General features: G+C 37.9%; 3 protein-coding genes across 3 annotated transcripts; 2 read left to right on the top strand and 1 right to left on the bottom strand.

The window, feature by feature from the left end:
• The first annotated feature begins 16,815 nt into the window (after window positions 1–16,815).
• Window positions 16,816–28,201, top strand: CCN6 (cellular communication network factor 6). Its single transcript, XM_063098349.1, has 6 exons — window positions 16,816–16,863; window positions 20,534–20,831; window positions 22,605–22,844; window positions 25,495–25,688; window positions 27,212–27,514; window positions 28,118–28,201. The coding sequence occupies exons 1-6, from the start codon at window positions 16,816–16,818 to the stop codon at window positions 28,199–28,201; spliced, it is 1,167 nt and encodes a 388-aa protein (XP_062954419.1).
• A 324-nt stretch (window positions 28,202–28,525) lies between these two features.
• Window positions 28,526–46,173, bottom strand: TUBE1 (tubulin epsilon 1). The gene is made up of 12 exons (XM_063098350.1): window positions 46,104–46,173; window positions 45,922–45,995; window positions 45,254–45,306; window positions 42,408–42,465; window positions 39,353–39,468; window positions 37,692–37,813; window positions 34,775–34,962; window positions 34,375–34,550; window positions 33,335–33,475; window positions 30,213–30,353; window positions 29,368–29,542; window positions 28,526–28,998 (listed from the first exon to the last, which is right to left on the bottom strand). The coding sequence occupies exons 1-12, from the start codon at window positions 46,171–46,173 to the stop codon at window positions 28,840–28,842; spliced, it is 1,473 nt and encodes a 490-aa protein (XP_062954420.1). The 3' UTR covers window positions 28,526–28,839.
• An 11,819-nt stretch (window positions 46,174–57,992) lies between these two features.
• On the top strand, window positions 57,993–59,474 carry FAM229B (family with sequence similarity 229 member B). Its single transcript, XM_063096154.1, has 2 exons — window positions 57,993–58,117; window positions 59,316–59,474. The coding sequence occupies exons 1-2, from the start codon at window positions 57,993–57,995 to the stop codon at window positions 59,431–59,433; spliced, it is 243 nt and encodes an 80-aa protein (XP_062952224.1). The 3' UTR covers window positions 59,434–59,474.
• The last annotated feature ends 4,199 nt before the right edge of the window (window positions 59,475–63,673 follow it).

Consider the following 63,673-nt stretch of genomic DNA (forward strand, 5'->3'; position numbering starts at 1 on the left):
ATTTGTCATCTCATTGCTCCATAGACTCCATTTTCTCCAGCGACTCTTCTGACCTAGTAGATCCATCTGTGTTGCCTGCTCATATTTCCAAAGGGAGGGACCATAGCTGAAAGACCTCTTTGGGAAGCATCCAGGTACAGGTATACTCACAATGGGGTCTTACTGGATCACGTGTAAATGCACAAAAGACAGTGCATGTAATAACCAATAATCACCGATGGAGCACCTACTATGTTAAGGACCCTGTGTTAGGCTTCTTGGGCTCAGGCATTTTTGGTTTAACAAGAACATACCTGATGTAAATTTTTTAAATGGCAAAGTGAAAAAATTGTTTTGAAAGGAAAGAAGGAAAACAAAGGCTTTTCCTGCATATCTGCAGCTTGACAAGGTTCAGTTGAAGGGTTGGCCTTAACTGTTTTCATTTCCAGTGGGTATGCTTTGAGTTGGCACATAATTTAATGTGTGAATGGCGTGGGAGTGGAGAAAGTCACGTTGCTAGTTCTCTTTTTAAAATTAACAGAGGAATCCTTATGAGAGCAGTGTAGGCTCCAGAATGTGCCACACACGGTTCTCTAACTGCATAATTAGGGAGTACTCCATAATAAAATAGTCCTCATTCTTGCCAGAATTGGTCCCCCTCCTCCATGCCCTCGTCTGAGAGGCAGCTGACTGACAGTTGCTTTGTAGGCTTCCCCAACTCCTATAATTTTGCTGTCAATGTACACTCTACACCCTGGTGATAGGGTTTCTCAGGTGAGACTTTCAGATTGTGTCTACCTGCTCTGAAGTCCCTGTCACCTTTAGTTTCTGGGCTTTTCTGTATTCACCATGAATGCCTCACTGATCTGCAATATGTGCATACCTACTTCTCAGCAAAGTCAGATCCAGGGGTCACTACTGACCTTTATCAAGAAGGAAGCCCTTTCTACACAAATGTGATCCTTCAAACACAATGTCACATCATGGGAATTTATAAGAAAAGCAGGCTCTAAGGCCCCACCCCAGCCCTACTGAACCAGAATCTGCATTTTAACAGCTCTCCCGGGTGATCGTGGGAACATTACAGTGTGAGAAGCAATGGCGTAGACACATGAGAGCAGCCTAGATTTCTGCATTCATTCTCAACCACCCATCCAGCTAATCATTCAATCAAGACCTACCTTCCTATGGAACATCTACCATGTGCTGAGTGTGGAAATCAGAGCAATAAAAGGTACAATTCTTGGGGTTCCCAAGTAAGACATTTTCTCATCATGGTGTCAAGATGGACAATAACAAGGCCCAGGAAGGTATGAAAGTGGGGAGCATCTGATAATTCTGTGGCACGTGCAAACGCAGAGATTGCAATGTGGTTTAGGCTCCTGCATGACTTACTGTGTTCATATAACTTTGGGTGGTCAATGCTAACAGTAGGGAAAGAAAATCTGAGTTTAATTTTTGACAAAAAGCCATGGTTGGGGCAGGTGAGGTAGGCACTGTATTCTGTTGTGGCTTTTGACCTGGTGACTTGAAACCTCCAGAAGTTTGTCAACTAGAAGTTTATAAAGTAGTTATAAATCCATTCCTCAGGGATACACCAATTGCATGTTTAAAGTGTTCCTTTTGGCTTCTTAAAGCCATGTTTGACTTTCCTACTCTCCCATTATCCAACATGCATCCAAGGTTTGAATTCTTCTTTAGAGATACTTTTCCATGCACTTCTTCCTCTTCTTTTCCCACGCTATCCCTGCAGTCCAAGTTATTACAGCTTCTGATTGTAACAGCTTCTGCTCAGATGACTTCCTTCTTTCCAAAATATTTCCCCAAGAACATCTTTAAATATTCATTAACTGCCCAATTTCCTAAGATGATGTTTACCAAGCTACTTCCCTGCGCCATAACCACAGTGACATCCCAACTAAAGATCCTCCTTGATCTCAAAGCTTCGGCGACCTGGCCTCATGTCATCTGGACAAACTCGCTGTTTATACCCAAAATATTAGTCAAAATTTCTTCCCTAATATCATCACTCAGCAAAGAGAAAGTCACTTTATATTTAGGTCTTTACAAAGCTTGGTGCCTTTTGCAAAGAGCAGCGGTAATAAGCATATTTTCTCAACTACTTTATTTGGAACAAAAAGTCACTGGTTGGGGAACACATATTAGACTGAAATCAGTGCTGGTTTGGGATGCTTATTGAGATTACCTGTTAGAACGAAAAAAATGTAGGAAAAGAAATTTAACATGGTTTAGTAATAAGTTCAGGGAGCACAACCTCACTTCTAAGATTTTAAAGGTGATTCATTTTTAAAGATTACTAAAAAAGTACGTGAGAGGTTACTTTGTAGAGATCATGAGTATGCAACTAAGTAAAACAACAATAACAACAACTGATCTAATGGGCTGGGGCTGTGATGAGATGGAACGGGTAAATTGTGGCTTGTATAAAACATTTAATAACTTTGAACATGGATTGAGGTAATGCTGTATGTCCAACACCTTAGATGACTGTAAAGATGATGTACTTCGTAAAACTATGATGGATGACTCAAAATATGGCTGTCAGTGTTAATGATGATGAATAAGAAGAGTTTCAAAAACTGGTTTGTAAAATGTGAGAATGGAGGAAAGCAGTGTTTGTGTGTTGCATAAGATATGGCTGTAAACAGGCACATGCATTAGACACAGAGCTTTACCACCCAGGCCAGCTCTGCAGAACGACTTGCTGCCTATAGAGGCCTGGCCACTTTGGCTTCACTTAGGATAACTGGTAAGCAGCATTTGCTCCAGAGCTCCCTGCAGGGTTAGTGGAGTCTTTGTCTGTCCTGTATCACAGCTTAACATCTTCCTCTGCTCAATCCTGCTTCCACCCTCTTCTTTCTACACCTGTGGATTTCTAATAAACCTTTTGCTTCCCAAAACTTATCTCAGTATCTGCTTTCAGAGAACTCAGCCTGTGACAGCATGGGTGCTACATTAGTAAATATTACAAGATGTCGACTAGTTCACCTACATCTTTAAAAGTTTACACATTCAGATTGGCTACTAAATTTTTTCTTTAAAAAGCATCTCATTGGGAAAATTTGGTATCCCTTTATGAGCAAGGCTATTTTTTATGTGCATATACTCACTATTCCCATCACTACTGTATTCAGGCTGGTCCACTGACTGTCCCTCCCACCCCATGTCCTACCCGCTATGTCACATCCCACACCACTCATTTCTGCTCAGGTTCTAGCTCTTCCCATTCCCTTCACAGTAAAGCTTCTTTCTTCTGCTCTCTTGCATGTCTACATCCTATTCATTCTTCAAGATCTTCAAAAAAGGAACCACTTCCTCCACAAAGACCTCCTTGACTTATGTAGTCATCTCTTTTGTTCCTTTATTTTTAAATTAAATTAAATTTTATTGTATATTAACAATACAACTCAGTTAAGCACAGCTATTCTCTCATTGTTTCATATGAATCAGATAATAAATTCATATCTGCCAGTACCTAATAAAGCACACAGCATAAGATAGTTACCCAGAAACCACTAGCCAGTTGAGTAAAATACATGCATGATAATAATACTGAAAATATTAGGAAACATCCAGAAAAGTTTAAAGTTTAATTATACCCTGGAGCAGTATGTCCCAAAGCCTGTTTCCTGGATTTGTTCTTTAAAAAAATGTTTCCATGGTCAAATTCATTTGGAAAATGTTGCCAGCAATATTTTCCTATTGGGGATGAATCCACCAGCCTATTAAAAGATTTGAGAAGTCCAACAGTAAATAAATCTGGTTGACTGTGTTTAACCCAAACTACTTTTAAATGGCATCTGTTAGTGACCCTGTGGAATTTGTGTTTGGCATAACATGCTCTGGGAGCCATGCCCTGGCAGATAGTAGAGTCAGTATCAGCTCTGAGAGCACAGGTAGCCCTGGATTCCCTGACAGATGGACTCTTGGTGGCAAGTGGGCCGATGACTGATATCGCCAAATCTAAGGGAGGAGGGGGACATGGCTCCAGCAGGCAGGTGGAGGGTGTCCCCCCTGCAAGCACAGGAGGCCAGCAGAAGGAGCATGGAGAGGTAGAGCTGGCACTTAATGCCAGTGACTCATGAGCAAAGGGTCGCTTTAGGTCAGCCGATCCCAACCCTGGCTGCACATCGCAGTCACTCAGGGGAGCTTCAAAGCATACTGACGCCTCGGTCTCACCCCCAGAGATGCTGATGTCATTAGTCTGAGGTGGGGCCTGGGCACTGGGATATTTAAAAATTCTCCATGTGATTCTAATTGCAGCCAACGTTGAGAACCACTGCTCTAGGGTGATGGGAATTGTTCATGTTTGAAAAGACTTTTTCTTCTATGTGCTAGATTTCCATTACTGAATGTATCTGCTGTATGTACCAGAAAGTGCTCTGGGAAATTGTCAGCCACAGTAAGGAAAATAACTGCTGTGCTGCCCAACTTGGAGCCTGAGCCTCCTGCTCCAGGTGGGTCTGGGAACCACCATCACTGACACCACGAAGAACTAGATGGAAATGCAGGGTTTCAGGCCCCACCAGCTCCTACTCATGATGCCTGGGCTATTTGTGTGAGCATCACAGATTGAAAAGCACGAGCTAGATCAGAGCTGCCCTGGGGAAAGCAGCTGCACTCAACCTAAGACCTGCTACCCCAACCGGCTGCCTGTGTGGCTGCTTCTCGACTCTTCCTCATGTCGAAGTCATTTCTCTTCTGGCGGGCAGCCACCTGGGCCTCTTGTGCCTCACTCCTGCCGCCCTGGATGATGGCTGTCTACCTCCAAGAAACCCCCAGAGCACCCCACATTGAATTTTTCAAAGACTCCAGTTAGTCAATATTTTCACTCGGGCAATCCCAAATTGGTGAAAATCTGTCTAGGTGTGTTCTCCTGATGCGGTAAGAAGTAGAAACAAACAAACAAACAAACATCAAACAAAACCCAGAAATGTAACTTCATTGACATAGATGACAAACAGTGTCAGAAATGGCTCCTTGTGTTGGATTAAATAAAGAATGGGGTGGGGGGCAAATCAGAAATGTAGGCCCTGAGAGATTAGCCAAATCACCCAACTGAATAGAGCCAGGTATGGATGCACCTGCCCCTTCAGCCGTTCCTTGAGCTGAGCCGATGGATGGACAGAGGAGGCAGACAGAGTCCTGCCCGTGTGTGTGTGGGACTCTTCCCCATAAAGGGTTGTGTGGACACATCCAGCTCCACCGTCCCATAGGGTCACGACTTGCCCCGTCGTGACTGGTTCACAGTCAAGTCTGTCTCCCATTGGGTGTGCTTGTTACCGTATCAGGAGGATTCCATTGCAGCCTTCCTCACGATGGAGGCCAACAGACCCAACAGCCTCAAATTTTGCAGTGAGGAGACGTCTTGGATCATCAGCCTCCGTTTTCTCAGTCCGTCACCAAGCTCAGGAAGGGCTGTCATTCTGGGGCCAGCTCTCGCCTTCTCAGTGCCCACAAGTGGCGGGCTCCCCATACTACTTTGGTTCTTTGGTTTACTGCTTGTGCACTAACTCGTTAACTAGCGGCCTTGTTCATGTGTTCAACTGACCTTTACTACCTACTGTTGTCTGGGAACAGTACTAGGCACTGGGTGTACGTGCTTTAGTTTATCGAAAATGTGAAGAACCCACAGCGGGCAGACTGAGCAGCAAAAAGTTTCTAGGAAGACCTTTGTATGATAAGATGAAATTATGTTAATATATCAATAGAGAAAACTAATTTATTCATCTAAGTGAGATCCTTATTAGAGATGTTCTGGCACATCTGTTTTAAATTCTATTTTAAAAAGCGGATGAAAATTTGATTTGTGTATAAATTCAGTCATTCTGTAGACAGCTTGTTTTCCTTTCTACAGGACACGATGTCAGCCCTAGATCTGATACTGGAAATTTTGGAAGTGATGTGGCATGTCTGGTACCTGTGCAGTCCCTCTGACTCTTTCCATTGCAGGCCATGCCATTGTATGATAATCAGGCCAAATGTGACCGTGGTACAGTCTATGCACCATAGAATTGTGCAGGAATTGATAGAAATGTGTCCTGCTTGGGCATTGGAGCAGTAATATTAGTTGATGGTCATGCAGCAAAAGCCCAAGAAACAAACTGTGTTTATTTTTTGTGTCTTAATTACTCAAAGGGGAGAGAGAGAAAGGCAAGGTTCTTGGTTATGAACCAAAGACCCTCTCCTGGCTAGCTTATGCAGAGAAGGAATTTATTGGCAACACATTAGGGAGCTCACAGGATCCACAGGGAGGTTGCAGAACTAGGTATGGAAATGGGCAACCAAGGGAGGCTGGGCGGGGGGCTGGCCAGGGTTATGTCACAGGGGCAATCTGGTTAGCACACGACAATGGGTGCTGCCCCTCCAGGGTTGAATCTTGACACCAGCACCATCATCACCATCACAACCAGAGAGTCATATCTGTCTCACTCCTTCCAAAGTCCCAATTAGGAACATTCAATTGGCCTAGCCCAGATCATATATCCACACTGTAGTTTCCAACGAATGGAGAAAAGTATGGTCTGACAACTTCAGATCTTACAGAAGGAGGTAGGGTCCTCCTTCCTACCAAGACGCATATTCTGGGAGGCTTATTCCCAAATAAGAAGAGGCTGTGCATGCTAGGCAGCCCAAAACATGGCAGATGTCTGCTACAGATATCTTTAAGTTGTGGCCATCTGCATCCTCCTGTTCCATGCTCTTACCTGTGACAGGGGGCTGTGGAAGCTTAGGTGCTCCTGCAGCTCACCTGGCCTGTACGGGGAAGAAGACTTCCAAACAAAATGGCGTACAAGTTAGAACTCAGTTGGATGTGGTTACCAGAAACCCAACCCAAATTAGCTTAAGCAAAACAGAAATTTTATTTTAAGAATATGAGGGAGATTTGTCAATTATAGCTCAATAAACCTGGGTGAAAACAAAGAATATGGAGGAGGAATGCCTCATGGAATCCAATGGAATTCATGCTTAGACTCTGGGAATGACACAAATCCAGACACTTGGATGCTTTCAGGACTCTGCCTCTAATATTATTAGAATTAATAGCAATATTTGTGGAGCACTTATGTCCTAGGCACTGTGCTTTTTGCTTGGGTCCATTGCATTTACTTTTTTACAACTACTCTACATAATGTGAACTAAAACTATTCCATTTTACTCATGCAGAGGAGAAAGCCCAGAGAAGCGAAGGCACGCGGCCAATGTCAATGTCCCACAGCTAGTGGTAAGAGAGATGTGAATCCGGAGCCTGTACCCACGACCCTCGCCATGTTGGGTTCTCCTGCCTCAGTGTAGACCAGCATCCTCTGTCTCTCAGTTCCACAAGACCCCAAGTTTCAACCCATGCTGTCAGCTCAGGGAGAGACCACACCTTACTGTGTCCCAAGTCCAGACTCTCAAGGAAAGGACTGTGATTGGCCAGCTTGGTTAGGTGGCAGGGGGATCCCCCAGAGTACCTCTGCCACACCTAGTAGATGAGATGGGAGAGGGTGGGGGACAGGGGGGTCGGGGCAGGGCAACCGTTCTCAGAAACTGTGGGTTGCTGGGCAGCCAAACAATTGTTAACTACACATTTCAACTTTGTCTCCTGCATGACTTTTCATTTTTGCTTATTTTCCAGCAATTTAGAAATTAATTTTCAAAGGCAATTACTAACTCATTCCATGTGTCTGGGAGCATCTATTTCATACTCTTTTTTATAGAGCTTTCTTCTCCTTTTACTATTCTTTTTATCATTAAAAAAAAATTGCAATCCTGTTTCATGCTGTGCTTGATTTTTCTGTAAGCTGTTTTAGAAAATTTATGGAAGTAGGTGAGGTATAAATCATAGATAAAACAAGAAAAAAGACTGCAGAGTTATGCTATCCAACATGGTAGCCACTAGCCACATATGACTATTTAGTTTTTTTCTTTTGCTGCTGGTTGGTAAGGGGAACTGAACCCTTGACATCAGTGTTATAACATCATGCTCTAACCAGCTGAGCTAGCCAGCCCACTTAAATAGTCTAAAATTATTTAAATTAATTAAAATAAAATAAAATAAACAATTTAAGTTCCTCATTTATACTGGTCATATTTTAAGTGCTCAATAGCACAATATAGTTTGATGTTATAGAACATTTCCACAATTGCAGAAAGTTCTCCCAGATGGTGCAGCTACAGAGGGTTCCAATGATGCTGTGGACTGTCTCTGAAATAAGGAGCTCCCTATAGGAAGTGGCTCGTGACCTGGAAGGACCCGCCAGCTCCCAGGGGAAGGGAGTCCCAACTTTCTTTCCCACCACTTTCTGTGGTTACTTCCACACTTGCTTCCATATTCGTTTTCTCTAGACTAACACTTGTATCACATCAACTTGAGTTATTTCTTTCCTAGAGCAGACAAGGTGTACAACTGTAATAGAAATTTCTTGAGCTGGAGGGACATTTATTGCTGATACTGAAAACTTAATGCACTTGCATAATTAGAAGTGGGACTGAGGAATGTACAAACTGGAAATTCTGGTTAATAAAAAGAAATGTTTACATGTGGAAATGCTTTAAGACCCCCAAAACAGAGACCTCATATTCTCCACGGTGGGGAAATTTCTGTCACTCCTCTTTTTATAATGTCCAGAAAAGAAAGAATATTCTGGATTGAAGCAGAATCTTCAACATTACTTTGTCTCCATTAGAACAGAACTTATTCCCATACAGTGCCGATTCACAAATTTAGTTTCTGCCACCCTTTGGTTCTGTTAGGGAGGATGGGGGGGTCATGATTCTGTTTGAAAGGGTTTATAGCTGTTACTGTTTACGGTAAATTCTATCCTAGAGCAGCAGGGGAAAGAGGCATGTTTTTGGAGCAGCCAGATGGTAAGGGGGAGATTCCTTGCCCCCAAGTCTGGTCAGAGGTTTTGCAAGAATGAGAGTGGCTCATCCTCCCTGGCAGTGTGCTGGGGAGGTGGCAGGACATCCCTAGAGGTGACCCTAATCAGGGAGATTGGACCGTAGAGGCAGGACCTTCCAGTGCACCAATAATTCTCATACTCCACGACTGGTACAGAGTCAGCAGGGGCTTCAGGCTGGGACAATACAGCCTGTGGGCTGCAGGAACCTGGAACCCTGACCCAAACCAGGATGGACGAGGCGCCCAATAATGACTGATTCTACTGCCCAACAGTTTAATGGAAGGAGAACTTGGAGTCACATGTAATGTGATTTAAGGGATTCTAAACACACGAGGGTACTTCAAAAAGTTCATGGAAAGATTCATATGATCTTTTGTTTCTATTTTTCCACAAACTTTTTGAAGCACCCTTGTATATGCTATTTCTTGTGTGCCTGAGTTTGAGAACTAATGCTTGCTTGCTGCAATTGGATATACTGAGTTTGGACATAAAATCTGAGGGGCAGGTAAGGACAGTGTCCATGTGCTGGCACACAGCATAGATGGCATTCTGTCAGCCAGCATCCAGGACCGAAGAGTTGCTTTTCACGTTCTGAAATTTTGACATGAGGCTCATTTTGGGGAGTCTTTTTTGGATGACCTTATCAACTGACAGTCCCATTGGGTGTAAGAATGAGCTCAGTTTTGTCTGAAGATAGCATTTAATTTAGCAATTCATTCAATTTTGTTACATGTGGATTTGACTAAGTGGTAGATTAGTATTTTTTTTTCTATTGGACTTTTAAAAAATGATGATTACTTTTCTGAATTCAAGTACAGGCTTTCCTGATTGACTCCCATGTAACTGACTGGACAAATTAACTCTCTCTCCATTTCCTTTGTGAAATATACTAACTGATGCCCATAGCTCAGGAGAGCTCACCGTCAGGGCTTGTGGGACAGGAGGCCACGCTTTTGGAGACCCACAGTGTGCTGTTTGTGTCCTCCCTAACCTGTTCATTCCATTTGATTGTATTCCGATAATTACACAATTTGAACAAATATTAAAACCAGTGATACATAAATACACAAAGAAAGAGGGATGGGTTTCCAACGAAAATAAGCATAATGCTTTGGAAAGACTCAATGAAGAAAAGCCACTTAAAAAATATTGTTAAATTATATTTGAAGATTATGAGCACAAAATCTAGGATTCTTGGGTACAGATGCTCTCCACCGTCTTTTAATTCTTATTTCACGGAGGAAACCCAAATGAGGCATGCATTACAATGAGGAAGGATCATATATGTGGTTTGCAAAGAAAGGGGACAATACAGCCCTATAATCAGCAAATCCATATTCAGAGAAAGGCATTGACGAAATAAAAGAACTGGTGAGTAATTACACATTGCAGTTCCCTGCACATATTCCCTGCACAAAAAACGTTTGCTGCACATGAGTCGTTCGTGTGTTTGAGACGCCCCCTTTCGACTGACTGGATGAACGCCCTCTACTGGTCAGGAGGGAGCGTGCCAGGGCATGGATCACGTGGAGGCCCCACCCACGGCTTCGTTTCAGATCATCTATTTTCAGTTCGAACGTGCAGATTTCCGGTTACAATGCTGGCTGAAAATATAACCGTGGTTAAAACAATGTAATAAAACGTCCGAAGTATTCTCATCTATTTATATATGAATGTTTTCTAAAAGAGGTAATGAACACCCCACCCCACACTATTTTACTGCCTTTCAGTTACTGTCGGTAACATTTTTAACTAGATCTGATTTAAAGACAGTGGATTTCAAAATGTACATGCGGCTATTCGCTGGTGCCACTATCCGCATGACAATGTGAAAGAAAAACGACTCAATGGTAAGGTCCTTCTATGAATGAAAAAAATGTGTGCAATAGAGAGAGCTCTCTCCCCTCCCATCAAGGGACTTTTAGTACAGAGAGAAAAGCTTCTGATACTGCACGAGGCTTGGCGAGATGGCGGCGGGCTCCTCCCACCTCTGCGGCAGGTCACAGTCGCTAATACAGGGCGCTGCTGCAGGGACAGCGCCTTCTTTCTCACAGCGGCGCGTGATCGGAGAGCGGCGAGGCGGGAACGTTGACACCTTGCGCCATCTCGTGGTCGCCAGGGTTTATTGCAGGTGGGAGCTGGAGGGTCCGGAAACCGCAATCTAGATTGTGCATGGCTGACCCTTCGACATCAAAAGTAGATCGCATTTAAAAAGGCAAAGAAAAAAATGAGTGGCGCTTTTATTCACTTGCCTGTCGGATTAATGATTGTAAGGCTAGAAACTCCAAGTTCCAATCATGTAAAGTAAATAAAGATTTTTTCAAGCACCTCAGTCATTTTGTTGGTAGCAAGGCTATGAGGATAAGCCTGTCTTTACTTTCAAGTGACCCACTCCAGTAGGGAAAATCCATATACACGTATGCCCGGTGAAATTTGAATTTCAGGTTAACAATTTTTTAGTATGTGTCCCATATATACTAAAACATTTAACCGGGCATCCTACCATTATCGTTACCCTAACCCAGCATGTAAACATAATTGCAGTAAGATTTTACGAGGGCCAGTGATGGCGCACAAATTGCTTGAGGAACTTTGCTCTGGGTGCTGGTTTGGAAGGTTTCTCAGAGGAGAAGTCACTTATAGGAATGGCTCACCGGGCACAGTAGTGGGCAGGGTTCTCCTGGAAGAACGTCCTCAGAAAAGACAAGGGCCTGGGGCAGGCACAGTACAGCAGTTCTGTGCTGCCAGAGCAGGGGTGAGAGGGGAGAGGGACAAGGTGTGGTTGCTGCATCATGGAAGGTTTTCTACTGTGCTTCCCAGGAGCCAGATTTTATTCTGTAGGCAAGTGGAAGTGAAAAAACGTTTTGAGTAGGAGAGTGACATGCCCAAATTTGTGTTTAAGGAAGATAAATCAGATAACAATGCTGAGGATGTACTGGAAGAGTTAAAAAACCAGAGGCAGGGAGATCAGGAGGACATTGTCTGAAGTCAGCGAGCTCATAAGAGTAGCAGAACTTGGATGTGAATTGGGGTCTTCTGATGCCAAGTCAGTATGCCTGTCCCTCTCTCTGTCTGATTGGATTATGAGTCACATGTGCAACCATTTTAAAAAATCAGGAATGACACACCATATTATGCATCTTTTTCTTCCCTTGAAGATTAGCTCTACCCACATTTGGAAACACAGAATCCTTCACCCTCATTTTCTCTCTGCTCCTCTTCTTGTGTGGCTGTCCTCAGTGCCTACATTGGATTAACTTGCCCTCTCTCCCACTTGGAGCTCCCCGTGCAAACCAGGCAAACAGGGCCAAGTGGCAAAATGAATTAGATCCCTCTGAGCTATTTGGCCTTGTTTTCCTTGGGCCACAGCCTGACTTTTGTTATGCCCTTGGAATGAGGGCACTTGCTTATTTTCAAGGAGAGTCTGATCCAAGGACCACACAGATGGCAGGGCAGGGCATTTTGTGGTTGTCAGGGATTGCTCACTCTAAACTGATTCACCAAAAGCTGGGCTGGAGGCCACACAGAGCCTGATCACTCTCCACGTCTCCCTCTCTCCACGGCAGGGGCACTGGCAGTCCCTCAGAGAATGCCCAGGAGTTGGTTGCAAGGCTTGTGCACAAGTTAGTGGAGGAAGGAGAGAGAACAAACCTATCCTTTCATGCATGTGTCACTAAATTATATTGGGATCTCGAGGCCAGAACATTGGGGAAAAAAACCCAAAAAACTAGGATGCATTTAACAGGACATACAGGAAAAAGGTAAGTGAGAAGTATGATAATTAGTAATAGCAAACGGGCACAAAAGGATGCAGGGGTTAAATGTATGCAGAATTACAGACATGCTTAGCTTTGGTAGTTATAAAGTGATTTAAAAAGGAGCCCTGTTAAATAACCAACTAGTTTCTATCGAGCACCTACCATGTGACTGTCCTTCGGCACTGTTGGGCCTGCAGTAGCAACCTGGCTGGAAGAATTGCTGAATTACTAGAGATCTAACTGCAGGCCCTGTGGGGGAGTGTACAGAGAGCCAGAGGAGATAGTGCAGAGGCTCCAGTGTTGGTTTTCATTCTGACGCCTGTGATTTTGGGGAGAGTACACATTCAAGGAGAACGGTGATTTGGTGAGACTTAATGGTATTTGCAGCAGGTATGAATATGACTCCACAAATTCAGGTGTGTGGGAAGCACCAATTTCTTCATTTTCTTCAGTTCAAATTAAACCTGGCTCTGAATCCTCCTCCCCGACCTCCATCTGGAGATGAATTCCTTCTAAGGTGTGCTTTCCTCCCACCTCCAATGCCACCACCACCATCATTACCACCACACACAGCACAGTGTGCTGCCACCAGCAGAACTTGAATAAACCAGGTGGCCTAGGAGGTGCCTAGAAAAGGGGCTAAGCCTGTGATCCTCAGTGTCCAAGTTTCCTGCCAATCCCCTGATGGTCTATATTGGTATAGTCACTTGAGGCTTTGCATCCTCCCTAAGCTCTTTGGTGAACTTGCTGATGCAGGGACGTCTGGCACTGGGTCAGTCTCCTGAAGCACCACGGAGCCCCAGGTCCCTCTGGACTCTAGCCAACTCCCCGGCTACTGCACGGAGAGGTCCTGAGTGTCCAGTCCTCTCCCAGCTCTCGGGCTTCACTCCTTTTCCTCCCCTCCCCTCTCCCAGCATCACCTCTTCAATGGGATGAAGACAGGATCTCAAAAGACAGGATAAAGCATCCCAGAAGCTTCTATTTTCTGCTTGGAGGGTGGATCGGCAGGAAACACAATGGGCCTCACTAACTTTTTGAAATCCAGAAGGGAAGCAGGAGGAAGAAAAATGTTGAGGACTCAATGCAAGTTAATATCTCAATAAGTCATCCTGCTACAGATTATGATGTGATTTGTAGGCCATGCAGAGCTCGGTGGTTAAATGCTGGGAGTCTTGATTCTGCCTCTTGCTATCCACATGACCTTGCACTAGTTTCCTCATAAGTGAAACAAAGAGGACAGTGACAGCACGTATTCTACCCTTGGCTGTGAGGATCGAATGAGTACCTACGCATACAGCCCTCAGGACAACCTGAGGCACAGTGAGTGCTTAGTAAATGTGAGCTGCTGTTATTGTTATGTCTCTAGTCTCACTGATGCAAATGCTGACCCTCTCTCATGGCATACTTTCAGTGCGTTACTACACCAGCAGCATCTGTCTCTTTCCTCAAGGCTAATGATACTTCTCTCTCCACAGCCATAAGACAGGAAAAGAAGGAAAGAGGGCATGAGGAAAGGAAGATTCATCCTATCCTAAGCTTGCTGACCAAAGGTGGAGGTTCTGACCTTCACCTGTCTAGATGGCAAGTACTCCCAGGAGAGGGAATAATCCAGCTGTGACGATGTTCCTAACAGAATGAGTTTAGGAATCTTATGGGAAGGGAAATGGGATGTGCTCTTTGCAGATGGAGCTTGTCACCATTAGAGGTGTGCGTCTGCCAGTGGAGAGAGCATGGGGCCAGGAGCCTTCTCCGGTGCTTCACCAGGCTTCATCTCTTAAAGATCACTTCCTCAGAGACATCATCTCTGCCTCCATCCAAATAAGTTCTCACCTGTCATTTGCTCTTATTCTTTATGATTAGCCCTTATTCAATTTTTAACGATGGATATTTTATATGTTTATTTGTTCAGTGTTTCATCTCCCAGTAGATGATCTACTCTAGAGGGCAAGGATTAAGTATGTTTTATTGACCAACTACAGTCACTTAGCTTTAACTTTTTAATCTGTTAAGTGAGGATGGTAATACTGCTTTTTCCTATCTCACTGAGCTGTGAAATTAAGAAAGATAATACATGGGAAACTTCCTTGTAAATCATACAACATAATGCAAATGTTAGTGATGCTCAGTGCCGTGTCTATTTGAATGTGCATCATAAGCAGAACACTTGTGAAATGGGCTCCTGGACAGATTAGCATTTTGTTAAATGAGATAATAAAAGAAAGTACCTAGAACAGGACACATACCCAGATAGCTCTTATTATGTAAATTCAAAGGTAGCAGCCCCAACCACTAAAAATACCATATTCACTAAATCTACCCATAGTAGGCTTGAAACAGTTGAAGAGGAGCAGCCGTGGCTGGAGATGTCTGAACTCGTGTGACAGTGAGGAACCCAGAGCCGACGCTCTCTACACTGCGGGAGGTTTCGCGAGTTAGTTCTCAAGGAGGACGTTCCTTTCCTACGAAGAGGAAGACTGGTCAATAAGACGTCTTCCCCTACTCCGCAGCAGTGAGATAGCTGAGAGAGGGAAGACGTTTCTGGAAGAACGGCTGCCGCCGCCAGCATTTCACAGAGAACAAACGGGAGGAGCACGAATCTCCATAAGTGCAAAATTTGCACAGATATGCGCAGCATCATATTTGGAGCAGGGAGAGCTGGACTGGAGAGGCGTAGCTGGTGAATGCATCAGTGCTGGCTGTGACTCCTCTGCTTTTGATAGATGAGCCAGGAAGTAAGAAAGTATCCATTCTGATGGACATTGGGGGCATGAATCACTAAGGTGGGGAACCCAAAGACCAAATGGTGCTAAACCAGGAGGATTAAAAAAAAAAAAAAAAGATCAGATTGGACCAAAACCGGACACATTTTCCTTCACTAAGCCATTTTTGGGTTTTGTCCTATTTGTCACGGAGGTAGGATAAGACCACTGTTGATACCATAACTACACCAAGTATTTCTTACGGGATGTGCATATAGTTATGGTTTAACTGACTACTTGGTAAACTGCACATAGTTCGTTTACATGTTTTATGGTGTCTCTGGCTCTCCAAGGACACAGATTCCTTGTGTTCGGAGGTGGGCCTAGTTTTCCCCAGACCCTCAGCTCAGGCCTGCGTAAGGCTTTCCTTACTGTGTCTTTGTACAGCTGTGACTACCGTGAACAGAAATAAAGGTGAGCAGTGAGTCCAGCACAGGTAACAGGAAAAGGTAGGATAGGTAATAGGTCAAGGGGAATAGAAATAGGCCCTAGGATGGGGGCGGAAAGGTGGACTTGACAGCCTATCTGCAGGAAGACAAAGCCCCATTGCAGACGCAAGTTAAGATACATGAACAAAGACCAAGGCTGCAAAAGTGGGAGCACTGAAGGTGATGGCTGGTGGCCACACGCCAGGGAGCTGAGAAGGAGAAGGTACAAACCTGTAATAAGTGTTTTTTAAAAAAATCCTAATTCATTCAATGAATGATTGCTACTAGCATAATTGCTTCATCTTAGGCCCAGAAAGATTGGGGTTTACTTTACTGTCACCTGTCATGGAACTGTGGCCACAGAAAGGGGCTTCTCTAATGCCACGTACTGTTTTTCCAGTCACAATCCACCTGGTGTGAGAAATATGTTGGAAAAGAGGTAAATACAGGGCATGGTGGGGGCTTCAGGCAATCAGCAGCTGGCAGGGTCAGGGATGTCCTTTGGATGGGAAGGGGCAACCCCGGGCCAGGCTGTGACAGGGGCGGTGGGAGAGACCAGGCCAGCACTGGCTGCTGAGGGCCGAGGGGAAAGAGCAAGCGCCCAGAGAGGCCCTGAGCAGGGAAAAGAGACTGGAGAGGCTGAGGGCAAGGATGGAGAGGTATGGAACTCCCCCGCTTAGCCCCAGGGCAGGCTCTGACCTCCAGAAACAGGTACACAGCTACTCAAAGAGAAGGCACTACTCGATCTACCCTTCTGAGCCGCAGGAGGGACTCCTGATGCACGACAGACACGCTAACTGTGAAGGTAAACACTGGAAAGTCACAGAAAAGGGAGCACAGTCTTAGCAGGGATCCTTAAAAATGAAAGTGCAGCCTGCAAGTAGCAGCGTGGGAGGTGGAGGCGTGTGTGTTCTGCAGAGCTGTGCACACAGGGGAGCTTTGTGTGCTGGGCCGCGCGGGCCGGGTCTCTGTGCCCGGCAGCATGCAGGCGCTGCTCCCGCCCGCTCTGCTCCTCGCTGGCCTGGCCCAGGTGAGTCCTCTCCTTACTCCGTCCCTTCCCGAGACTAGATCTGTTCTCCCTTCTTCAGGCCCAAGTGAACAAGAAGATGGGGGAAGAGGAGGGATAAAATCCTTGTGGAGACACTGCATGAGAAACAGGGAGCCATTTTCCTCTCCAAATAAAGTTCTGCTTTAGTTCATCAGCTTCATGGAAGAAATGTAAAACATTTCTCCCTTTCAGGAGATGGCACTCAAGCCCACTCTCCGTAAGTTTGAACGGTCCCCAGACTTTCCTATATAGTTTTTTTTTATCGGAGGCCAACACACACTGCCTATTTGGGAAGCGGCAGAGCTACCTGGCACAGAAACTTCCAGGCCGGGGCTCAGCTTTTCAGAGCTGTTTGCAAAATGTACACAGAGCCCCTGGAAAGACAGATTTTTGACAACTTTTTTCAGTTAAGCCTGTCCTTGTTTGAAAGGAGCACTTTGGGACAAACATTTACATTTTTAAACATTCTATTACTTGGTGTTCTTGCAATCCGTGTGTTTCTCACTTTTCGTGAGAGGGAATCAGTCCATGGAGGCTCTGAAATATTTCAAGCAGTAGACTGAAGGGAATTTAATTTAATACAAGCAATTCATTGCCTTGGTATTTTTAAATAAGATTAAAACAGGGTGCCTTGTTTATTGATTTATTTACATAGTGGAGGTTATTGCTGGCACAGGAGACAGAGCTTTTGAAATCTGGTGATTTAGAAAACATGGGTATGGCTGTGAGCTAATAGTTGATTCAGGCAGTAAGTCATAGATATATCTTAGAAAACAAGGATTGGAAATTGTTATATTATTTATAGAGAAATTCTAGATTTCAAAAGGGTCATGACAAGAATGTCAGCCAGGTCATTCCTGCAGGTATGCCGAGGGGCACTTCCCTGGTAGAAGTAAGATTAGCCTGCCCGTTCCTATTCCACCATTCTGAGAAAAGGCCGGTCACTTGCAGATTGAGAGCTGCCACATGTTCTTAAACAGCAAGTATTCCAACATAAACAGATGTATCCAAAAAAAAAAAAAAAAAAAAGGTGTTATACATAGAACGGCAAGAAAGTATTATTTTGTGCTTTAACTTCCCTCTTATAAAGTTTTGAAGTGTCTGGTAAACCTACCGCTTATTGAACATCTGCTGTATACCAAGCACGGTGCTGGGCTCTTTAACCATTATCTTCATCGTCAGTACAAGCTCACAGGGTGGACATTATTAATTCTACTTTACAGAGGATGGTGCCTCCAAGATCCAATGACAGGAAGTTGTCTAAGACCACAGAGCTACTCCACAGCTCAGCTCTGCTGTCCACACGCTGATCCTTTCTGCTGCACCACCCTAGGGCCTCTTCCATTGTCTTGGGATTCTGCTTTCGAAGATGGTCAAAAATATGTCTGAAGAAAAGAGGAAAATTTAAAATTCCTTATATTTACCGACATATTTGCTATTTCCAGGACTCTTCATTTCTTCCTGCTTTTCTGAGTTACTTACTATCTGCTGTAATTTCTCTTCTGACTGAAGGTTTTCCTTTAGTATTTCTTATGAGATGGGCCTGCTAGTGACAATTTCTCTCAGTTTTTGTTTATCTGGAAATATTTTATTTCGTCTTTATTTTTGAAAGACAGCTTCACTGGATACAGAATTCTAGGTTAACAGGATTTTTTTTTCTTTTAGCTTTGTCTCTGGGTGTCTTCTACTGCTCCTCTCCCTCCTCCTCCTTCTTTTGATGAGAAGTCAGATGTTATTTTTGTCGTTATCCTCCTGTATATAATACTTGCCTTTTCTCAGACTAATCATGAATCTCAGTCATGATTTTCTCTGTGTCCTTGGATTTCAACTGTGTGTTGTTTTGATTTCAGAAATGATGTAGAAATGCCTCAAGACTTGAAAGATAAACAGACGTCCCCAGGTGGGCAGTTTGGGGCATACACGCTTTACCAGTGTTAAGAAGAAAGGCTGAAGGTTTAATAGTGGACTTTCACACCGATACTTCTAAATGTAGAGTTTTTGAGTTGGAAAGAGGTTTAGATCTCTGGATCAATCCAACTGCCCTCAGTTCCATTAAATAAACACTGAGAGTTAATTACATAAACTAATTGCCAGGCACTGTGTTAGATGCCAATAGTACACCCACAAATAAACCACAAGTGCCTGAGCCTGGGTGGCTTTATGGCTAGCAGAGGAGACAGCCATTTACATGAGTAATCTCAGTTCAAAGACTTGTACGAGGCGGGGAGGTTTTAAAAAGCTTTCTGGAAAAGGTAATACCTGCACAGAATCTTGAATGATAATTACATGAAAAGGGCATGGGGTCTGGTGAAGAACGTTCCGGGCAGAAGGAACACCATTATATAAGCAGGGAACTGCAGGCACTGACTTTGTGGAACCCAAGGAATGTACAAGTGATGAGGAGGGCCCTGAATGCTGTGCATCCGAGCTTCCACTTTTCCTGCAAGTCAGTGACTTTCAGGTGTGAAGGATGAAGGAGAGGCTTGGGGACCTGCATGGATGGTGACGGCATTCACTAAAATGGGAATTGCTAGCTGCAGAGAAGCTTGTTGTGGGGAGGGAATCAGAAAATAAACAAGTATACTAAAATACATAGGTAATAAGGCAGGTGGTAAGAGGGTCTGTGGGGAAAGGACTGGGGTAGGGCGCTCCTTTGTAAAGGGTGGCCAAAGAGGGCCTTGCTGAGAAATTTGTGCACAGACCTAAAGACAGTGAAAGTGAGCAGTGATGACATCCAGGGCAGAGCAGACCTGGAGTATTCTAAGAGCAAGGTGGCCAGCGTGGCTGGAGTGAAGCGAGCAAAGCGAGCACAGGTGGGGGAGTGGCAGTGGCAAAGTAAGGGAGGGAGCAGGGACAGATGCTGCAGGGCCTGGGAGGGTAGTTTGGATTTTACAATGAAATGAGAAGCCATGAAGAAGTCACTCCCTGTGAGCAGGGGGAGACATGAACAAACATGTTTTAAAAAAGCAGCCTGGGTTCTGAGTGGACAAAGGGAGAAGCAAGGAGAACCTTTAGGAGGCTATTATAATCATCCAAGTGAAAAACAGTGGTGGCTTGGATCACCATGGTAGCAGAGGGGGTATTAAGAAATGATCAGAGTGGGTATATCTTAAAGGTATAAACAACAGGATTTACTGATGGGATTTGGATGTAAAATGTGAAAGAGTCAAGAACTTTCTGACCTCAAGGTTTTTTGGAAAATAAATTGGCATTTGCTCAAATAGGGAAATGTATGGAAGAAAAGATTAAAGGAGAAAATTGGGAGTTTGTTTTTGGTCATATTACATTTGCTATGCCTATTAAACATCGAAGTGGAGGTGTTAAGTAGGCAGTTTGAGTCTGAGTTCAGAAGAGAGGTCAGGGTGGGAGATATGAGATATCATGAGGAAATATGCTTTAGAGGTCTTAACCACAGGAGATAGGGAAGACAAGAAGAAACTAGCAAAGGAGACTGAGAAGGAGCAGTCACTAAGAAAAGAGAAATAAGAAAGAGCAATGTCTTGGCAAACAAGTGAAGACTAGTTTGAGAGAGTGATTGTGTCCAATGCAGTTAGATACTATTATTATTTACCACACTATTCTACCTATTTGGGGGAGATCTGAAGTTAGTTTGAGGAACCATTTCTAACATCACCTTTATTATCAAATGAAGTTCTGCTGCAGGGCACAGGGCACTGGGCCATTAGACACAACACCTGAAGGCAGACCCGGAGAAGCGTCAGAAGCACATCGGCGTAAACAGTTTTGTCACTGGCCCTGCAAATGCGCTCATCAGAAGCCCAATTGCCCTCCTGGAGTGAGCTTGGTGAGGGATGGCTGCGGATGCTGTAAAGTCTGTGCTAAGCAACCAGGGGACATCTGCAATGAGGCCGACGTCTGCGACCCACACAAAGGGCTGTATTGTGACTACTCGGCAGACAGGCCTAGGTACGAGACTGGAGTGTGTGCATGTAAGTGTCTCTTCTGGTCCTGTTGGAAAAAGCTGCCTGGACAGATTTTTTTTTTTTTAATTTTCCCAATTGTTAATTTGGAGTGATCTGCTTAGTTTGGCTAAATATGAGGTGGGTTTAGTTTTCGTGTACCAGTGGGACTGGCTTCATCCTATCAGATGACATGTGAAATTAGCAGATGCTTACACATGTTCAGAAATCTATTAGTTTCATTGTATTGAAGCGATCTTGCATTTCTTCTCAGAAATGACAGAAAGTAGGAGACAATTACGTAAATAGTCTGACTTCTTAAAGTGCCAGAAAATGACAGCGTTTCTTAATACTGTCAGAAACAATCTCAATTCAGCCTTTTCTGTAACTAAAAAATAATCTTGCTTAAAACTATAAGAATGTCTATCTAGTATCCAGATGTATTATTTTAATCTCAGCCTTCCCAAATAAACACCAAGTTACTGTACTTTTTACTGCAGCAGATTTGTGAAAAGAAGATGGGGTCACCCCTAAACCACCTCTCAGCTTTATGGATCTAAACTCTGGAGACTGATTCAGACCATCTAAACTTACAACACATTGACACTAATTCAGGCTGCCAAATTATTTAGAATAAAAAAACTTCTAAGGGAACAGAAATATTCAGGTCAGCTGGGCATTTAGTCACTCTGTAGAAAAGTCTACATGGGAAGACAAATTACTACCAGCTTGAATTCTATGATTGGCAACAAATACTGTCAGTTGTTTTCCTTGATGTAACAGTATTTTACTGTTTGTTTTCAAGAAAATGTCTCCCAAATACCCAAGTCTGAATGACCATAGTTTTCATAGTCATTTCAAATAAAATTCCCACTAAAAAAGTGGTTAGTTTGGCTCACAACTTGAACAATAGTGTAGGTGCTTTTCCCCAAGATAGCTATTGCACTTTAGCACACAGAAATGCTGCATGTATGCTTCCTATAAGATTTAATAAAATCAATAACTTTTACTGTGCCATTAAGGATATTCTTAGGTAAAACTATTTTTTTTTTTTTTTTTTTAATACAAGTCCATGGCAAGGAAAAATACGACTACCTGTACCGTTTGATTCACGCTAAGGTGCCAGCAGTTTTAGCCACCATTGCTTTTGCACCACCTGTGTAAATATCAACACAGCAAAACAGGCCAATCACATCTTAGTATTTTGAAAAGAGTTTTGACCTTATAGATTCCCTGAAAGTGTCTCAGCCACTACCAAGGGGTTGGTGGACCACACTTGGAGAACTGCTGATCCAGGTCAAGAATGTCCCTCAGAGGAAATGCGTCTCCTTCAATCCTCTTTTCCTCTTTAAAATATCAGTTACCTTGCAGTATTGTAGTTAAATAAACTGCATTTCCTCAGTCATTCACTTATCCTGACTTCCTAAGAATATATCCTTGCCTATTGCTGAACATCTGGGGAAAACTCAGTCTCACCAGCATCAATTCATCTCTCAGATTTACAGTCATCCTCTCACTGCTGTACTTACAGTGATTTTTTATTAACTTTACTCCAGAACAAGGCCATTACTTGTTCTTAATTCTGGAAGTGACTATTTGGGGTTTTTAGCCTGCAATATAATGCCAAGGCCTCTTTTTAACCTTTCTACAGACATTCTCTGAAGGAAGTTCCGAATGGGGCCTAAGAAATTGAGAACTCTGTTTCATAAAGGAGATAGCAGTTTCTTCTAAGGTTTATAACTGGAGATCTAGACGATTACATGTTATGTCTTCTTCAGCAGTTTTGCTCTTTTCTCATTTCAGACCTTGTAGGTGTTGGATGTGAATTCAACAGGGTACATTATCATAATGGCCAAGTGTTCCAGCCCAGTCCCCTGTTCAGCTGCCTCTGTGTGAGTGGGGCCATTGGATGCACGCCTCTGTTCATACCAGAGCTGGCTGACACTGACTGCTCTCAAGCTGAAGGTGGAAAGAAGTCTAATCAATCAAACTGTGGCCTGGGACCATTACAACAGCAGCTCTCAAGCTACAAAACAGTGCCAGGTGCTCACAAGTAGAGCTATTTTACATGTGGGGCTTTTGGTGGAGTTCCTTCATATTTCTTTTATGTACAACAGGTACTCAGTAAGCATTAACTCATTTGTAGTCAGAGTGAAATTTAGTTTGAGTGTACCATCTTACTCAGTCTTTGCCTCAGGCAGGTATATTCTAAGGATCTGAAAAGGAAACTTTACAATGTTTTGGAATTTTCTGGTAAAATATCCCAGTTTTTAAAAGCTCTGCTAGGTCAGGAAACTATTCTACAATTTTATGTCTACTTATTTCCAACCTCTTGCCAGGAAAATTAGCCAGAACCGTTCACAAGCACCCTGGAAAAAACTTTTATTTCTGTTGTTCTATTATGAGCAAGAAGTTTGACCATTCAGTTTCCAAAATTTTCAAAGGCAACTTTTCTGTATGATACAAGCAGAAATGGAATTAAAAATATTTGAGTACTGACACATGCTTTGAGTTTGTAAATATTATTTCTAAAAACAGGAAACTAATAAAGTCCTTTCATTCACTCTAAAATTTAAGTATTGAAGTTCACAATTATCAATCTCTTTCTATGCGCGCGCACGCACACACACACACACACCCATGTATGTATGTAGTCAGAAAAATAAAATTTCTTATTACTCATCTTCAGCACCTGGCCATTTGCAGATAGCTTAAATATATTCATAAACCTTGTATTGTGGTCTGCTCTAAGTTAGCACCTTATTTAAGTGCCAGGGTATTTTGGGGACAGGAATTTTAAAAACAGCCTGGAGAGACTATCTTAGAGCAGCAATTTCCCACAAGTAAAGCCCTTTGTATCAAGTTCAAGTTGGTCTCATTTGTGGAGTTAGAGCAGTTTTACTGGATTCAACTGAGCTTGGTTGGGGAGGCATGAGATCGTCATTCTCTAAAGCAGTTAGTCCTTTGTTACAAAAAATAAGAAAAATCTCCCAAAGTGCTTTCTGGTATTTGAGATTTAGGCCTAGATATGTTTCAACGGAAGTATATGTTCAGTCTAATGTCTCTCCTCTGTTTAACTGTAAAACTGTACTTTTGGCCCACACAGGAATTTGGCTTTTAAAATGAACCACAAAGACAAAAACACACACTTTAAGAAATATTTGATAGTAATTTATATAGCCTATGGTTGGAATCTAGCTTTTGCTTGGTAAGAAGCATGCAATGACATAAAGCCCTCATGCTTTTCTCAATGCTCACCAAACACTAAGCTTTTACTTTAAAAATCTCTTCGAGTTTTCTTGCTTTTTAATGAACGTTAAACAAATTCTTGAACTGCAGCTCTTGGTTTAAGTGAGGTTACTTGATAATGCAATAATCTAATCTGCCTTCATTTATTGCAGATGGTAATGCGATAATCTAACCTGCTTTTATTTATTGCAGATGCGTGTCAGGCTTCTAATTGCTTCCTGCACTGGGGTCTTTTAAACTGTTGTCTACCTTCCAGGTATCTTCATGTTTCCGCTTCCTCTCCCTCAGTTCCATGTGCAATTGCAAGATCTTACCGTAGTAACACTGACAGCTGTATCACACTATCATTTTATTCAAAGATAGCACATACTTCAAAGTAACTATCAAAAACGCATTTTCTGGGTCTTTTTAGTTTTAAATTGATATTTTGTAGTAATATAGTCAGAACTTCGTTTAACTGCAGACTCAAATTACAACTTTACTCCCAAAGTATCCATTTTAAGATGCACATTAAAACTTAAGGAAATGCTTTAAGACAATAAACCAATATGCAGTTTGCTTAAAATGAATCAAGGGTCTGATTCATTGATGAGTATAACAAGAAGCTCCCAATGGACTTACACGGAGATGGAAAAATTATTTTGCCCTCTTATATTCTCATTATTTACTCTCTTCCCCTCCCGTTTCTCCTAGGCAGCATACAGTGGGAGGCGATCTATCTACTCATCCACTCACTGACCTATCCATAGAGCCATCCATCCATTCATTCCCTGTCTAGCCATAAGTGATTTGAAATGGCTAGCCAATGAAGAGTATCATGGGCCTGATAACATAGAGAATGCAACAATTAAGCTGAATGAAAGAGATTACATATTTGCAATGATAATTAGTTTAGTTCAGTGTAATATTACTTCAATCCATTGGAGAATTTTCTAAAAAACTAGATTAAAACAAGTGGAGAAAAACTGGTCTGATAGTCTAATAATTTTTCTATTTTAGATTTTAACTTTGTGAAATTTAACATTCAGAACACACTGTTCTGATTAATATCTCAAATTCCCTAATCCTACTGTTTATTTCACTGTCTATTGGATATAATATCAAGTATGAGGCAAGAACCAGGAAAAGACGTATCAATTGGGATATAAGCTTAGGTTTAGTACTCAGAGATGGGCTAAACAGAAAGATACAAATGGGTAAATCTAGTTTTTCAAGGATAAAGTATTTTTACTCCTAAGAAATTGGACTGTAACATTTGATTGAAAGGTAATTTGGGGAGTGGGAAAAGGGGAGACAGAAAGATGAATTAGACCATAAGCTTCTTTCATTGAGTCACATTATACAAAAACAAAGACTGAGACTGCTTAAATACTAGCTTAAAAATTATACATCTACACTAGTACATATATATGTATACATACGTACTTTCCCCCCTTTATTTTAGCTTATAGGAATCTCCCACTTATTTGGAAAAGAAAATGTCTTGTGCAAGCAACAAAGTGGACTCCCTGCTCCAGAACTTGTGGGATGGGAGTATCTACTAGGGTAACAAATGAAAACAGCAATTGTGCAATGAGAAAAGAGAAAAGACTGTGTTATATCCAGCCTTGTGACACTAATATATCAAAGACAGTAAAGGTAAAGTATAATTAAATTTAAATTAATTATAATTCAATATTAAAAGATTCCTGAAAATGTTAAGTGTATTAGTCCATTTTTGTTGCCTATAACAAAATACCTGCAACTGGGTGATTTATAAAGAAAAACATTTATTGCTTACACTTTCTGAGGCTGAGAAGTCCAAAGTCCATCTAGTGGTGGTGACAGTGACGCAGGGGTCTCACATTGCAAGATGGTGGAAGCAGAGAGAGCAAGAGAGACTCTCTTCTTTTAAAGCCCTTAGAACCATGCCCTGACCACCATTTTTAATCCATGCACTACTGCATGGTACTACAATCCAATCACCTCTTCAAAGCTCTGACCTTTTAATTACCATAATAGGATTTCCCATCCTCTTAACAGTCTCAGTGAGGGCTAAGTTTCCAATACATAAAACCTGGGGAACACAATTCAAGCTTCAGTGTGTTTTGGGGAGACATAATTCAATCCACTACAGTAAGTATGTGTATGTGGTGTGTTCTGTGAGGGAAGGATGGTGTTTGGTTCTTCTAAAAATAAACCATCTCATTATAACTCTTAAAGTCAAACTATTCAGAGGAAAACAGTTATTAATCTAGGTGCACTCTGTGGGAAAAATTTTACCAACCAGAGATTTAATGTTAACCTGTTGATTCAGCTTAATAATGAGGGTCTTGATCAGCCTGATTTGTTGTGGTACCCTTCCATGTATATTGTTCTTTAAAAGTAGATCCTTTTCAAATTCTAACTTTTCCCCCTCTATATTAATTGTATGTAGTGGAATCAAAGCAATGAATAAAAGATTTTGGTTGCTATACCATAATTATGAAAACAGATATTATGGACATCAGAGTAGAGAAATTCTGATCTGTTATATATATCACCAACTTGGAGGGGACCACACCATTTTCAAAATGCTCTGTGCTTAGATGGTAAACTTGCCAAAGGTCTATAGTAAAATATTTACCCTAAAATTACTTGATATACTAGAGCTGGTTCTGCTTGAACCAGGCAAGGTGACTGTCTCAAAAGAGTAATTTTTAGAAATGCTACAAAATTCTTCTCATTCCCAAGTTACTCTCTATCATATTAACAAGTTGACAATTCAATTTTATAGGGATTAAGATATTTATCCATTCACTCACCCACACAAAACTGTCTGAGCTGTGTCAGAGAATTTACTAAGTCTTAGGTAAATAAATATTTAATAAGACATGGCCCCTTATATCAAATGCAACAGATATTTCCATTTATTGTGGAATTGAGTAAAGGATAGATAGCAAAGAACATTGAGTGAGTCCCATAATACGTTGAAGCAAAAACAGGGAGAACGGACCTCTGGTGAGAGGGGATTTTAAAGGTAGAGAAGAGAGGGTGCTGGAAGTCACTAAACAGAAACTATTATTAATGCCCTAGAAATAACTGTATCTGTATGTTTGTGCTACAAAATGCTATACATAATTTTTCTAACCTGTTATAATCAAATTTAAAGAATGACTTCTTAATTGTATGTATTTTTTCAGATCCCCAAAGGAAAAACATGCCAACCTACCTTCCAACTCTCCAAAGCTGAAAAATTTGTCTTTTCTGGATGCTCAAGCACTCAAAGTTACAAACCCACATTTTGTGGAATATGCTTGGATAAGAGATGCTGCATCCCTAATAAGTCTAAAATGATTACCATTCAATTTGACTGCCCAAATGAAGGGTCATTTAAATGGAAGATGCTGTGGATTACATCTTGTGTATGTCAGAGAAACTGCAGAGAACCTGGAGATATATTTTCTGAGCTCAAGATTCTACAAGCACATGGAGGAAAATTTAAGGTTAGTCTATCATGTTATATAATCAAAAAATGAGAGTGGTTATAAAAGGGTGGTAAAACAAGAATGCCTAGCTATTCTCAGATCACTGTATTTTAAGGCATTAAAGGTTTTTTAAAAAGGTTCTCCTAAAAACACACATAAAATTCAAAAAACTTAAAATTGGACTCATTTCTAAAATATATCCTATAATTATGCAACACACACACATTTGGTAGCACCTAAGCATTCCATATATAATGGAAAAATTACACAATTTACAAGAAAACATTTTACAAAATAATCTGGAACACTTTGTTAAAGATATGTAAAAAGCACATTAAAATTTAATCTAAAAGTTTTTATATCAAATACCGTAAAAAACTAAATTTCCAAGATGAAGATCAAGAACAGTATCATTAATTTGCAAAGAAAAGAAACTTTAAAAACAAAACATTCTAAAAGCACACAACAGATTATTTTGGCTTAAAAAGAGATTGCTCTGAAAAATTATTTCCTTAAATGATAAATCACCTATACCTCTAAAATATAAATTATGATTAAAAATAATATTAAAGACTAAAACCAGAGATTACAGTAACTGGAATAATTTCACCACTTTTACAGCCATTTACTTCAAGTTTGGAAGACGATAGCAAGCTTAGTAATGTTCTGTTCATTTGTATAAATGGTGACATGAAAAACAAGTAGCACTGTTGAAAAATACGAACATTATTACAAAATCAACTGGTTTTCTAAAAAAGCAATTACATTTAAAAATAATTTAATACAGATTCTTTTGAGTGCAAACAAGTTGTTACGCAAAGAAGAAAAAAAAAAACAACCCACAATAGTTGTAATAAAACCTATCCCTGAAAAGTTAGTGAATATTACGTGGAAATATTTATATTGTGTTCTTCTACTCCCAATACCTATTTTTAAAGAATCAAGGGAACTTAAGCAGAATATGAAAATATAAATTATAAATAAATATAAAAATATATCTGTACAAGATTTTTATTGAAGACATGATTATCAGTGTATGAATGCCTAAATATAAGGTTATAAATAAAGCAAAATGTTGAAGAACTGCATTTTCTTAACTTTAGCAAAGGGGACTTTCCTGAAGACAACTCTGAAGTTAGGGTACTAAGACTTCACTAATTTTACACACTAGTATCACCAACAAATTGTGATTAAATGAAATCACTATTTTGACCAAAAATACTTCCTGATAATATAAAGAACAAATTTGGTTTTCTGAATCACAAAAATGCTGGAACAGAAAGGTGACAAAAACAATGTGAAATTAAGAAAAAGTAAACGTTGCACATTTTTTGGGTTTCTTTTTACACAACTACGCTTAGTCTAGGTAAATCTTGCACAGGCATACTTCCTGTGGCGTCCAGTTGGTTATACTCCTGTATGAGTGCTGATACAGAGGACACAGCTTCTGTGAAACAGCTTTCCTCCATCCCTTCAACTTGTACATAGTGATGAAGGTGAGCCTATGAATAAAAAAAACCCTAATATTTACCATTTTAGGAACTTTAATATATGCAATTGTCCTACACGGTAAATATTCTTTATTCAAATTATAGTTTATTCAGCTTTACACTTGAAATGAGAACTTGTATCAAATAGAATGTTTTGCCTAAATCCTATGAACTTGTGAAATTTCTCATTTAGAGGAAAAATAGTATGAGTAAGCCTCTCTTCTTCAATTATAATTAGTATAACAAATATACTATAGACAAGATCATATAAATATCTATATGTAAATATAGATAAGGTCACTACTGATTTGTAATACTGTATTAAGAACACATCTTAAGTAGACAAAATAAACTCATACAGTTACAAAGGTGTATAATTACCTTTTTCTTGTAGAGCCTCATGAACCTCTCCCTCAGTTCTAGGAAGACAGGCTTCACACATGTGTTATTTGCTAAAGCTAATAATGAATGAGAATGGCCCACAGGAGGTACTGAACATAGGCTGGTCTTCCAGCCTTCTTGATTCCACGAGACAAACCGTAGAGAAGGCTTTAATCTGAGACACAGAAAAACAAAGGCAAGAACTAAGGGACTAAAAATATCTGCCATATTATGGCAGCTCACATTAGTTAAACTAGGACATTGCTGATGGTACCATTCTAATAGCTTAGTTTATATTAAATTATCTATTTTTTTGCTGTTAGCAGTATCATGGTACAGTCTGATACTGTAAACTAGTCATGATAGTAAAGTAGGATGCATTTAGTAGGACATTAAATTGGTTGTGATGGTGATTCAAAAAGCTTAAGATTAGAAATCTGGAAATAAAAAAAAATGAATGTATCTTAATTTTCCTAACTTTGTAATACAGTAGAATAGTTTTCCTAAAAAGGCTGTCAATAAATAGTAAAAAAAACTTAGAAGCACTGTAGTACTAGTGGTGGTAATAATAAAAACAATAACATCATCAGCTACAATTTTCTGAACACTTTCAAAAAATAAAACATCTCGATTATATCATTTAGTACTCATAAATAAGAACTTTGTACTATTTTCATTCTCACTTTACACCTGAAGAAAACGAGGCTCAGAAAGGCTAAGTAGCTTGCTCAAGGCCACACTTCAGTAAGAGGCATTGCTAGAATTTGAAGAGAGGCAGACTTAGCTACTATGCTACACTGTTCCAGGCAGTACACATAAATTATCTTGAAAAATATAAACCAAACCTTTCAATATTTCTGCGAAGATCTGAAATCTGTACATTTCCTCTAACCATGAGGGCACAGGCGAGGTAGAGACTATGTTTGGGGTCTGCCCGAATTAGCTGGTGATCTTTACTAAAAGCATCTGAAAACATTTGATCCAGTCTAGAACAATGGAAGAGTCACTGTTTATACAAAATATTATATCTTTCTTCTATGTATAAATATAAAATGAAAAAATAGTCATCTATAGGTAAATAAGCTTCATATTAAATATTATACTAATATTAGAATATATTATATACATTCTAAATATCAGAATACATTAAATATTCTAAATATATTAATATTGAAAATTAATATTTTCTCAAAGGAATTTTGATGATGAATATGAGAAGAGAGGAAATCATGTAATATCTATTGTATCTATATATTTTTGGGGGGAAGCTTCTGCAGCACATTGGTGATTTCAGGTAGCAACAAAATGTTGACTATAGCATTAGAGAGTTCTATGTAGTACTGATTTCTGAAACTTGCATCATTATTACTTAGTTAAGTATATTTATCTGCTTATAGTATCAGAACTGTCAAAACTAATTAAAAGCCTACATTAAGAAGATTACTTTGGCTCTGTAAAACATATTATTTCATAAATTAGTAAATAATAATTTGGAGGAAACTATCAAAGGATGATGTGAGCCCTGCCTACAAAAGATGAAACTGTAGCAGTGTTCCTAAAAGGGGAGAATTTTAACAGAAGTCTTTTAACTAAAGGATAAAAGATAAATAAAAAAATTGCCTTTTATCCTTCACTTAAAGAAAGATAAAGGTGACCGACAAAGTTTATGTCTAACAATATTAAAGACCTGGGGATATGGCCCTACTTTGGTTCTTAGATTCCATTTAACTGAATGCAAATATGATTAGGTTCCTAAGATAACTCTAGCCAGAAGAACTTTATGTACTGAATCTGCAGAATGTCTGGGAAGAGCTGCAGAAATCACACTATGTTGTCTATTTATTTAACAGATATTTACTATATACTTGGCCTACTACGTGCCAGACACTATTCTAAGGGCAAGCATCCCAGCAGTGAACAAAATAAAAATTTCCTGCCTCAATGGAGCTTACATTCTATACTGATTATCCTACAGGAGGGATAGGTTAGCTTTGGGAGATTCATGAATCCTCTGTTATTATGTTCAAAATTTTGGTGTATATGTGCTTTTGGACATTTTTATGGAGTCAAGGTATAGATATTTCAGAGATGGAAATCCCCCCAAAATTAAGAACCACTATACACAAGCAGGCAAATCCATTCTTGATTGATTTTCTTGTCTCATAAAATAAGAAAACTACTAAGGAACTATTTACAATTATTGGGGTACTTATCTTTATTAATCTGTGCTTATTACTTATTTTCTTTTGACAAAAATGGACTTAGGTACAGAACTATTTATTAACATAATCCACAACCAAAACTATTCTCACTCATTTGGAAACTACTTATAAGAAATTAAAGAGGGTTTTCAAACTATGTCTTTTAATAGTGCTGTTTTAAAACAATTTATTATTTACTCAAGGATAAATGATTGTGTATATATGTTTATATGGCAGCCTTTGAAACATCTACAGTAGAGCAGAAGCAAAAAAAAAAAAAAAAAAATCAAAAAACAAATAAAACCCCCAACCCCTCACAGAGATAGTAAGAACACTGTGACAAATTCCTTAAGGGTCTGACATTTTTAAAGTTCCCTAGAGATACTCACTAACACATTTTAATTAAAAATAAACCATCACCACAAATTATGATTAAAATAAAAATACCGATGCAAGTATTATTTTTGTCAAAAATATACCAGGTAGGATTATAGACTATTCAATAGATTTTGAAATATTCAAGTTGAAAGACCAAGTCAAAACATTCTTTTTTCTTTATGCTGAACTTAATTAGAAATTCCATGTCCTTATTTTTTAAGAATTAACTTCATATTTAAAAATGTCTGAATTATCACTATTGTACAATAAACTGTTTAGCACCAATTTATATTCTATGTATCTACATTACAGGTGTACATTCTACTTAAATATACTAAAACTTAATGTGCTGGGCTGATATCACTGAACATGATATTGGAATATCAGATCACCACATTCCATACACTGTGTATGTTGCTTAGATTGTTAAGGTTGTAAGGATTCCATACAGAAAAGAAGTCATACCTATTATTTGGCATAACTGGTCATTTGCTACTAGCTCAAATGAAAGTTTATCAGTATAATTTGTGACAATCCTGAAGTATAGAACTGGTATCTTGCCAAAACCTTAACTATAGGAAAAAACCTTTAATTTAGTTTTTACTTTCTCATTTACATACTCTTCCTTTACAGAGTTTGGCAGAACCTTTATTCTTATTCAACTGAGAATGCTAGTGTGAACTTTTCAAGTTCAGCATCACTGTTTATGCTAAGAGTATCTTTCAAATCTACATTTTTAGTTAAGTAAATTGATATAACTTTATGCTTAAAGATGATGCAGTTACAAAACAAGGTATTCTGAAAATGATACATAATAACTACCCTATAGAGTAACATTTGAAAGCCTTCTAAAGTGCTGGGCTTTGATAGCTTTAAAACACACTCTTATGTGACCCACCCGACAAGCATATGAGGTAGGTAGTCTTTCATTTTCACAGATGAGAACTGAGGTGAAAAGTTTAAGTCACCTGCCCAAGGTCCGGCAGCTAGTAAGTGACAGAATTAGGATTCAGACTTAAGTCTGTCACACTTTTCAAGGCACATAATCTTTTTCAATAAAAATTACAGCATTATTGATTTTCATAATCCTAAAAATTTAATAGATTTCAAATATGAGGGTACTTCAATACTGACATTTTTAAAGAATCACCTCTAAATAAAGATGCATTCATCTAATGGAAAAATGGCTACCATCAACTGTATTTTATATACCTCTCACAAATAAAATTATATGAAGAAATAACTAGAGTTACTGTAGGCTTTTTCCTCTTAAAAATTCTGCGGCAGCCCAAGCCACTCACCCATATAAAATTTTCCTCCCTGGCAAAAAAAAACAAAACAAAAAGTAATTCAAGTTCTCAAGTAATTGGAATAAAGTTATATCTTACCTTCGAGGAGGAATGTTAACATCTGCCATTGTATATAGAGGTGTTAGGCTTGACACAAGATAATGAAGTTGAGGAAAAGGAACTAAATTCATGCTGATTTCATTAAGGTCCATATTAAGGGACCCTTCAAACCTCGCAGAGCTCAAAACAAAACAAACAAAAAAACCCATTAAAACAGTGAGAAAAATTTTGATGTTAAAATTATACACTTTGAATGTAGCTTGAATTATTCAGCCGGCATTTTTTCAAATCCTTTTGTACACTGTTTTTCAGTGCAGAATATATGCTTTTTTCCCCTGTATTAGTGAAATTTAGTATCATGAACAATCATGTTTAAAGATAATTAAAATATAACAAACAACATCTATAGCTATTCTTATTTCAGGATTATCTAAAGTGTAACCGACATAGGAGGGTACTTCAAAAAGTTCGTGGAAAAATACAATTGAAAGATAATACTAATCTTTCCATGTACTTTTTCAAGTACCCTCATATTGATACAGTTGCTCATTACACATAGAAAAATATCTTATTTAAAACAGACCTTATACTGAGTTGAATACATATAGGTCAATAATTATTTAATTATTCCAGAAACTTTACTAAATTCCTTGAGTTGGCAGACTCATTAATCTGGAATGTAATAATGCCAAAGGGTCATTAAGATCAAAGTCACAGAAAACTTTTAAGCTAATAAGGAGGTATAGATTAGTTGGTTAAAAAAAAATCAACACATTCTACAGCAAGAAAATAGGTTTAATTTTGTCTAACCAAGTGTTTCTAAAGAGCATCTACCATAAAACCTTTTATCATTTAATACCTATTAATATTCCATGAAATGTACTTGGGGAAATGCTGCTTTGAAGTCAGAGAAATTAAAATTCTGGTCTGTCACTCCAAGAGATGAAAATACAAGACAAAATAAAATAAAAACAAAATAAGCTCCTACAACTTAGAATAACTAAAAAATGCTACAACAAAAATTCAAAACATCTTAAAAAGCACAGTGAATTTTTTCAACTGTCCTTAGATAAGAGTACCTTGTTAGGTTGAGGAGCAAATTTGCCACAATGTTGTTCATGACATCAAAGGGCTTCTTGTGCTGCTTTTTTAAAGCCCCAGCACTTGAAGTAACCAGACTCCTTGGCTTCACAGTTGTACCCAACTTTCCAGAATTCACCATGAGGTCAATTTTGCTAATGATGTCAAATAAAGACTTTCAAGGGAAAAATATCGGGAGAGAAGCTATTAAGAAGAGTAGACATAGACGACATTCTACTAGGAAAGAGAGAAGAGAAAGAAAAACAATTTACTCTTATTTTTTCTCTCAGATGAGAAGGCTAAAAAGTGAAGAGAATGTTTCATACAAACACATAAGCATAATACAGGACTGAATGTATATAAAATTTGTCTATAAGTTCCACCACTGTCATTTCTTACTTGATTGTCAATGGGCAACACACAGTCTGCATGCTCATTAAGTTCCTTCATTGCCAACATGCTATTGTAAGGTGAAGTTATGACATCATCCTCACTGGAAGGATAAATTGAAGCCACAAATCTGTATACTTCTGGGAATTCATCTTCAAGCACTTTTAAAAGAAATGTGCCAAGTCCAGATCCTGTTCCTAGGATTAAAATTTCAAAAGAAAAAATAGGATGAATGATTCAGAATAGAATTGTGAGGAACTTGGAATTTTATGTTTCATTTGCATAAATAATTTTCAACTTATTCCTGTTATCAAATACTAACTAATCTACCTTCAGATAAGGACATGAAAGCAACACAGAGTAGTGAGGCTTAGAGTAATGAATTCCATCTCTGCCTCTGTCCATGAGTTTGGGAGGGCTTTCTGTATTTCACTCTTTTTCATATTTAAGTTATACCTATATGATGCCAAAAGAACAGACAGTGAAAAAATCAACTAAGATGGTATTCAGTCTACACTTGATATTAAGCAACTTAAAAAAAAAAAAACTATCTTGACAGCTTTGGTGTCCTATATAAAGGCATAAAATCTTGATGAAGAACACTATCATATCATTAAGCAACTTAAAATTAAGCATGTCCACCTTGAATTCACAAAATTTGCAAATATGAAACTCTGTCACTACCCATATAAAAGCTCTAGGAATCTCATTAAAGATAACTTTTTGACACACAAAGTTATATTTACATAAAGTCAGAAAATTTTAAAAACTTACAGAAAGCTGGAATCCTCTAACCTGGTGTTTTTCAAACTGTGGGCTTTGAACCATTAGTGGACTGTAAAACTAATTATTAGCTTAGTGCCAGTGTTTTCTTTCCTTAAACAAGACAGCAGAAAATATCAATGTGGCACATGTAATGTGGGTAAATACTTTTTTCTGTTTTCTGTTTCAGTTTGTGTGTGCGTGTGCACACATGCTGGGTTGTAATGTAAAATGAATTTTTTACTAATCTGGTTAAAAGACAGCTTAAAATCCAATGCAATAACTCATGTAGATGAATATTAAAAGGCTATGGATGCTGAAAATACTAGATGAAAGTGAGAGAGTTTTGTTGGGTAATCTTTAATGAGATAAACTTTCTAAGCATTATAAAAAACCAGAGGCAGTATGAAAAAGAAATAGTTTTGATTTCCCTAAAACAAAACTTCTGTCTCTCTCTCTCTATAAAAACTCATAAACAAAATAAAGACAAACTAAGAAAAAATCTTCTATACATGATAGAGGACTACATTTCTTTAATTCTCAAAAAACAACCACCAAAAATATAAATACTGCAGTAGAAAAATTGAAAAAGGATATAAATATGTAACTCATGATAAAAGAAATAAATACTAATGGCAAATAGATGTAAAGATGCTCAACCTTTCTTCTAATTAAAGAAATGCAAATGAAAACTAGATATTATTTTGAACATATTAGATATATGTCACATAATACGCAGCATTGGTGACAGTATAGGGAAATGAAAACTTATATTTTGCTGCTAATAACATGAAATTGGAGCAATATTGTAGAAAGGTAATTTTAGTAATAATCAATCAAAATTTAAAATGTTCATTTTCTTGGGTCCCATCTTCCTTTCTAGGAATATTGCCTATAGCTATAGTGGCACAAATGCACAGAGATGTATGTATCAGATGTTCACTAGTGACTGTATGTAATAACTAAACACCATAAACACCTTAACATCCATCAATAAGAAACTGACTTTAAAACATTATTTAAAAGGCATAGAAAATATCTGAAAGGGTAGATATAAAAAAAAAAAAAACCTGCAAACTGATCACCTGTGAGGAGAGGGACAAGGGATTAGATATAGGAAAGGAGAACTTTCCTTTAACCTCCAGTACTATTTAAATTGTTTTTGCCACTTTCAGTGAATTATTAATAAAGTATATTCTTCTGAGATGATGGGTAATAGAGGCATTAAAAAAAGTTACCATAATGAACTATAAATCAAATTGTTTGAAAACTTACTCTAACTTGCAGGTTAATAACAACAGTACAAAGATAGTTCGTTGCTTATTTAATGATTATGATGGTTTTCTAAAGGCATGATTACATCGCAATTGTAACTTTAATTTTAAAATGCTATGGTAGTGAATCATAGATATGTATAAAAAGAAATTGTACACAACCTGCTGAATATAAGACCTTAATTTCAGCTTGGAGAAAAGAAGAGTGGCAATTTTTTTCTTTTAAAAGTTGATAATACTGTTTTAAAATTAGTGAATTATGTTTCTATTTCATGGAAAGGGGAGCAAAATACCTCAGTTCCAAGGTATAGGCTTCCCGGGGGAAAGAAAGCAATGCAGATCATTTATTTCCAGGTCAAGTCAATTAATTACCATGTCAGAAATGACTTAAAGGAAGTGCCTGAAAGAACTTCATTTACTTTTTTTCTCTCTTACTGAAGATGACAAAGGTCTGAAGGTGATTAAAGAAAGGGTATTGATATTCTTTGGCAAGCACACATGTGAACATGCCAGAAATACTTAGCTGTAGTTAGGATACAGAACTGCAAAGAAAAATCTGAGGAGAAAGCAGGCATTCCTCACAAACTCATATATACTGAAATGTGGCAGAACACTTTGTAAAAGAAACTAAAGGAAGAAGAAAAATTTCCAATATATTTCTGTTGACTCTTAAGAGGGCTTGAATTAAAAAAAAATGGTAATAGTGATACAATTTCACAAAATTTTAAGATAAAAAACAGTTGTGAACATACATCCAAACACATACACATACACACTCTGAATAGTTTTGTCTTGATTAAGCATAGGCCTGAAAACAAGACTTATGTTTGCAGAATGAATTCCCACTTGCACTTTAACACTGTTATAGGCAAACGAGTAAATAATTTTACCTCCTCCCATGGAATGTATTATGAAGAAACACTGCAAGCAATCACAGTGCTCTGCTGACTTTCTGAGTTTCTCTAAAATCTGTTCTTGGTAAAGACTGCCAAAAACTTTGTGACCCACAGCCCTGAAAATAAAAATATAGATTAAAAAAACCTTGCATTTATTATTTCTGATCTAAATGAAAAGATTATAGAATTTGAAAAAGTATTTTTATTATACTAAGTGAAATCTATTCTTGTTTCATGTCAATAAATCCTATTATAATATCTTAAAGTTACTAGATAAGAAATTTAACACATATTACATATCTCTAATCCTTAAATATCCTGATAAGACAGCTCATTGGCAATAGATATTAAACTATGGTTTTCTAAGTTTATCTTCTCAACCTTTCCTTTAAGGTATAATTACAACAAAACAAGATTTCAGTTACATAGTTTTCTTGTCTCCATTTATAGAAACTCTGAACTGCAGTGGATTTTACATATTAAAAAGCAGAATGCAGTCAACTAGAAAGACATTGAAAATAAAAAATTTTAAACTAACATATTCTGATTTAAAATACAGGAAAAAAACAGTCACATCATTTTACTATTAGATGAAATGACACATAGAAAATTGATATTCATGAGACTCCGCAAATCTCTTTGGCTGACCAAATTTGCAAGTATTACTAACACGAATTAAAAAATAAGGATGATTTTCCTATAACACGTAGTCAGATGTAACTGAGAATTTACATAATAAGTTATACAATAATTAGGGAAAAGCCAGTTGGATAGTCAGGTGGGCTCAATTATTAAGTGACTGGTTCTCCCCAAATGTATCTCCTGGAACATAAGATTCAAATTAATGCTTTAGTAAAATTATATATTACTCCACATTATAAACCTGAGGGGTTGGGTACAAAGAGTTAAAATAATAAACATGAAATTTGCAAATAACAAGGAGCAACTTAATTTTTTAAAAAGAACATCAAAAACAGTCTCAAGGTGAATTCTTAAATGATCACTATTGAAACTTTTTTCCCCATTAAAGAGAGGAGGCCGTTATATATTTAAGGGCCAATACAGCTTCAGGCCCAGCTTGAATGCTAGGACACTGGTCTGACTTGCATCTCTGTATCAATTCTATTACATTTGACCAATTGGAGAACTTGAGACAGACAAATAACATAGGTAAGAGAACAGTTTATAAAAGTACTTAAAACTTTTGTCAGTGTTACACAAAAATCAATTTATAAGAGGAATTTAGCAAATCAGCTTTTCACGATTCATCTTTTTTTTTTTTTTTTTTTTTTTTTGTCTTTTTCGTGACCGGCACTCAGCCAGTGAGTGCACCGGCCATTCCTATATAGGATCCGAACCCGCGGCGGGAGCGTCGCCGCGCTGCCAGCGCAGCACGCTACCAAGTGCGCCACGGGCTCGGCCCCACGATTCATCTTAAAAACCAAAAATGAGAATGAACTAGAGTAAGATTAAACACAGGTGGCTTCCAAGCACTGTGAAACACCACTTAAGGAAAAGATGATGGGCTGAATGGCCTGGCTTTATGGGTGGCAAGTTACATGCTGCTTTCATTTCAGCAGGACCTATCAGAATGAAGGACAGATTACTCATTTTTTTCAGATGACATGCAATTTTTATGTCCAGCATATTCTCACCAATTATTTCCTGAGCCAGAAATATCAGTGATGAGCTGCTTACTATCAAATACATCTCTCAGTGGTCCCTGCAGAATTTCATTCACTACTCCTTCTTCCATATCAATCAAGATAGCCTGAGAAAGAGAAATAAAATTTAATTAGCATATTTTCCTTTAGAGTTATTCACGCTATAAATGAAAAGAATTTATGAGCTAAAAGTTGCATTGTTCTTTTTAGTTTAAGCTTAATAAAAATCTTCATGTAGACTCTGTTTTAAGAATTAAAAAATAATTTCACCCTGCTCGAAAAGTTGAATCCAAATAAAAGGTGGATTCTAAACTCTTTTATCCCACTCCAAAATACCAAAGGGACGGCAAGGGGAAGGAACCAAATAATCCTCTCAACTGAATTTCTAACAAGGTCTCAGAAATCTAGAAGGTAACCTTAACCAGAAACAGTTCTCAATAAATATAGGGTGTATCAGTGCATTTGCTCACTAGGAACAACCATGTCACTCTTTACAAATCACAGCCCAAAACTGTCCAATTCAATCAGTAAACTTACTATGTAAAGCCAAGGCACTGGATAGTTGTCAGTCATAGGTGACAATAGGGTCCCTTCCCCTAAGTAATTCATAATCAAATTCATTACCACGACCTTTATTGACATGGGAGATAACCTACACTACTAAGAAAATGAGAATATAGAACATAAAATTAACTATGGAAAGAAAAATAGAAAGACTGGAAATATAGCACTGGAAATATAAGCAGCCCATTCTTCCCACTTCTTTGTATTTTACTTTCCATATATTCTATAGTGAGGAAGAAGAGTGGAAAAGTAAAATAGTTAAATTAAAAAGCAAAACTGCAAAAAATAATGAAATAACGTAGGGTCTATTATAAAACTATTTGTTAACTCTTTGATTGTCACAGAAGTGCTCGGTTTATGGACTTAGTTACTACATGCACTGTTCTAAAAACTTTGTATCAACAATTTAACCTCACAACCCTATGCATAGGTACTATCATCCCCATTTTACACTAGGAAACTAAGGCTTAGAAAGTTGAATAACCTGGCTATGATCACCCGGCTGGAAAGTGGTAAAGCTGAGATTCAAACCTAGCTAGCCTTGCTGTAATCTTCACTCTTAGCCACCAAACTCTATACTCTACTGAAGGGAGACAGGCAAGTTTGATATTTATAGAGTTCTGACTAAAATGAAGTTACAATTTATGCACATTTAAATTCTGTGACTTTAATTATTTGTTTAAACTATGCTACTTACTGTAAGATACACAACTAAAATAACATAGCAGTATATTAAAAAGACTATAGAACTGTTTTACAAATGTACTCCTTTATTTATGGCAATTATACATACAGAGGACTGTACAGGGTTATGTACTGGCAATTTTAGGAATTTTTCAAGGATATTTCTGATAATATACAATTTTTACCTTAAATGAGGACTTTAGCACCTAACCAACCACAAGAGGGACTTCACCATATGGGGAAACTGTAATACTACACGTTGTGTAAGATTATAAACAAAGCTTGATACAAAGCTTTTATAACAATGCATGTAGTAACTGTTTAATGCTACGTGGTCACAAGAACTAAATTAACTTATACTGGCCCTGTTCCAAAACAGATTTATTGACATGATTTGTGGAACATCAAAAACACACCCTCAATTACCTTGCAATCTGGCAAAGGAAGTAATATGCAGAATACAAACTGACATTCAGGTACCTCCTGAAGTGTTTTAATAGAATCATCACTGTCCTAATCACTTACATTCCTTCCTTAGTCCCATAAGGCCCTTGATTTGTTTTTCCTTTGGAAATTAACTAAATTTTATGAGAGTATTCTGGGTTCCTCACTTAGGAGTCACAACTGTTCCAGGATTTGATGTTTATATTTCCTTCCACAGCCACCTGCTGATAGCCTTCTGGCTTTCCCCTAATACAGGATTTACAAAATTCTGAGTATTTGCCTATTAACCTAAGACACTGGACACAGTGGAGGGACCCAAGCACCAAGTTATCTCGTGAAGCCTGGACTCTTCAGTGATCAGAGCCACATAATACCAAGAGTTCCTAAGGAGAAAGTGGAAGAGTACCTTCTTGGATGAAACTCAAAGGCTACAGAAACATTGATTTATTCTGTCCTAATAGCGCTTCCTTCACACCCTGCTCTCTGATATGGTGGTAGGAAAGAACTCAAATCAAGAGTAGTCTAGGAAATGTCAGACTTTTTCTCTCTGAGGTTTTGATTGGGATGCTAGCTCTCTGTACATTAGGGAGTATACTAAATGTCAATCAATTATCTGCCTACAAACACATGATCTCTACCCTAAATTTTATTTTCCAAGGACATCAGAGATTGCAGATACAAGAAGATGGTTCCCAGGTGCCACAACACTATTGCTCTCGTCTTTTAGCCACTATACCAAGACTGATCCTTAGCATCTCAGTTCCTTCCACAGCATTTAAACTGCCTTTCTTTTTTGTTGTAGTCAAAGATTACTGATCAATAGTCAGAAAAAGCAGCTTGTTGTAGAGAAACAACTGCAGTAATGTTGTTGGAATGAGCTTAAGACTATAAACATGGACTACTGACTCAAAGTATTTTTGTTCAGGAGAACTTACACAGTTATGTTATCTATTCACTATAATGTGGCTGTTCCATGCTTTGTCCTGATAGCAACCCTGATGCAAATAAATCTTCCATTATCTTTAAATGAAAATAACCTGTATGTATTTATTACGTACGTATTTCAGATCCTTAGATTTGAGAAGGTTCATTTTGTTATATATCTAGACATCTATTTCTCCCCTGAAACATTTAGGAAAAAATGCTAAATATACAGTATTTTTAAGTATAAAATTTCCCTCCTAATGTTTCTGGTGGACATAAATGTATATGTCTGCTTAGTTATATTTATGTTAAATGTGGCTGAGTAAATTTTTTAAATTTGAGAAGTAACATTTTATTGTCATGACAGTTACAGAAGTATAGTTATTTCAAAAACACACACAATGTAAGAATCCAAGTGTATATATCTTACTCGTGCTTTTAAAGAACATATTTTTCCCTTGGAAATATTGCCACCATCACCAACCACTCTGAAAGATAAAAAAAAAAATGAGAAAAGGTCATAGATCTTCCATGGCTAATAGTGCTACCACGTAATAAAGTTAACTTCCACTTATATAATAAGGCTGCTATAGGCCAGGTGATGCAGACACAACCACTCCTAACCACCTTCTCCCTGGCCAACATCCCATTAGGCTGAAAAAGTGAGGCACTTATTTCCCTGGCTTTCTTTGTAGTTAGGGCTGGCTGTGTAATCTGTTTCTAGCCAATGAGAGAAAGAGGAGGCATTCTGGGAAGCTATCCCAACAAAAAAAACCCCAGAGTAGTTGGTACTGACCTTCTTCTTTTTTCCTGCCTCAAAAATGAATATGGATGTGATTCCTGGAGTAGAGACTAACATTTTAAAGTCATGAAATAATAAACATGAGGACAAAAACCCAACACACTAAGGATGCTGGAACAGTATCTAGGTCTCTGAGGCATTTCACCGAATTTACAACATCTGACTTCCAGATCTGTCTGTGAGATAAAAGGAAACCTTTTTTGCTTTAGCCAACATTTCCTGTTGCAGACAAACACATATCAACTGATATACCAGTTATATACCACTGAGTACCTAGGTGTTCCTAGAATTTCATATTGAATGTAAATTACCAAAATACTGAAATCTACAACCAGTGTATGGATCAATAAAGATAATTCACAGGAAGACAGAATATACGAAGGGTCTTCAAAAAGTTCATGGAAAGATTCATGTTATCTTTTAATTCCATTTTCTATGAACCTTTTCAAATACCATTGTATGAAGGAAGCTGAGTTAAACATAGATGATGCCATAGGTCAGGAGGCTGGTAAACTATGGTCCTCACGCGAAATCCAACTAGCTGCCTGTTTTCCTAAATAAAGTTTTATTCAAATACAGCCATGCCCATTCATTTATGTATAATCTCACTCCACCTAACGTTTGGGTCAAGGATGGACTGCACATATGGTGGTGGTCCCATAACATTATAATGGCTACACCATACAGCTTACCTGTATAGTCTATACCATCTATGTTTGTGTAAGTACACTCTATGATGCTTGCACAACAACAAAATCACCTAATGAGGCATTTCTTGGAATGTGCCCCTATTGTTAAATGACATGGCTATACTATCTATGCCTGCATTCATGCTACAAGGGCAGAGTCAAGTAGCTGTAATACAAACCTCATGGTTCACAAAATCTTAAATATTTATTATATGGTCCTTTATAGAAAAGGTCCACTAAACCACTGGTATAGGTAAAATTCCCATCATGCTATTAAAAAGGTATGATAATTTGATAAAGAAGTATACATGAAGATGTGATCTCATTTTTAAAAAAGATTTTTCACACTAACTTGTGGAACAGATGCTGTATGTGGTGACAGAGCAAGATGTATACCACTTCTTTCCTCCTTCCCAAAATTGATATCAGGAAAATAAGAATGATCTCAGGTTAAAGAATAAAACAAAGAGCAGATGAGAGAGTAGTTATGTAAAGTCACCTTATTAAGAAGAAAAGCTTCCAGATTGAGTCTCAACTATGTAATACTCAATGAAAAGATTGGCTATCAAGAAAAAAAAGGGGGGTGTGAGTAGGAACTTAGCAAGGGAGCACATGAGAGGAAGTATTACAAAAGCAAATTTGAGTCTCCTAATAGTATTTAGGGGAAGGGATGCTCTGGGTCACAAATAAGAGGGAATCTAGTCTATATGACAGTTATCACCATACAATAAAGATAAATGAATCCTGGTCATTAAGGTAATACACGTAACTTCCTTTGGTCTGATTCCATGGTCACCAAACAACTTTCTGATTATTATCTTGCTTTTCAGGTAGATATCCTACAAAAGAGAATGTGCCTATGATAGGAAATGAGTATCTGGTCTTTCAGAGTTATAGTTCCTAATGCCAATTACTACCTGAGGTTTTGCTTTTTAGTCTCCCATTTCTTTGAGTTTGGTTAATTTGACTGTACTGGAGCACTGGACCCATTCTCAAGGTGCCAACAACAAAGTTTGAGTTAGCAAGCCTGAATACCAGATTATGGAATTAACTTAGAAAGTGGGGACTAATTAGTTTTCCCCATAAGATAACTGGCTCAAACACCCAGCTGACTAATTCAAACTAGAACTGGAATTTCTACTGAATCAGATTAAAGCCTGATATTAAGTATATATTTTTACAGTTTAAGCCCACTACAGTTAGTTTTATGAAGTATTTTGAAAATGCATGAACTTAATGATTTAACATTAAAAGCTTCTGGACATAACCTGAATGTCAACTTAAATTACTCTTTCAGATAAAAGATATATCATACTTACCCTTTATCAAATAAACAAAAAGTAATCTGACAACTGCTTTTCTAACTTTTAGCACATTCTACACTTAAAGCAAATATTCCTGACTGCAAATAATATCAGAGAAATGTAAACAATATATTTTTGTTTCAAAAGTTAGCCATTACTGGATGCATAAACAAGATACCCTCAGGAAAAATTTCAGCTTTTCTTTAGTGAAACTTTATTTCAAGTTTAAGTTAAAAGGAATCATGCTAAAGGTTCTTTTCGTTCCTTAATATCACCTTAAACAGAAATCTGTTGTTCTGTTCTGCAGAATGATTTGAGAATATTAATGATATAATAGTGAGGATAAATATGCTTTCAATAGTGAGAAAAACAAAAACTTCACAGCTATCTACTTTTTATCGTCCTTTGAAGAATTTTCTCCCAATCTGTTGACATGAAAAGATCATCAGGCTCTGTGATATAGTTTTTAACCCCATCTTACCTGGTATCCACATTTCTAAAGAAGCTGCTTATTGCCTCATCATAAATTCCCTTCTAAAAAGAAAAAAATATATATTTAAAGCATTTAAGTTTTGCCTCTTCACCAAATGAAGTCTGTTCAATTTTAATAATCTCACTGTAACAGCTAGTATGTGGCTATGATAAGAAAAATCAAGTATCACAAAATGCTTGGACTAATTCTTCCGGTCTCCTAGAGGAGAGTAAATGCCATGAGAGCTACAGATTAAGTTCACCAGGCGGTAATGAAGAAAGTATTCCCCCATAGGGTTGTAAAACAGGTGCATCAAATGAGTTTTCTCTGGATTCTTGGTGATCATTTAAAAAGCCGACTGGTTAAATGAAGGAATATAATAACCTTACGTGTATTTTCACATATATTATCTCACTGCTCTTCACAAGAACCCTAATGTAAAGAGGAGACCCTGAGAATCAGGAAAACTGTCAAGACTAAGGTCTCTGGCCAGTGTTCTTTTAGTCTCTAGTGTGTGTCTAACAGCGACATACGTTTAAAAGCCATTAGGTCCCTTACTGAGAAGATTCCGCACAACTTATATCGGTCAGCTAAAAGCTCAAATAGAGTATTTCCTGCTTATTTGTTGGAAGACCTCGGTGACAGGCGATGGGGGCTCCCGGCGACGGGGCAGGTACCTGGTTGACAGCGGCGTGTTCTCTCAGCGCCAGGTCCCAGAAGCAGCAGCCGACCTGGTTTCCGCATTGGCCGACTGCGACCAGGAAAAGGAAGGAAAGAGAATGGACATTACGCAGGAAACAGGGCTGGTGGGCTCGGCGGCGACCGGGTCCCCACCCGCCCGGCGTAGCTCACCCTGTACGACCACCGACTGGGTCATGCTGCAGCACGGCCAGCGTAGGGAACTTGCACACCCGCGCTCGCCTTCGCATCAGCCCGTAACTGCGTCCGCGAGGGGGCGGCCGTAAGTCAGGCTGCTGCCGCAAGTCGCTGCCGTCGCTAAGCACTTCTCTAGGTTCAGGCTAAGGTGTGTCGTTAGAAGGTAGCGTAAGTGCCCTTGCGTCTCACCGTTACCATAGCGACTGGGCCTACGGACCGCAGATCCTCGCTGCCTTGTGAACATCTTTGAGCATCGGCAGCTCCAGAGGCCGGGGTAACTGGCGGGCAACTAGGCTTTGGAGTGATAATTTTAAATATGTATCTTTAAACTGTTCATGGGTCGAGGTTTAGTCTTTGTGCATAGTCTCAACACTGGGTGGTGGGTCAAATTCCGTTTATTCAGATTCCACGGGACTCTGCCTCAGCATCTCTGCCCTACAAATCCTTTGTTCTTAAAAAAACCGAACAATGTCGATGAGCACAAAGAACCCCCAAATATATATGTTAGGGCACAGCGAAACCTAGGTAGTCACACACTTGGACAAAAGTGGCAAAGCTAAGTTAAGAGATCCAACCAGTATTTGTTGAACGTGGTATACTCCCAACATTAAATTCTAGGTCCTCTGGAGAGTTGAAAAGAAATTAGGATAGATCCAGCTCCAAGAAGCTTACAATCTAAGCTTCTTAGAAATACTTAATGATTTACAATATTGTGTGGCGCGGAATATGAGTGTATTAGGATTTAGTGAATGAAGATGTAGATGAATAAATAGAAGTCTGATGGAACAGATAGCATTAAAACTAAGCATTTAACATATGTACAATGTTTAGATGAGATAGAAGAGGAAGATTGAAAAATTAGGCATTCCTGAAAATTACCAACTCCTTAAAATTGTCAAACATTGAAAAATACTGTAAACTTTTATTGATCGAATTAGACCAGATTTCAATTAAAAACTCAAGCACATATTTAATGAGTTAACGTTTTCCATTAACAATTCTGAGGAACCACAAAACCCTAAGAAGTCTTCTGTATTTAATAAAAAGTTAAATTATATTGTGTGGTAACAATGAACCATAATATTCAATTCATTAGAACACCTTATTTACCCACCAGGACAAATAATAGTTATTACATTTCTCTGATGCCTGCTTAGTCTGAAGTTGCAATGGGTTGTTATGTTGCTGAAACTCTTCCACGTTTCCATTTGGATATTTTTCACCTTGGTATTTATATCTCTTAATGATTAATAGGCAGATTAATAGTGATTAATAGGCAGCTTTTAATCAAGCACGTTTTGCAGTTGTTGGATTTAATCTCATCTGCTTATTGGTGAGCATGTGGTTAGTGGTGGAGGTGCAGTCAGGCACTTCAGGTCTTGATGTTGAAGTACCAAAGTCTGGGGCTTCCAAAATTTGCAAATCTTGTTTCAGTTTGTAGGCAGTCATGTGAGTAGGTCTGTATCAGTGAACTGTGGTACCAGTTCACCTGGTATTCTGGACCCTGCAGAGCTCTACCCTTCATACAGTCCCAGTCATTATTCTCCAGAAGCCATATATGAGAAAGAAGTTAAATTAAGAAAGTTCTAACAAGTTTCATCAATAGCTTCAGTCTGGAGAGAATCAGATTGAAAGACAATTCTGCTTAAGAGTCAAGTAAGGTAGAATTTTACATACCAGCCACTTCAGGACCTCAGTATAGGCAAATCCAGGTTAGCCAAGTAGAGATCAGCTGAACAGTAGGCCATCCACAGTCTTATAAGCAAGAAAAATGTTTTTGGTTGGAGCCACTGAGATTATGGGGTTCAATAGTATTAACACACTGAAAAAAGACATTGGACAGAATTTCACATGCTAAATATGAGCAAGAAAAAAAATCATTGAGAACCATGCAGACTATTACTATAAAAGGGAGGAAGAAAGGAGGAAAACATACAAAAGATGGACAAAGTACATGACCTGGAATAAAACCTAATCGGGCAGAAAAGAAAACCGATCATATGTACTTTGTGTTGTAGAAGACTCAATAATAAGAATATGAATACACTAAGGACCTTAGAGACAAAATGCTAAGATGATATATTGAGAAATAAGCTTTGCAAAGGCTTAGTCTTGCCTTTTTTGTCTACTGCTATATCCCTAGGACCTAGAATCTTGTCTGATATACGGTAGATAGATAGTAAATAAATATTTGAAGAAAAAACTAAAATAAAACGGAGATAGAAGAACTAAGGAAATTAACTGAAGACCAAAATGCCCATCTTAAAGAACTAATGAATAATTCTTAAAAGCATGAAGGAGAAGAATATATAGAAGAAAATCAAATTACTGACATAGAGGGAAGGGTTGAGATAATCTTGGAAAATGCTGAAGCAAAGAACAAAGATATTAAAGCTATTAGAAGATAATATATATGAAAGAGACAAAGATTGCTCAACACAAGATTAATACATTCCCCTGAAAAAGAGAACACAACAAATGGAAGAATAAATGTGCTTAATGATATGATATAAAAAATAATAAAGGAAAAAAAAAAAAACCCCTATAGATTAAAAGTATACACCATCTTCCATGGCAAAATTTCTGTAGAAGAATCAATACCAAGGGATATATCCTGGGTAAGTTAGGAAATTTTCAGAATAAAGAAAGAGTTCTTTAGCTCCTCGGGCAAGAAACAAAAAGGGGAGTGGAGTGGAGAAAAAACAAATTAGTCTGCTTTAGATTCAGCTATAGCATGTTCAGTACTGGAAGACATTGAAAAAATGCTACAAAGTTCTGAAAGGAAGTAGAATGTGTTCCATGAAAATATACTTCTATAGTTTTCCAAGTTGTCATTTAAATATAATTTGAATTTATGTGTGCTGTATCAGATTTTATTCTTGCTTGCACACTGCCATTTCTGAACTCTTCTCTTTCTCATATAACTTGATAAACACAGTCAATAGGAACCTACATGTTATTAACATTCTGTTTTCCAACTTCTTCCCCTGGCATTTAAGTTTATTAAGTAATGAACTTAAAGAATCATCTGCCTTCTAGTTTATCACAGATTTTCTAAAGGCTTTTTTCCGATAGGTATGTCACTGAATAACACAGATCACTATCATTTCAGCTTCCAACAGCAGTTTCCTTGTCAATTGCTGCTTGACCACTAAGGTAGTGATTATATTTCAGGTTTTCTGATGGCAGTTCCTAAGTCTGGACCTAAGTCTGTATAAGTCAGGATAAACTTTGCTATGCTGTGGTAACAACCAACCCCCAAATTTCAGTGGTATAAAACAACAAATGTTTATTTTTTTGCACATGATACATGTCCATTGAGGGGTTCCTGGAGGCTATGCTTTATGTTATCTTTCATCTAGTACCGAGGCTGATGAGTTACCATTATTTGATCCATTTCTGGTTTATTTTATTTTACATTGATAAATAATAATTGTATACGTTTATGGTATAAAATTGATGTTTTAATATATGATTACATTGTGGAATGATTAAGTAAAGCTCATTAACAGTATTCGTCTTCTTGTGACTGGCTTATTTCACTTAGCTTAATGTCCTCCAGGTTCATCTATGTTGTTGCAAATGACATAATTTTCTTCTTTTTAAAGACTGAATAGTATTCCATTGTCTATATATACCAAATTTTCTTTATGTCTTCATCTGTTGGTGGATACTTAGGTTGCTTAGGTGTGAGGTGATATTTCTCATTGTGGTTTTAATTTGCATTTTTCTAATGATTAGTGATGTTAAGCATTTTTTCATATATCTGTTGTCCAGTCATATGTCTTCTTTTGAGAAATGTCTATTCAGGTCCCTTGCCCATTTTTAAATTGGGTTATCTGTTTTGTTATTATTAAGCTGTTTGAGTTTCTTATATATTTTGAATATTTTCCCATTACTAGATGTATGGTTTGTAAATATTTTCTCCAAATCCGTGGGTTGTCTCATCACTCTATTAATTGTTTCCTTTGCTGTGCAGAAGATTTTTAGTTTGATGCAATTCCATTTGTCTGTTTTAGCTTTTGTTGCCTATGCTATTGGGGTCATTGCCTAGGCCAACATGGTAGAGGTTTCCCCCTATGTTTTCTTCTAGTATTTTACAGTTTCAGGTCTTACATTTGAGTCTTTAATGCATTTTGAGTTGATTTTTGTATTTAGTGTGAGAAACATTTCTGGGTTTTGTGGCAGAGACAAAGACAGCTCAGGAGGGTCTTGCACTGGCGATTAACGGTTGCTTATAATTCACTGGCCAAAACTAGTTACATGGGCTCCAAGTAATAATAAGGGGGTCAAGAATTGCAATTCCTAAAAGATAGAAAGCCAAAAATATTTGATGAACATTTTAAAGTCCTGCCCAAGGGTTCCTGGACATTACATCAGAATACAGCATCTGTGGTAGACAGCTTTTAAGATGGCCCCTAATGATCTCTGTTTCCTTTTCTTGTGTAATCCCCTCTCCTTGAATCTGGGCTGGACCTAGTGACTTCTTCCTAATGAACAGTGCCCCAATACAGCCCAGTGGCTACTCTGAGTTGAGGAGATAGAGTTGAGAATTCTGGGGGACTAAGACAGCTAGAATTTGCAAGACAGAATTCCAGAGAGGAGAGAATGTACAAAAAGAAATCTCTGGAAATCTTCAGGAGATTCCACATGAGCCTAAACTGAGTACTGATCATTTCACACTGCATGCATGTATGAAAACTACCTAAGACTGAGGAAAGAACCACGGAAATAGAAGGTAGAAAAATTCCTGGTGTTCACACAGAGTGAGACTAATTAATATTCCCAAATATCCTGAGTGGAGAAACCTTGTAATATATTGAGCTTTGAGTTGAGTACTCAGAGTGGTATTGCCTCAGTCACAGAGATAAATTAGCCCTAGATGAAAGGCTGTTGTGATCCAGCCTAAGAAAGTATAAAACCAAACCTCCAAAGAACCAAGCTGTTTCCAGATAACTGTGTCCCAGATCAAAACTCAAAAACACTTGGAGGACTAAAAATAAAATTATTCATCAATGTAAAATCACAATGTCTGATATCTAAATAAAAAATTTTCAGATGTGCAAAAAGATGAGCCATAATGAGAAAAATCAGTTAGTTATAAAAAGACTAAGAAATGGCACAAATGAAAGGATTAATAAACAAGGACATTAAAACAACTGTTATAAATATATACTATACATTCAATAAGGCAGAAGGAAGCATGAACAGATTATGAAAGATAAAAATATAAAAAAGAATTCAACATGAACTTTTAGAGATAAAAAGCATGATGTCTAAGGTGAAAAATGGATGGAATTAAAATTGGATGTAATCAAAAGGAATTATGAGACATTGCAAAAGAACAGTGAACTTAAAGATGCAGCAATGGAAACTGCAAGATAAAACAGAATAAAAAGGTTTTAAGAAAAAGGAGTATCAATGGGCTGTGGGATAACTTTAAACAGCTTAATATACACGTAATTGGAGTTCCAGAAGGAGGGAACAAAAAACATTTGAAGAAATAATAGTTGAAAAATTTCCAAATGTGATAAACATTATCAATCCACAGATCCAACAAGCTCAATGAACCTTAGGCAAAAGAAACAGGAAGAGAATGACACCAAGTACATTATAATCAAATTGCTTAATATCAGCAATAAAGAGCAAATCTTAAAAGCAGTGCATTAGTTAGTTTTTTGTCACTTAGAATACCTGAAACAGGGTAATTTATAAAGAGATAAAATTTATTTCTTACAGTTTTAGAGGCTGGAAAGTCTGAGATCCAGGCAGCACATCTATCAAGGGTCTTCTTGGTGGGGACTCTCCGAAGAGTCTAGATGTGGCACAGAGTATTAAACAGTGAGATGGTAAGAGCATGTTAGCATGCTTTCTTCCTCTTCTTGTAAAGCCACCAGTCTGCTCCCATGATACCCCATTAGTCCATTAATCTGTGTGGATTAATTCACTCATTTGGGCATAGCCCTTGTCATCCAATAGCCTCTTAAAGGCTTCACCTTTCAAATACTATATTTGGATTTCTCACCCTTTTAATACTGATACAATGTGGATTAAATTTCAACCTGAGATTTGGAGGGGACATTCAATCTATAGCAAGCAGCCAGAGAGAAAAGACACATTACAAATAGAAGAACAAAGATAAGAACAGCAAACTTCTTGTTGGAAACAATGTGTAAGCCATAAAATATTGGACCAAAATATTTAAAGTACTTAAAGAAAACAAAACAAAACAAAACTGCCAATTTAGGATTCTATACCTTATGAAAATATTGTTTAAAAATGAAGGTGAAATAAAAAGATGCAAAAGTTGGATGGATTAATCACTAGCAGACCAGCACTATTAAATGAAAACCTTCAGGCAAAAGGAAAGTGATGTTGGATGAAAATCTGGACATATTCAATGGGATAAAGAGCACTGAAAATGATAAATATGTAGTTAAGTATGTAAAAAGACTTCTCATGTTTTAAAAAATCTCTTAAAAGGAAGGAGAATTGCTTAAAGAAAAACTAATATGTTGTGGGGTTTATCATATAGGTAGATGTAAAGATCATAGAATGGGAGAGGGGAAAGTGAATATACTCTTGTAAGTTTCTTCTAGTATATGTGAAGGGGTATAATGTTACTTGAAGGCAGACTAAAAAGTTAAAGATGTATACTAAAACCCTAAAGTAAACAAAAACAAAACAAGACACAAGAAAGTATACCAATAAACCAATAATGGAGATAAAATAGATTAATGAAATACACTCAGTTTGGCATAGAATAAGAAGAAAAAGGGAAGAAAAAACTGATGGCCCATAGAATAGAAAGATCAAGATGGCAGATTTAAATCCAACCATATCTATCACGTTAAATGTAAATAATTGAAACACCCTAATTAAAAGACAGAGATCATCAGAATGGATAAAATAAGTGAGACTCTACTGTATACTGTTTATAAGAAACCCACTTTGAATATAAAAATCAAATGGATTAAAAGTGAAAGAATAGAAAGTAGCTATGCAAATTTCAGACAAAGCAGATTTCAGAGCAAAGAATATTAGGGATAAAGAAAGATATTTCATAATGATAAAGGTGTCAATTCATCAACATAACAATAATATACACTTATATGCCTAATAACAGAGCTTCAAAATATATGAAGCCAAAACTGACAGAACAGATAGGAAAAAATAGATAAATTAGCAACTATAAAGTTGGAGACTTCAACACCACTATTTCAATAACTGATAAACAAATATACAGAAAATCAGGAAGAATATAGAAGATCTGAACAATTCTGGCAACCAACTAATTACCTATACTTCACCCAACAATAGCATAACACACATTCTTTTCAAGTGCACGTGGAATATTTACCAAGATAGTTCATATTCTGGCCATTTAAAACAAGTCTCGGTAAATTCAAAAGGATTTGAAACATACAAAGAATGTTCTCTATAAAAATGGAATCTAATTAGACATAAATAACAGAAAAATAAAAACAAAAGGAAGAATTTTAACTGAAGAAAATAAAAATAAAAAATTTCTAAATTTGTGGAATGCAGCTAAAGTAGTGCTTTGATGGAAATTTGTAGAATTACATGCATATATTAGAAAAGATGGGAGGTCTCAAATCAATGACCTAAGCTTCTACCTTAAGAAACTAGGAAAAGGAAAGATAAGCCTAAAGTTGTAGAGGAAAGGAAATAGTAAAGATTGGAGTGAAATAAAATGAATAGAAAACAGAAAATTAGAGAAAAATCAGTGAAACCTCAGTATGTGTCCTGAGAAATTAAAATTCTTTGGTGGGCTTTCTTGCTCATAAAATAAAAGTCTAAAACCTTTAACTTGGGTTCATGCCTGTACTTATCTCTCAGATCATATTTCTTTTTTATTTTCTATGCTGTGGGTATGCTTGCCTTTCAGATCTTTTGTTGTCCTCTCTACTGCCACATGACCTTTGCATATGCTGTTTTTTTCTGTTTTTCCCCACCGCAACTGTCTCAATGATTTTGCCTCTCACCCATTTCCACCTAGTTAATGCCTACTTACCCTTTAGATTTAGATTTGATATCCTAGTCTAGAACATATCCTACCCTAAACTGTAGACTACACTAGAACAGGAACTGTGTTTGGTTTTACCCAATCTTGTATCTTTAGAACTTAACACATGACTCTCATGGTGGATACTCAGCAAATATTTGTTGAATGAATGAATAAAATCTAATAATGGGTCCATTTTCTTAGGATATAACCAGTTCAAACATCTCTACTTTTCTGCATCTCATAAATCAGTATCTTGAGAATTGAAAGATTCTTGGGCTTATGGTAATTAAGAGAGAATATTTAGAGACTTCACCATCTTTTTATTCACCATTTATACTTCACCTATTTATCCATTGCTTTGTGAAGATCTGCCAGAGAGTCAAGTTCATTTTGTCTTCTGATATATTACCCTAATGCTGTAGAATTTCATTATTGTACTGTTTCGTCTGCTTTATTTTATTTATCCATACTAAAGAAACTTGGCACAACTTTTGCCAAATGGACTACTTAGAAATAATGGTAAGTTGGAGGAATTTAAGAACATCCCATGGGCAGATATTTTACTTTGTAGTTTTAAAGATATATCAATGACCGAAGAGTGAAATCAATGTCGCTGTACCCTGATTTCAGGAATTACACAAAAAGATAAGAGAACTAGTATTATTTGAGTTTTTGTATCCCAGACATTGGCTTCATATGTGTTAGATTTTTTATTCCTCACAACTCAATGAGGTAGCAATTAATATTATTTTAATAGACAAACTTTTAGTGATTTGCTCAAAATCTCAGAGTTAAGATGGTGTCAAAGCTCAAACCTAATTCTGATGCCAAAATCCGTACTTTTTCCACTGCCAGCTCCTCTCAAACATGTAAACTAGTAAAAAATGTTGCCATTCTAAGGACCACGTGTTTAGGTCCTAATGAAACAGTAGCTAACAATGGCCAGCAATTATTTCACTTTGCCTGACTGTGACACAGACAGTTAAATGATTTCTCTAAGCTAAAATTGCGATCAACTTATTCACAGATAACACCCTAGTAAGAAAAAGAGGATAGAGGCAAGATTTTTATCTAATAACAACTTAATTCTTATGTAAAATGCAAATTTTCTATAACATAAGTTATATGAAAACACAGCAGTGGGAAATTAGCATAAAATGTAGGCATTTAAAATTGTTTTATTAAGTTAAAAAAATGCTCACTATAATTTAACAGTCTAGTCATCCACTATGAAAATTGAAGAATTAGTGTTAAATCCTGGCTTAAGTTTAAACACAAACATTACTGAGTAGGCTATACTTCATGCTGTTCATATAGAAGCCAAGAACAAGCTGGGAGAGAGAGAGTAGTCCAAAGAAATGGAATGATGGTATAAGCAGAGAAGAAGCTCAGGGATCCAGGAAACAGAATAATGAGGACAGTACATGATGAACTCTTCCTTTTGCAATTGATGTTATTCTTGCCCTTTGGGACTTTCAAGGCTCTCTTGAGGAAAAGGAAAGAAGAGGTAGTCCAGACATCAGAGACAGGGTATAAAGAATCCCATGTAGGAAGAGCTTTAGGGAAATTTTAAAGGTGTGGTTTGAGTTTGAGGGTATTAGAGTGGGATGAATATGTCGATAATTGGATTAATTTGGTTTATTAGTTAAGGGAGTCTGGGAGATAAAGAGAATGAGGAAAATGATATATAAAGTGAGAAAAACCTCATGTGACTTTGTGCGGGTTGGATAGATTGTAAATCTTCATCTGTAGATGAAAATAATATTGTTATAAGGAAGTGAAAATAAGAATGAAACCCTCAAAAAAAAAAAACCCTTAGAGACACTTAGTTTTTAGGTAAGTTTCAGCTTGTTGCTGGAGCTGTGAAGTAAGACGTTTGATTCTTTAGCAGGTAGGAAACCATGTGAAAGAATCTTCTGATGTCATAATTTCTGGGTGTCACTGGAACCTTTGGTCATCATTTCTTTGGCAATTCCAGCCTTCGATAGAAGGTCAATAGAAGCAGTTGATTTATTCACCTCTGCAGGAATCAGACTCAGCCTATTTTGGTAAGTCTATATATCCTTGATCAAGTTAGCTAAAACTTTATACCTACATGCATAGATAGATATACACATGCTAAACCATAAAGTTTACTATAGTTTTACTAAATCATCATTGAGAAAAATGCTTTTTCTCTTGGTGATTGACACAGAGTCTATAAAAATCATTATATAATATTCAAATTCTTAAAACAGTAATTTAATTTTATTATTACTACCAATAAACATTTACTTATGAGGCACAGAGTAAACGACTAGGCATAAGAAAGTTTTAAGACTTTTTTCATTTTTCCTATTGTTTGTGGGCTAGTAGTTGAAGACATGAAAATTCATTCAAGATAGTGTTATGCAATGCCCACTGTTTATTAAGCACTCCTCTAGGTATTAAGGGTTTAGTGGTGACAAAGAGACACATAGAATTGGGGGAGGATATTAAATAAAACATTTACAAAAAATTAGGGCGGTGTTTCTCAACAGGGGGCAATTTTGCCTCTCTCCCCCACCTGGGGACTTTTGGTGATGTCTGCGGACATTTTTGACTGTAATTTTGGGGGAGGGGTGCTGTTGGCATCTAGTGGGTGGAGGCCTTGGATGCTGTAAAACATCCTACAGTATATCAGACAGTCTCCCCCTGCCCCCACTAAGAATTATCTGGTCCTAAATGTCAATAGTGCCATAGCTGAAAAACTCTGAATTAGAATGGTAATAACTGTTACAAAGCGGAAATAAAGGGTGCTATGAAAACTTAGATAATAGGGGTTAGGGCTTCTCTGAGAAAGTGAAATGTAAATTCAGACTTAGGGGTGCGTTGGCCCTAGCAAGTGAAGTGTGGGAGCAGTGCGATGGGGGAGAGTTCCAAGCAGAGGCAACAGGAGGTAGTAAGGAGTTTATTTGTACAAGAGGTCTTCAGAAAGTTCATGGAAAGATTTGTGTTACATTTTAATTCTATTTTTCCACAAAATTTTCGAGGTACCCTTGTGTGTGTGTGTGCGTGTGTATACATCATATATATTTTATTTATCTCATATATACATGTATACATTTCTATATATATTTACTAATGCTCAGTAGCATCTGCTGAGTAATAATAGTTAACATTTACTGAGCAATTACTGTGTGTTAGGCACTGCACTTTACATGCACTATCCTATTTAATCCTTACTATTATCCTGGAAGTAGATAATACTATTAGTCCCAATTTACCCTTGGGAAATACAGAGAAATTAAGTACCTTGACAAAGATCATATAGTTAGGAAAGGCCAAAACCAGGATTTGAACTTAGGTCAGTCCATCTCTAAGTGGTTAGGCAACTTAACTACTGCACTATAAATGTAGAGAGAGAGAGAGGGGAATGAATGATCGCCATGAACAGAAAGATTAGCTGAAGATGTCTTGGTGGGTGTGAAACTCTGTACATCAAAGGAAGAGAAGAGGGTAGATAGGTGAGAAGCAGTGGGGGATGGGAGTAAGGGCTCAAGTTTGTTGATTGCAATAGTGTTTAAAAGCAAAATGAATTTTTTTTCACACAGCAGAAATGGACTTTATGTTAACCATGGGGCACGGTTTACTTTTATCAGCTGGTGGCTATTTTGCATTTGTTGCAAGACATAAACTTGTATGGAAGGAATAGCTGTGAATATAGTATTTTAACACTTCTATAAATATTTAAAAATATTATTTTCAGAATATTTTTGTATGGCTATAACAAATAGTAACATTAAAAATTCCAAATAACTCTTTGAAGACAACTCTTTCCACCCCTCATTATTTTAACTTTCTAATCTAGGTTTTCAGTGAATTATGCCTTTTCGGTTTGAGACCCAGCCAAGGAGGTTTCCAGTGGAAGGAGGAGATTCTTCAACTGGGTTGGAACCAGAGCTGAGCTCCAGTGCTGCCTGTAATGGGAAAGAGACGTCACCAACCAGGTAAGCTTCTTATCTTGAAAACTGAGGAAATGTGTATTGGTTATCGTCTATACAAGCTTTTGCTGATATTTGATATTAACTAGAAAATAACCCAGGAATTCAAAACATTGCTGTTATTAAATCAGCATTAATAGAGCCCAGGTTTTCTTAGCATAGAGTCTATATTTTGTATATCTGTAAGTCTTGATGATATACCAATTCTTTCTCTCTTTTTGGTACATTTTTAGCTAGATTTTGTTGATAGTTTAAAGATTAGATAACAAATTAAGCAAACAAACCTTTTGTGCTGTTATGTGCAAGGCACTGTGCTAAGCATAGGGCTACAAATATGAAAAAGACTTAGACTTCAGATTTAGTGCCACTTTGGCTTGGATTTGACCTTTGGTAGAAAGAGAATATAGAATATAAAGATTCCATGAAACAAAGCTTTTTGCAAAATTGAAGAAAACTAAAATAGGTAGAATTTGTTCTACTTTTCTGCTGTTTACCATAGTAAAACATTAGATGCTACATTGTTAGATTTCTCATGGCTTGAAAATTTTTGGAACACAAATTTAAGCTTAATAATGTAGGCAATTTAAAAATCAGAACTATTCAAGGTTGAAATAGGCTACTCTGGGAAGTAGTGAGCTCCTTGTCTTTAGAAATGTTTAAGGCTGGGTGGCTATTTGGTGGGAATGTTGGAAAGGAAATTCATACACTAGTAATGTGTTTTTTGACTAGGTGTCATTTAAGGACTATTTCAATCTCGAGATCAACATTTGAATAGTATGTCGGTTTAGTTTTATATTTTTCCACAAATATTCTAGTTTTGAAATCATTCAACGAAAGGGATTTTAAAGTGTATATACATATGAGTTGCCATAGTATTATTACTTATGTTTATAATCAAGGTTTATTTTATTTTATTTTATTTTTTGCCATTTAGCAATCACTGCGTACCTTTCAAAATGAACATCTGGAGGATTATCTTTGTCTTTTTGAATCTTCTGTAATTAAATATTTGGCAACAGCCACAATTTCTTGTTACATAAGTCTCAAATGTTTGCCTCATCAGCACCACTATGTTATACTTATTTTGTGAAATTCAAAGACTTCAGAATGATTTAAAACAGTTGAATATACACTCAAGCCCTGGTGGTCTGAAAAATATTTCTTTTTTAGTATCTAACTACATGTCATTTGTTCTCTAATTCAGGCAACTGCGAAGATGCCCTGGAAGTCATTGCCTGACGATAACTGATGTTCCCATCACTGTCTATGCAACAATGCGAAAGCCACCTGCACAAAGCAGCAAGGAAATGCATCCTAAATAGCATCATTAAGTCTTTTGTAGAGGTTTGACTAGGTCAAGGGTAATGGGTCAGTATCATCTGATGATCTGGTAAACAAATAAAAGTGGTGGCACCTTTGGATGATGATAACAGTTGAACTATTTCCTTTTAGAAAGAAAGACAGAAATGTAGTTAGTAAAACACACGTAGTGATAAGCCACCAGTTATGTCTGATAGATAACACAGAATATTTCACAATTAGAAAGTACCTTCAAGATCATCTTGCTCACAGTCGATCCTTAATATCAATAATTCAAGATGAAGCTTATTCTACCATGGTTATCAATCAAGTAGGGCCTATTCTAAATGCTTAATGTGTTTTTGGCTAGTTTCCTTTGTTTATATTTGGGTTGCTACTTAGCTGAATCCTTTCATCTGAAAATCCCAAGCTGGTTTCTGGTTTGATATATTGGATAATTCTTTGCCAAAGAGTAATTACATGGATGAGAAATAGAGCCCTGGGGATTGTGCATTTTGGAAGAATACCCATGATCAAAGAAAAGAAAGTTTTTAGTCCATGGTTAATCTGCAAAGCATTTGAACTACTTGCATATGGGAGCTCAGATTATTGCTTACATTTATGGGTAATGAGGTCAAGGCTATGGTTCTAACCCCTATTTCTCCAAGAAAAATGATGGCCCTTTATCACATTATACTGTGAGTCCCAGCTGGTCATCTTGGGAATGTCTACAATAGATTTTGAGAAACCTCAGAAGGATCTTTTTATTTGATTAGATTTAGTGAAGATTTTTTTTTGAGGTCTAGACCAGCTCTGTATGTTCTTTTTCTTCTTGCAATTGTCCCCAGAAGCTCAGCCTGCTTTCCTTTCCTCTCGATGGCTGCCACCATTCATCTAGTTAAATTATCTTCTCCAAAAGACTGATATTAGGGTCGGATACAGTTCTCCCAATTCCTTGTCTATCTTGCTGCTCCTTAAGATATACACAGAAATCTTTTAAAATGAAAAGTTTATTAGCTTATAGCTACATGGACTTAGATGCATATGTACTACATTAGGTGAAAAGAAAAACTGCTAGGGAGTTGTAAGATGAAAAACTCTCAGAGCTCACACGGAGCTGGATGATGTTTGAAATCCAACCAGCCAAAGTGAAAAGACCTTTTGAACATGTGGGGCATTGAATAGAGACTCAGAAAGACCATGCCTTTGTCGAAGGTCTAAACTAGCACTTTAGTAAAGGCTAATAGTGTACTAACTTTATCAAAGCTTAGAAGTAAGACTTGAGAGAATCAAGGTGATCCCTAAGTAACTGAATTGTCACATAAAAATGTAATACCCCTTAAAGGAAGAAAACAAAATCCAAGGAAGAAAATTACCCAAGAGTGGGGAAAGGAGAAAGGAGTGATGAAAAATTTGTCAGACCTCATAAAAAGGCTGGGAATAATTTGTGTTTCAACCATACTGGAAAGACAATATGTGGATCATTGAGTATAGTCCTCAGCAAGGTATTGTCAAAGTGGGGGTGGGGCTGGAGTGGGGGGAGGGGAATAGCTTTAGATTGAATGCTGCTCAGGACCAGCTCTAACAAAGCTGAGGAGCAAGACTTGAAAGGATCACACTGATTCCAAATAACTTAACTGCATTCAAGGGTGGGCGAGGGGAGGAACTCAAAATTTAAAGAACTATAATAAAAGCAGCACCAAGAATGTAGAATTCACAATGATCATCATCTAATAAAAAAACGATCAGGCATGCAAATAAAGAAGGAAAATACAGTCCATCATCAGGAGAATCTTTAGTCAATTGAAACAGACTCAGAATGACAGATGATAGCATTAGTAGACAAACTAACATAAATATAATAATAAATGTTCAAGTAATAAATGAAAGCATGGTAATGATGAAGAGAGAAATGGAAGGTATAAAATAGATCCATTTAGAACTTCTAGAGATGAAAAATACAGGATCTGAAATAAAAATATATGCTGAATAGGATTAAAAGATTAGACATTGGAGAAGAAAAGATTAATGAACTTGAAGAAATAACTATACAAATTATTCAAAATGAAATACAGAGAAAATCGGAATTGAAAAAGCATAAATTTTGTTTCATTATCAATGAATCTAAGATATATACATGTAAGTGGTTTCCCAGGAGGAGGTAAAGGGATAGAAAATTTTTTGAAGAAATAATGGCCAAAATTTTTCTAAATTTGATGAAAATTATAAACTCACAGATCTAAGGAACTTAACCAACTCCAAGGATAACATGAAGAAAAGAAAACAATGATGCGTTATAATTAAGTTAAAGAGAAAAATCTCAAAACATGACAGCAAATGACACATTCATTCAGAGGAATAAAAATATGAACAAGAGCACACTTTTCATCAGAAAACATGCAGGCAAGAAGGCAGTAGAACAATATCTTTATAATATCTTTCAAAAATGAAGGTGAAGTAAAAACTTTTTTTAGACAAATGCTGAGAGAATTCATCACCAGCAGATCTGCACTGTAAGGGACATTCAAGAAGTTTTTGAGGTAGAAAGAAAATGGTAGCCAATGGAAATTTGGGTCTACAGAAAAAAAGAGCACAAGAAATGGAAAATATGTGAGTAAATATATAAGCCTTTTAGAATTTTTAAATACCTATTTAGTAGGTAACTTTAAAGCAAAAATAATTGCAATGATAGTTTATGTAAAAGTATAATGTATAATAGCAAAATAAGAGGAGGAGGAAAATGGAAGTTTACTTTTATAAGTGTCTTAGACTATTTATGAAATGGCATAATAGTATTTGAAGATAGACTGTGATGAAGTAAATATGTAAATTGCATACTATCTCTAAAAACAACAGAGTTAGAGCTATACACCAAAAGTGGAGGTTAAATGGAGTAAATATCACTCAATCCTGAAGAAGACAGGAAAAGAGGGAAAAAGGAATAAAGATAATAGATTTAAACATTGTTATATCGATATCTGCATTAATTACAAAAGATCTAAACTTCAACTAAAAGGTAGATAGTCAGATTGGATAGAAAATAAGATGTAACTATAAGCTGTTACACCAGCACACTTTAAAAACTAAGACTCAGATAAATTAAAAGTATAAAAGGAAGGAAATAGATATGCCCTGTAAACATTAATCAAAGGAAAGTTAGAGTAGCTCTATTAACAGACAAGAAGATTTCAGAGCAATAAATTTTACTAGGGGTAAAGAGGGACAATTTATAATGATAAAGGGGTCAGGACATTAGTACATAATAATTTTTAATTTTCATGCAGAGCTTCAGAATTTTTGCTTCAGAAGCAAAAACTGACTGATGCAGTTGAAAGGAGAAATAACTCCACATTTATAGTAGGAGATTTCAACTGGTAAAACAAGTAAACAGAGGATCAGTAAGGATATAGAAGGTGTGAGAGTTTCAAGATGGCGGCGGCTGCGGCGGCTGGCGCGGAGTAGCTGAGGTGGAAAAGGTGGCCACTGGGCCTCAGGCAGCCGGGAAACTTGTGGACCTTCCTCTGGCCATCTCTTAAGGGAGGACTGCTGCTGCTGGCCGGTCGTGGGGGCTCAACGCCACTTTGCCCCCGGCAGGAGAGGCTGCCTCATTTACAGGCAACAGCTTTGAAGTGTGGAGCAGGAAAAGAACTGATTCTTAGCTGCAAAAGTGAGTCTTGAAACAGGGAACACGGCGCCAGGGCTGCTGTGGATGCAGCCAGGATCCCGGAGGCTAGGGCCGCACTGAAGGCGGCCAGCTGCCCTATTCAGGATTCGAGGTTTCAGGCCGGCATTAAAGAAGATTCCTGGGAGCGCCCGAGCGGCGCCGCAACTGAACAGCCCGAGGCGGCAGCGCCGAGAACACGGAAGGCAACAAACCAGAGACAGAGCGAGCGCCCGACCTGGCACAGCACTGTGAGTGATCCCTGGCACAGCTCTGTTCGGGGGGTGAATGCCCACGCGGCTTCCGCCTGCACCACCAGGCCACTCACTGCCCCGGTGCTGCCTCCATTTTCCCAGGTGCGGGCAGCTCCGCCCTGCTCGGCCATCACTGAGCCCATTTGCTTGGCCTGGCGCGGGGCTTTCCGGACCCTGCGGGCCGACCTCCTCTCCCACTCCCTCCGCGGTTCTCTGGCAGGACTGGGGGTGTGGGGCATCCCGACCAGTTTTGGGAGGGCTAGGAAGTACGGGCGGGCCGACTGTCACTCCACCACACCCTGGACTCCGGCCCCGGTAAACTTCCTGTTACTGGGAGGCAGATACCAT

This window comes from Cynocephalus volans, chromosome 5 (assembly GCF_027409185.1).
Source record: "Cynocephalus volans isolate mCynVol1 chromosome 5, mCynVol1.pri, whole genome shotgun sequence".
Taxonomy (NCBI): Eukaryota; Metazoa; Chordata; class Mammalia; order Dermoptera; family Cynocephalidae; genus Cynocephalus; species Cynocephalus volans.

Excerpts from the sequence above, each read along its gene's own strand:
- CCN6 (XM_063098349.1), top strand. The coding sequence starts at position 16,816 with ATGCAGGCGCTGCTCCCGCCCGCTCTGCTCCTCGCTGGCCTGGCCCAG. Across the intron at positions 16,864-20,533 it reads TCCTCGCTGGCCTGGCCCAG|TTCTGCTGCAGGGCACAGGG; the intron begins GTGAGTCCTCTC and ends TATCAAATGAAG. Across the intron at positions 25,689-27,211 it reads ATATATCAAAGACAGTAAAG|ATCCCCAAAGGAAAAACATG; the intron begins GTAAAGTATAAT and ends GTATTTTTTCAG.
- TUBE1 (XM_063098350.1), bottom strand. The coding sequence starts at position 46,173 with ATGCGAAGGCGAGCGCGGGTGTGCAAGTTCCCTACGCTGGCCGTGCTG. Across the intron at positions 39,469-42,407 it reads TATGTTCTTTAAAAGCACGA|GCTATCTTGATTGATATGGA; the intron begins GTAAGATATATA and ends TCTCTTTCTCAG. Across the intron at positions 29,543-30,212 it reads CTTCGCAGAAATATTGAAAG|ATTAAAGCCTTCTCTACGGT; the intron begins GTTTGGTTTATA and ends TCTGTGTCTCAG.
- FAM229B (XM_063096154.1), top strand. The coding sequence starts at position 57,993 with ATGCCTTTTCGGTTTGAGACCCAGCCAAGGAGGTTTCCAGTGGAAGGA. Across the intron at positions 58,118-59,315 it reads AAAGAGACGTCACCAACCAG|GCAACTGCGAAGATGCCCTG; the intron begins GTAAGCTTCTTA and ends TCTCTAATTCAG.